A 63,034-nucleotide genomic window follows, 5' to 3' on the forward strand; every position below is an offset into this window, starting at 1 on the left:
GTGTTGTGGTAACATTTCCTGGTGTAGTTATAGGTGGTGTGGTAGCATTTCCTGGTGTAGTTGTATGTGGTGTAGTAGTGTTTACTGGTGTAATAAGAGGTGGTGTGGTCGCATTTCCTGTTGTAGTTATAAGTGGTGTGGAAGCATTTGGTGTAGTGAGGGGTTGTGTAATATTGTTTCCTTTAGTAGTTATGGGTAGTGTGCTGGCATTTCCTAGTGTAGTGAGGTGCTGTGCAGTGATGTTTACTGGTGTATTTTGGGGTGGTGTGGTAGTGTTTACTGGTGTTGTAAAGAGTAGAGCTGTAGTGTTTCCTGGTGTACCGGTGGGTAGTGTTGTAGCATTCCCTGCTGTATTTATGGGTGGTGTTGTGACATTGCCTGGTGTTGTCATAGGTGATGTTGTAGCATTTCCTAGTGTTGTAACAGAAGGAGTAGTTACATTGCCTGGGTTAGTAAGTGATGTGGGAGTTGTGGTATTGCCTGGTGCTACAGTGGGTGGAACTATGGAATTGCTTGTTGTACTCAGTGATGGAGATGTGGCATTGCCTTGTGTAGTTTGAGGGGCAGCTGTAGCAGGTGTGGTACCACTGCCAAAAGAAGTCGTAGGTAAGACAGTGGCATTACCTAGTGTGGTTAGTGGAGGAAATGTTAGCGGTGGATCAGTGACACTTCCTGATGTTGGTATGAGTAAATTTGTGGCATTGCTTGGTGTTGTTATGGGTGCACTTGTAATATTACCTTGTGTAGGCTGAGGTGGGGTTGTGGCATTAACTGGAATAGGCAGGGCTGACGTTGTGTTGCCTGGTGTGGTTACCGGTGGAACTGTGGCATTTCCAGGTGTAGTTACGTGTGAAACATGTGTGGTAAAGGGGGGAGATGTCGCATTGCTTAGGGTAGTTATGGGTGGAGTTGCAGGGTTTCCTGATGTAGATGTGACATTGACTGGAGTGATCAGAGTAGCAGTGGTGACAACAACTGTTGTGTTGCCAGAAGTGCTAAAAGGTGGAGTAGTGACATCGTCTCCTGCAGTTGAGGGTGGAATTGAAGCAGTTCCTGATGTGGTAACAGGGGGATTGGTGACTGGTGTAGGATGGTTTGTAGCATTTCCAGGTGTAGATACAGGTGGACTTGTGGTGTTGGCTGCAGTAGTTACAAATGCAGGTGGAGTTGTGGCATGACCTGATGTGATAACAGAAGAATTAGTGGTGGTTCCTGGTGGAGTTGCAGTATGGTTTGTTGTGTTCCCTGGTGTAGATACAGGTGGACTTATGGTGTTGGCTGCAGTAGTTACAAATGCAGGTGGAGTTGTGGCATGACCTGATGTGATAACAGAAGAATTAGTGGTGGTTCCTGATGGAGTTGCAGTATGGTTTGTTGTGTTCCCTGGTGTAGATACAGGTGTACTTATGGTGTTGGATGTGGCAGTCACAGATGCAGGTGGAGTTGTGGCAGTCACTGTACTCATTGATGAACTTTTAGCATTTCCTGGGGTAGCTGTGGATGAGCCTGCCACGTTGATTTGAGTAGATGAAGGGGGAGATGTGACACTAGCATGTGTTGCAGGCAGTGGAGTGGTGGCATTGCTGTGTAGTGTAGTTGCACTCCCAGATGAAATGCTTGTTGGTGCTATATTAAGTGTTGTTAGCAACAATAAAACATAATCAGAAAAAGAAAACATTAGGGATTTTCACGTGCCCAGCCTCACCTCATTAAACAAATGGCACCAATATAAACACAGACATATGATTTGGTTATTGAATAAGCAAAAGCTGAGCAATGTAGATGTTTTTGGTTACATTGTTTTCAGAAGCACATGCAAAGTTTCAATGATTGTTTGAACACAGACTAAAATGCTTCTATATACTTGCAGACTACCATTTAATGTCTAAATGTCTTTATATTATGTAGGATGAGTTTATGTTAAAAACAGTAAATCACAAATAAAAATGACTTCAGCTAGGTTTTTATAGACTGGCCCACATTTGTATGGAGCAGGTATGGTGATGCTGAAGCTATTTTTGAACAAAGTGAAGTCTGAGGTTCCTCTTGATGTTATTTATTATAAAAATCCTTGACTTAGGAGAATGAAGAGTTATGATTGAACCAGCTGAAGTTTTACTAGAAGAAGTCAAATAGACATTCTCTTACCGCCAGTAGAGCTAATAGTGGTTGTGCTTGTTGTAGAATTGTTAGTGTTTGCTGAGTTTGTATTAATAGTTGGGCTTGCATTGATTCCCACTGTTGATGTATAAGGATGCGTGGTAGATGAACCAGCAGTCATGCCTATGGATATGAAACTTGTTGTCATATATTTGGCAAATAGTGATATAGAAATATCACATGCAGTGGTCTGATAGCGTTATTGCTTAGCAACCAAAGCACAGACAAACGAAAAATTAACTTCAAAGCACACATACAACAGCTGTTAGGCAAAGTTACTGCTGTTGTTTGCTTTCGATATTACTCAGAGAATCAAATACAGGCACACACAAAGAAAAAAACAGCAGAAATTAAGCACTGCCTGGTTATTTGCATAACTGCCCAGTAAATAATTTGTTACCTTTATCCACACCCTCACAAAAACACTCTGAATTTTTTATCCAGTTAGTGTGCAGTCTTTCAAGTATCGTGGAAAATGTGAAGTAATCTATTTAAACATCACTATTTAAAAGAAAAAATATGTCAACATTAAAGGGCTCATCAGATGAAAATCAGACTTTTTCCACGTTTAAGTGCTATAATCGGGTCCCCGGTGCATCTACCAATTCAGAAAACGTGAAAAACAAGAACTGAGTAAGTTTGTTTTGGTGTGCATTTCCCTGCAAGAATGTGAGAAATCGAGCCGTTCAGATTTCACTCCTGTTGTGACGTAGAGGGAGGCTCTTATTATAATGTTACCGCCCCTTAATCTACACAGTTCCATCCACGGTGCTGCCGCCATTGTTGTTTTCACAAGCGACAGAGGTGTAACGTAATGTGACGCCATGGCTAAAGTTCGTGGACAACATGCAAAATGTAATGTAGTTGGCTGCACAGATGAACACAAGTCTTTGTTTAGAGTCCCAACCTCAGAAGAGACGAGACAGGAGTGGATTTGTTTTATTTTTAGGGGAAATCCCTCAGAAACCATAAGTAAAAACCTGCTTGTTTGCGCGAATCACTTATCAACCTGGGACAGTACAAGCAGGATTAGCTTCAAAGTTGTTCCTCAAGAGGGAACGAGACCAACTGAAAGAGACAAAGCTGCCGATGTAAGTAATATTTATCAACAGTCTGAACTGATGTACATGTACCGTATATATAGGAGGATAACGTTAGCATATGTTAGCGAAGGGAGCTAAGTCAGTCACGGGCTAAATAGAACATTCAAAGCCAGTGTTAAACTTACTCTATATTTATATGTTATTAGGCAAATGGGCACTTGGAGTTTAAATGTATGTATGTTAATACATTATGTGCGTTAATATGTTTAGCTGCGGCAAGTTGTCACTATTGTTTTGCTAATGAACAGGGGCGAACACTGTGGTTAGTTTCGTTTTAAACGTCTCAAATCATTCGTCCTTAGGCTAAAAAAAATTGTCACAGCTAACAGAGCATACTAGTTATGCTCTCACATTGAGTGTGTATAACTTGTCAATGACAATTGATCTGCAGGTGCACAATCCGTGGGTTTTAGGCAAGCATACACGCACAACGTGAGCGCATAACTAGGATGCGCTGTTTCCTGTGACAGATTTTTTAGTCTCAGGACGAATGATTTGAGACGTTTAAAACGAAACCAACCGCGGAGGAGTTCAGGAAATATCATTTAGCTAAACGATTGCCATGGCAGTACTACACGTGTGTTGTGTTGACACACTGGACGTAAGGGGTTGGGGTGCGCTGTAACTCATTATCATTTAAAGAGACATACACCGAAACAGGTTGCTGTGAGCATAGATGTTTTTGACGAGCCAAAAAGGGTTTTGTTTACACAGCCATTGAGTGTTTTTAAGCAAAATATGTTACAGACATTTCATGAAGACTCATGAAGAATAAATCATACCAACTTGTTGAAAGTGCTCATCCGATGAGTCCTTTAATAATCAAACACTGTGTTACTGGAATTGAAATGAATGCAGGTTTTTGATAAATCTGCAATTTGTAACTTTTTGCTCTCTATTGCCATCTCTATTTTAAACATAAAATTGCAGGTTATTTTAGACAAATTTACGTGAAATCTGTCGTGACAGCTCAAATAATAAATCAAATTTATAAAATTACCATTGTTAATCTGGGTAACGTTGACTTTTATGTAACTGATCAACAAGTGATTTTTGTTAATAAAAAATGTATATCTTTAATAAAATGTTTTAGTAAATATAGTACATTTTACTATTTAGTAAAATTTACATTTAGTGTTTTTTGGGTTCTAGATTTTAATATGAAATAAATTCTAATTTATGAGCAGTATAATTCCTTACAATGCGAAAACGCATCCTGCATGCACTGCTGATATCTATGTTCGTTTTGTTTACCCATAAACACTTCTTTATAAGATCCACTAGAGGCACTGTGGGCAAATCAGAAGAGGAAATATGAAAACAAAAAGGAGTAAAACTTATTTGAATAATTACTAGCTCTGTACAATATGTCAGTTTGGGCATTTTATGTGAAGACATTATACAGTACACCATTATAAAACACACTAAAAATAAAATGTCTGACTAATTCAAACGTCCTAAATATTTGTCACACCCCCAATAAAAACAAATGTAATTTGTGCACAAACATCATTGGTTTTAGTGAATGCAGCATGTGCGATTGAGAACAAACAAGGCTGTGGGGATACTCGGGGTGATTAGCCTACTACTTGCTAATCCTTTCCAGACGCAGAGTATATCCAGACGGAGAGGGTTACATCAGGTCCAGTTCCAGCTCACAGCACACACAGGAAACTGTGTTAGACTGAGGTTGTTTGGGTCAAAGTGCACATAACACTTCACTACTGACCACAGCATAGGTCAAGCCACGGTCCATCATTTCTATAACCGATAATGTTCACACCTAATGTTGTTTTGGATGATTTTGCATTTATATTTTAATTAAGCATCAATATAAACACTCCCTCATAGCTATGCAGTATATGTGTAATGTGAATATGTCTAAAGTGATTGTTCACCCAAAATAAAAATTCTGTCATTATTTACTGATTTCAAACCTGTATGACTTTTTTCTTTCACAGAACACAAAAGTAGATATTTTGAAGAAAGTTGGTAACCGAACAGCCCAGGCACCCATTCACTTCTATTGTATAGACACAAAACCAATGCAAGTGTATGGGTGCCAGTTAACAACATTCTTCAAAATATCTTCTTTTATGTTCTGCGGAAGAACGAAAGTCAAACAGGTTTGAAATGACAAGATGGTGAGCATAAGATTTTTGGGTGACCTATCACTTTTAGATAAGATACATTACAAACAAAATTGAACAATGACCATTTCTCAATTCAAAGAACGCAAAGAACGAACTTGTGCTCTTGTGGAGTCAGGTCTTGCAAGGCAGCCTCGGAAGAACGAACTTTGATGGATGCGCCGCAGTGACCTATGGGACTTCAATACGCGCGCAAGGCTCCATTCGATGAATCCTTGATATCGAGAACACATAATTTCTATCATTTTACACGGGCTCGGGCCGGGCTTGCGCGGTAAATGAGCGGTCATGTGATGCGTTCCGATTAGCGCGAGAAAGATGCGAAAATGGATGCTGAGGAGGTGAAACGGAGGCTTGCCTCTGGCGATTACATTTTGGTTGCACCAGCAACTAAAGCAAAGTCTGAGGTGAGGAAAAGTTTTGACCATGTGCATAATGAGAATAATGAGCCAGTGGGATATGTGAGATGTTACGATGTTACAGAGGACTTATTTTATTTCTTTGTTCCAACTTCCAAGTGGCCTATAGCCTACGTCAGTCATTAATAAATTATGTTAAAACATGTATAAATGACGCATTCTTGACAAAACCTGTGTGCGTGCGCACATTAGAATAGCCTAATGTCGGGCTGTAAACGGGTTCGGGCTTTTAAAAAGTGGTCAATCAAAATGTACTTGTCGGGCTCGGGCACTGTCGGGCCTAACTTTTAAGGCCCGATTACAGCTCTAGTACCAGGCTTCAGAGAGAGCTCATTGTTGGGGTTGCCCTAAAATTTCAACATGTTGACAGTAATCATTCATTTGGGGCAAAGGGAGACTAAATGCTTCTGTTCTGTTACCAGAGCAGCCAATGTCTCAACACCATCTCCTCTAACCAAATTCCACCATTGCTTCATACAGTAGAGCCTCTATTTCTAAACTGTGTGTGAAAGGTATAAAATGACCTTGAAGCTTGTCTTACTCCCTGCCACACAAAAAATACATACAGTGGCAGATTTACTGAAAGTTTGGCAATAAAAAAAACATTTAAATATTATTTATACTTTTTTTATTAGAATATTTGTTGCCGTTTTTATATTAAAGCCAAGAATACTTCTTTAGACACAGCACATACATACACAGGCAGACAGAGTGTGTGAAACGTGGGAGTTGACAGGGAGATCTATATAGCCCTGAGGCTAAAGCCTTCTGCAGTTATGGCTCACTACTTCAAAGGAGCAAACTTGACGCCAGGCAGCAGGAAAACCTTACAACTGTGAGCCGATTTTACTTCCACCTCCCACAGACATGCCATCCCACAGATAAACACACACTCCCACACCCACACAATCATCTATCATGCTGGCCCTCTATATGAAACACAAGCAAGCACACACACACACACACACATTTTTTCCCCTCATTTTCTCTCTTGTAAACAAAGAGCATGCGTCACCTTCTCTGACGTTCTGATTGCTCTTTCTCTCTGTTTAATTAACTTCTCCGTTTACATCAATGGCTAAATTAAATTCTTTGTTTATAAAGCCTTTTAATTCCATTGGTCATAATAGTGAGTGTAAAGAAGGTTTTCTATGTATAAAGTTCTAATTATTAATTCCTTTAAGGGGCTACGAATGACACAGCACATCTTAGATATTGTCATGTCTGGGAAGAATTTTGGATTAAAGGAACAGTAAGAGCTTTTTGAGAAACGCTGTTGAAAATTTAAATAGACACATATACAAACAATTTTGTTATTATTTGCTGAACGTCTGTTCTGTGTGTGTGTTGCACATTCTTTATTTTGAGGGCAGAGCAATGCAGGACGGGGCGTGTTTGTTTGGTCGTCGATTTCAAATATCAATGGCAGTTTTTAGAAATCGCTTGATGGCTGGAATACACTACAAGACTTTTAAAATCAGAACAGATTTTTAAAAACTAGGCATCATTGCCGACTTTGTAAACGGTTAAGGTAACGGTAAGATTACTTGTAATTTTAATGTCATTTATTTTATTCAAACATTAATATAGTAAATAAAATAAATAAAGTGTAACAGGCAATTCGTGTAAACAGCAATCGGTGATTCTCTGACTGTGACAATCTGCAAAAGCATCTTACAGTTATGCCCATAAATGTCATACCCCTTGCCGAATATGCAAAATTTCAATAATTTTAACAAAATACATTTACGCATTTGGCAGACGCTTTTATCCAAAGCGACTTACAGTGCATTCAAGATATACATCTACGTGTGTTCCCAAGGATTTGAACCTACAACCTTTTGCGCTGTTAACGCAATGCTCTACCACGGAGCCACAGGTACTCAGAGGGATCTGGTTTCATAGAAAATGCATGGTAATTTTATTTAGTACTATCCGGAACAAACTATTTCACATAATAGAAGTTTGCATATACTCCACAAGACAAACTGACTGATTTATACAAATTCTCACATTAAAAAAAATTACATAACCTTGAATCTTTATTGTCTGTTTCCTGAATGATCAACGACTGTTTTCATGTTTTGTTATAGTTGTTTGTGTGTTACTTGTTTAAGTAATTTTTAGGTAATTGCGACATTTGTCTCAGTTTTGACTTTTTCCTCACAACTGGTCTTCAAGATTAATTTGAGATTGGCAGAAACTGTGTGTGTAACGTCCGCTTTAAGGAACGAGGCTTTTTATGATAATGTTGTATATCGGACAGACTATGTGATTGTAACATTATATTTAACATTAACTTTAAATGCAACATTTGTAATGTTTATTTAAGGTTTTATTATGTGTAACACGAATGCAATTATATTACCTTTATCATTTGAGGCTTTTCTTAGGAATTGTTAATATTTTGATTGTTGTGCTCAAGTTGTTTAACTAATTAGTTTATCATGTGATTGTTTCAAGATAAATGTTTTATTAATTGACAGCTCTAACTATGCACCTATAGCAGGTGCAGTTACAGTGTCAACAGTGCTAATAAATTATTGAGACTGTTTTCAAGCTAAAGCAGAACTGTAGATAATGATTGTAATTACACATGTGTGGTTTTCGATTCAGATCATTATCAGAGGAATGTTTACCAACGATTGTTAAAGAAATGACATTTGCAACTTCCCGGTTATTACAGCAGGAGCGTGGAACACTTCATCAGTCTGTACACAATGATATCAATCGCTTTTACAGGGTACTTTGTATAAACAACGCTAACCGACACAAATATTCTAAAAGTCAAAACTGTGTTCCACTTATTGTTGGAATTTAGCCACCGTCCCTGACTTCTTGCCAATGACATTGTTGTTCCTCTGTCTTATCTTTCATTGTTCTCTTGCATGGCAGTAACATATTTTCCCACTCATTATGTTCCTCCTTCAGCATGCCCTTATCAGTATTTATAAAATCGGTATAATAGAGTTTGACTTACGTGACTACTATTTGGAGATCCTGAGTTAAGAATCTAAAACTAAATCTACATACGCTGTGTTTTGCCCTCAGCATGGCAACTGATCAGTTTTATTCAGTTAGTCAGAACAAAACAATCAGGCCAATGCATTCAGTGCCGAGTAAACCGGCTGTAGGTTTGGGATAAAGGCCCACACAGTGAAAGCACCGCTATGCCTTTTTAAAAAGGGAAATCTTGAATTGTTAAATAAAGTAATAGTAAACTGCTCAAAATGACAATATGGAGCCATGGGAGGCATTAAGATTTTTGTGAAACAAGGGATACTTGAAACATCATGTTTCTGTTCATACGTCAAGAACAGAATATCATTTGGGGCTGGACTCAAAACTGCAACCACATTGCAACTTTCTAACAACCTCTTAAAAGATGTTAGTGACCACAAATGTGAAAAACAGAATGTTAGGATGTTAGGATGTTACATCCTAACATTCTGTTTTTCACACAAGCATTTCACAATTACGCATAACTCATCTGCCTATATATTCTAGTTGTTCAGCCTCCTCATTAAAGTATTCGACCCATTACCTTTGTTTTTTTCCCTTCACTTAACTCCCTCTTTGTCTCTTAAATTGGTTAATATTGCCATGGAGAGACAACGTAAGAGCCCATTATGATGTCATATACTCTCTCCTACTCTATCTTGTTTATAAGGGCTTACAAAGCTCTAAATGGCTCTTAGGTAACAGATGGTTCCCATGAGCAGCACTCCTGCGCTAGGACCCACAAGACCAACTCGCACTCTATCATATCCAATTAAAGCAGAGCCAGCGTATGCTGTCCAATTAAAGACGAGATTTACACGTCTAATCCAAGAGAAGAGAAGAGAAGAGAAGAGAAGAGAAGAGAAGAGAAGAGAAGAGAAGAGAAGAGAAGAGAAGAGAAGAGAAGAGAAGAGAAGAGAAGAGAAAAACTATCTATTTAAACGAATCTATTTTTAGGTTCAGAACCAATTGATTTGAAAACCAGACTTTATTAACTATACTGACTGCTTTAAAGACATCCTTTTCCATCAAATACACAGATTAGCATTACAGCACTTGTCTGGATTACAGCACCCTTCAAAACAAAGGATAACAAAGGGTTATTTTACAATCCTCAAAGCTCCAGCCCACATATCTGTACCTCCATGGCTTCTGTCTAACTCTAGTTAGCTGCGGTCTATATAGGTATTTTAGAGTTTTAAATCCTACTCTATATATTTCTATATTATTGTATATTATTATTATTATTATTTTTCATCTGTGTTCTGTCCTGTTGCTGTCTTTCTGTTGCACTGTGGAGCTTCTGTCACTATAACAAATTCCTCGTATGTGGAAACATACTTGGCCAATAAAGCTCATTCTATTCTATTCTATTCTATTCTATTCTATCACATTCATAAACACATGCATACATCTCAGGCCAATAAACACCATACACTGTTTACTAAACCTATTAGAACGTTATTGAGGAAAGAATCTCTCATGCATGCACGCACGCACACACACTTTTTCACTGACACACTTCCACATATGTATGTCGTTTCCTCTCTCTTTCATCTCATCTGACTTGCCGTTCTATCATTCGCTCCCTTCTTTTACAAAACCCGTTATCTAAAGCCTACGGTCATTCCGTATGTCATTTTATTTCTATGTTTAGGGGGTTGAGCGATCTGCCCACATCTAGACCTGATGTTAGACCACGCAACAGAATATTTCTCAAGCTATTCTTCTATCCTAGTCCTGGAACTTTAAACACACAGAGTACGATTTACTTTACTTTATTAGAAACACAAACAGCCCTGAGGTGCATGAAGGCCATGTGACGTGTGTCCTTTCAAGTACGTTCAGTGACATTCATACTGGTATTTACAGAACTGCTTCCTGATTTCAGGTGACTCGGTATCATTAATGCGTTAAATTAGGTCTGAGGGCTATGTGAGATGTGTCCTTTTTAGCACGTTCAGTGACATTCATACTGGTAATAACAGAACTGGTTCCTGATTTCAGGTGACTCGGTATATATAATTAATGCGTTAAATTAGGTCTACCATAATGCTGTTTTGATAAATTGGAGTTTGAGTTGAATGTTTGATTTATCAGGGAGTCAGATCAGGGAGTTGCCTATCAAATGACTGCTCTACTTAGATATAGCCAACACGTTCAATGCTGCAACACAAATGCACTTTCCCTGAAAGACAAAATATGACATTTGATACTGTTGAGGTACTCAAAAGAATGTGACGTTCACAATTCCCAAATGCTGACTCACGAGCATGTGTGTGCGTGAATGAACATTTGAGAGTCTCAAAGTCATGCGTGAATGTGTGTGTGATACAGCGAGTCACTCAAACCCTCACCAAAATGCCAAAATAACAAGCGTGACAAAAGAAACCCCTCCTTGTCAATTGTAAAACACTTATAAAAAACTGAAAGAAAGGTAGCCTGTCACTTTTTGGTGTATCAAGGTTTTTAACAACATAATACAGTGAGACTTTGTAATGTATGACGGAGCGTGACGTTAAATAAGAACAAAATGATGCTCACCAATGGTGCCGTAAACTCGCAAGATTTTGGGACACTCCCAACTTCGAAAGTTACAAACTTCGACTACAATAGCTTACAGTAGTATAAGAGACGTTAATAATACATTTCATCTGTTATTCCGCCTAATCTCTGCGCTCAAAGTCTTCCAAAGCATTACTCAAATGTGCCTCGCGTTTGTTTGATGTTGCCAGGCAAAAGTTTTGACTCTTACAAACAACACCCGGCAGGGATCGAGCTAAAAGCATTATGTTATAAAAAGGGGGAAATATAATGAATTTGTCCAAAGCATGAGACTGTCCATGGTCCTTAAACAACGTGGCGCATCATCTTAAGTCAAATCAAATCAATGGGTTTGTCTATAAAATAGAAACGCCTTATTAAATATGGTTATTTTAGATCTAAAAGCAGCACACACGCGGATGTTAAATAGTAATTATGGCTTACCTGCTGTCAAGATGAATATTGATATCAACAATCGATGCATCAATAACATTATTTTTCATAGGAGTGACGTTCAAACAAATAAATAGAAAAAAAAGATTCTGGATCAGAAGATGTCTCAGTGTCCCTCAACACGGTGGCTTTCAGAAGTTTATTACACAGTGTGCATTTGTGCTGAGAGTACAGATCCGCTACAGGTGGTTTCAAAGAGTCCTTGACAGTGATCCAGTTAAATACGCCTCCAAGAAGGAGGATACATGCAATAAAACGGTTGTGAAATAGCACAGGTGATGGCAATGCTTCACTCATGGCTACTTTCTTGTGTTTTATTATTATTATTAATAATAATAGTAGTAGTAGGCTAATATTAATATTATCATTATGTTAATTTTATATTAAATTACAACGTTGCTCCCGATGGGCTATTGAATTTTATTTCCAGATGTTTAGTCTAGTGGTAGGCAAAACGAATAGTAGTATAGACCAGTGGTTCTCAAACTGGGGGCCCCAAGATAGATCCGGGGGACACATATTTTGTGGCATTTTATTAAATATTGAAATGCATCATAAATTATTTGCAATCAAACATCAGAAAAATAAGCCCACCAACCAAAAGATTTGACGTTCCAGCATTGTAACTGAATATGTTTTTGGTTTAATCAAAATTCTAAGTTTAAGATTAAGATATGGTCTTTATTTGGGGGGGGGGGCGGAAAGCGACGCACCCTACACAAAGGGGACCCTACAACCACAATAACAAAAGTTACAACAACAAAAGTTTGAGAACCATAGACATTTTAATAGGTATTACCTATTAAAGCAGTACTATAAAGCTGTCATTGGCTAATATTTAAAAATAAAATTTGAATTCCCTTGCTTCCTAAATTGCTGAATGAAAAGTTATAATTCCATGTTAAAACTCACAGAACCTAATTTTATACAAAGTAAATAAAAAAAATACTACAAATATGACAAAGCTGCTAATAGATGTTAATTAAATCTATTGTCGGCTTGGAGAACAATACAAGAGCAATCATGCTAAAATTGGAGTGAAACTGAATTTACAGAATTACAGCAGAACACATAGTTTGACGTCATAGATCTGTTGATTGTGGTGACATTTATATGTCCATTATGGAAAATCTAGGCAATGGTTAACTTCCTATTTTTATTCCTTCTGATTTAGATTTCGCTTTGGGTTTTTATAAGTTAAAAATAAACAAGATATTTCAATTCTATCAAGAATAAAAAATGAAATTAATCCTTAAGTCAGTCATTAATACAATGTATTGCCTTTATTTATAGATATTTATAGATACCGTGGTAAAGCATGCCTAAGCTCTGGGTAAGTTGTGTAAATTGCTAGTTTAAACCCTGCAATGAGTCATGAGCTAAATATCACACCAAAATATAACAAACATAATATTGTAAACAAGAGCGTTTGAATAAACAGATCTAGATAATGGCTTAAGAACTTAAAATGGTTAACAATTAAAACTGTCTGCTTCACATATGCTCAACCAATGCTACACGGGTAAAGGGTCTTAGTGAGTGTAGGTCAGTTAGAACATCGTAAAACCTTCTAAATTTGTAAGCTTGAAAAATAGATTTACTTCGTATGGTTCTAAAAAGATTCCTGCTTTGAACTAGCGTATCAGGAGATGGTAGCTTCATGGGGATAATGTTTGCAGACCCCAGTAGCAGACTTCATCAATTAAAATCTTGGAAAGAAATATAGCTTTAAAAATGTAACATTTATTGCCCATAAATCACTCATAAAGCACTTCACAACGAGGGTGGGAATCCTCTCATATCAGCACTGAGTACTGGCTGTTTGATACAGTTTCAAAGAAGAATGTCTTGACACTTTAGTGTTCAAACCCCTTCAGTCTGTATCAAGCACATTTACTGACACTCCCTTCCTTCTTATCACTCTGGAAAATGTGTGGATGGCCAAGGACAGTATGGCAACACAAAGCTTTTGTTCAACTTGCTGTGATAGAAATGTAGACAGAGAACACTCCAAGCTCATATTCTCCAGAATTATCCAAGCAGATAAAATTAGGCCATGCCAAGCCTTGGTGTCGGCTAGCAAGCACAATTGCCAAAGCAGGCTCAGCTAAATGTCAGAAAACTAACAACTTACATGCTTGTTGACTTCTGCTGGCACCTATGATAAGTACATTTTTATGGGTTTTTTTCTCACAATACCAATGAATGAAAACACAGACTGATTTAAACATATACACAGTGATTTTCTACATAAATTACATAAAATCTGTCATCTAAACTCATCAGAACATCATAGTTTGGGGTTCCAGGTGTAATCTATTTACTTTAGAATGTTCTACACACTCCACGTGTTATATTTATCAAATGCTTCCACTTGGCACATCATGAACAGTGTGATAAGTGAACAGTGTTGGCATTCAGACAAACATTGCAAATGGAAAAAAGTAACGAAGTTCTGAAGTCTGACGCAGCTGTCATAAAGACAATATGGGTCTGTTAAATGACAAGGGCCTCATTACCCATTGATTCTTATGTAATGCAAAAGACATTCATTACTGGGAAACTATTTAAATCAGTATACAGAGTCTAGCAGCATCATTAACAAATACATCAGAGTACATCCTAATGGAGAAAGACCATTTGAAACCCAGTCTATACCAACTTATGCTATACAGTATAAATACCTACGAATACATCTACTCAAAGAGCACCTAAATTGCCTTTGTAAATTACATATATAACTCTTAAATTTAATCTAAACTGGTTAATATATTTACACTCTCTGAAAGTGGTTTCGATTCTTGCTCATTAAGAAGAAATATAAGGGATCATTTGAAAAAGCTTTGAAAAGATATTTATCCTCACTGTAACCAAGCAACCGTGTTTGCATGTTTGTAGGCGAATTTTCTCGTTGCTTATACACATGATATTGACATAGTAAAATGATTAGTAGGAATATGACACCTACTTCCCTTCTCTAGAATGCATATACTATAACATCTTGAGTCAAAGAAATGGGCATGTACTTACGTATGTGCCGTGTGGGAGCAGACATGGTTTGGCAAATGACTGATACTAATTGTTAGTCACACAAACAGAAATAGGAAGTATAATGAGGAAACAGGTGAATAAAGCTTATTCTAAAACATACTACATTTAGTGGAAGTTCCCTGGATTATCCTTTGTGTGGACCCAACCTAGTTGTTCACATTACACGTATACAATTAAAGGATCGGTAAGTGATTTTTGGGAAACGCCTTAATTAAAACCAAACCAAACAAACAAACACAACATGTATTGCTTCTCCCTCAAAGTTACGTTTGCTCACCCTCTGTCCTTCCCATCATGAGGACATCCTGTTTCAGTTTATTTTTTATATTATACATTTTTAACTCTTAAAGATGTTCATTTAACATTTCAGATCAGTTCCAAATGTATACTGTTGTTTAAATTTTGTTCTAACATTTATGCAGTGTTAAAGCACTGAAATAGGAAGTGCTTTTAGACCATTCTTGTTTACGTTCTGCACCACTTATATGTCACATACAGAACAGGCAAGAATAGCAAATACTCACAAAAGGGTTTGTATTGGGTGTTGATTTTTAACAGCGTTTCTCAGAAATCGCTTCACATTTAAAAGAAATGATTCTTTCCTATTGTGAAATTTTGAGGGTGTTATAATATACATTTACATTTTATGTATCCATGTGTCATCACTGTCCCACATGAACACCACGTGAACATGCCGGAACGTGCCCGCTTGAGTGGTAAAACAATCGGCAAAATTAATGGTTACAATATCAGTAAACACAATTCCACGCAACATTTGAGCGCCTGTCCAGGGGCGTGTCTCAGCATGAACACGTGGGAAAGTCATGTCAATGCATACCCTCTAGGGAGCTGTAGAGATGAGTGTTTTTTTTACAAAGTAATGAACAATTCATTATACAGTTATTTATTATAGGTAAATCTTATATACATAAAACGAAGTGGGCCTTATGTAAACCAAACATTTCACATTTTATCAATGATTTTAAAATAAATATCATGACATTGGAACAAATGGATGACAAAAAAGCTCTGAAAACATGTAATAGTTTAAAAGCACTTAACTTTATTTAGTGACGTTTTTCTTTTTGCTGTATTGTTTCTCTTTCTTTTCTTTCTTTCTTTCTGGCAATGTGATGTAGGACTGTTGTATTGTATCTATGGCATTTAAAAAAAAAGAGAGAGATGACGTGTTTTTGTACCCGGAAGTTAGCGCTGCAGTGGTTATCTCGACCGAAAGCCTTAACGTTATACATTTTTCCCATAGACTTTTGGAAGATCATAAAAATAACAGGTTTATGATGTTTACACGTTTTGTCTACCAAGATAATCTTTAAATTAACACAACATTTGTTATTTTTGAAGCCAAAATACAATCGCCAGAAGTAAAAAGCTAACATGATGCTATAAACAGACTATACAAATGGTCGCGCGATATCAACGTCACCACCACTAAGCTTCCGACAACTCCTTCAAACTTAAAAATGTGTTCCCTGGTAAGTTATTACTCCGCGAATGAATCCGCAACTACGTTTTTAGACATTCGTGTCCATGTTGCATTATTTGTGAGCTTTATATGCGTGATGACGTCTAACGTCCCCGCCAAAGGAATTAGTTGCTTTTAGAACGTGAAAATATTTAGAGGTTTGTTAACCACAGACCTTATTTCAGGTGATTTACCAAAAATCCATTAAAAAAAACCATAGACTTTGGAGCGATGGAAGCGGAAGTCCTAAAATGCTAACTCTCGCTACCGGGGTTTGCATACAAAAATACGTCATCTCTGCGGCTCCTTACTGAGAAAAGCAGGAATCTGTAGTGTGTCTTGCTGGTGAGACCAGAAGTAGTAAATAAGTGATTTGTTCGGCATGATTAATTTAATCACTTAATGTGTAAACAAGTTGCCCATTTTTAAGCTGCACAGGATATAATGTTTTATGTGTGACCAGTAATTCATTAAAAGAACAGGACACATGGAGATCTGCAGCACATTCTTCTTACTTTTGTTAAAACAAAACAAAAAGTATGGTTAACCACTGTATTGATTACATATTCGGACACCCCATTTTGCCCTGCATGTACAAGTATACTGTACACTCTAAGAAGAAAAGGTTCAAAAATGAACCCTTTGAGGTTCCTGGAGATTGCAACTGTGGGGAAACCTTAAAGGTTCATTTTTGAACCTTTTTAAAAAGGTTCCAAGATGCATTAAAGAACCAGCAGAGTTCTTTTTGGAACCCTTTTCTATCACCATTTCAGTAATATTATTAATACTATTGTTATTAGTATATTACAGATTATACTATAACATTTCATAACACGGACACAACACCATGATTCTCCATTAAATATTTATTGCGTGCATGCAAAAATTTCAGACAAAACACAAAATAACAATACATTTCATTTAACATCTGATTGTGATTTGTATGACATTAACAAAGTAAAATAATTATGAAATAAAGCAACACCACCTCACTGCATACATTTATTTAAACAAACAAAAATGCCAATTTTATTCAGTAATATGTGATCATTTACTCACCATCATATTCCAAACCCTCCTGACTCTCTTTCCTTGGCAGAGCACAAGAGAAATTGTTTGCTTTTTGACTAGCGTTTTTGTATGCAAGTTAATGGTAACATTCTTCCTAACATCAGCCATAAACAGAGAGAAAGTCCATAAAGTAATGTATGCAGTGAAGAGCTGTGTAACATCTTCAACTCTGTCATTTTAGATTTAGATTTAATGACATCTCACACAATGGATCACAGTAGAGGGATATGTATCATCAGTAAACATCAAGATGCCACAGCCTGAGGTAATGATAAGGATCATTCATTCATGTTCATATTGCTGTTATTGTGTATTGTCCAAAGATTTAAACAAATTTTATTTTGATGTTTTAGCATCATTGTTTCAAGAAACTATAATAAATAAATCCCCTTAAAACTGAACAGAAATACTGAATGGAGAGAGAGGCAAGAAACCTGAATATAAATAATATGTTATTTACCTGCGATGGTAATCATTGAGGAAAACTTGCTCAGAGTCTTGCACGGACAAATTCTGCAGCACAGCCAAACCATAGTGTATGATGGCCTATAAAAATGTTAATTTAAATATACCTTTATACTAATAAAGAATAGCAAACCACTTTACTCAAATATCTACATAAGTTCACCATCGTAGACTTGATGTTTACATACCGTACAGTGGGCTTTAAAAGTGCAGAGCAGGAAAAGGCACAAATGCATAACATGGGTGGACACAGCTGTGGAAACAGAACACCACAGATCAGTGAAACTCATTTGTGTTATGTTGTGTCCTCTGCAGTACTCCTTCAGGCCACAAGCCTGTCTCAATAAAATGTATTTTTCACAGATTATGCATTTATCAATTTAGATCAAACATTACCTGTAGCATGTTCCTTGTGGTTAGGCATAAATGGAGATCAAGGATTATCCGTTCATTAAAATGATGTAGGCTTTTGACTCTTTGTACAGGTTGTGGGTTCCACATTAATGGCAACATGACAGCAGAGAGAGAGACACATCTGGAAAACCACAAATTTGTTGTGCCAGACGACAGTTACCATGGCTGTTCAATAAGAAAGCACAATGTTTTTAACGTTAAACACATAAATATTAATTTACATTCATCACTTACTCTCTGATTGTTGTCCATACTGTGTTAATGTGTAATTTTGCAGGTGCGTTGTCACCTGCGTCTTTTAGCATCTTTCCCTTTTCAGTGATATATGTTTATCGTTTTCTCTAAAGTGAGGGGTGAAATAACACAAATGTTGCCTTTGTAGCCCCATCTCTTAATAACTTTTTCACTATCCTAAATAAGGTCACTTATTTAGGAACATCGGTGAACTAACAGAGCTTCAGTCTGTATTTTAATGTACAGTACATAACCACGTCTAAACTTTAATCTTGCATTTCATTTGTTTTATTTTAATGTTTTCATAAAGGTCATAGTAATTTTGTTAAGTCTTACCTCAGATATTCGTGCATTTCCTCAGTATCTGCGCTCGCGCAGCAAAGTTTGTAACGGTTTTGAGTTGCGCAACGGCCGCGAGAGACATTTGAACGCAAGACTTCGTTCGAGACGAAGTCGAGTGGAAATATCCCATTTCCGACCTCACAGCGTTCCAGTCAAATACTTTACAGTTTCTTAACGTTTCGCATAAATGAGCTCCGCGCTACTCTCACTGCATGACTGCAAGCATTTTGGATGTGACGTCACATCTTATCACATATTCTTATAAGAATAATTATAATAACAGCAACAACAACAAAACAGCAGAAAATAGTAACAGGCCAGTAACCTTGGTAACACGCCAGGTTCTAATTCGAACCCTCCTCACGGTTGTAAAAAGAACTTCTACCAAATAACAAAGGGTTATAGAACTTATAAGTTCAACTTTGAACTTTTTTTATTATTAGAAGTTCATATTTTAACTTTAAAGTTCTTTTTGTAACTCTAACGGTTCAATCTCTTCTAAGAGTGAGTGATGTTCATTAGACAAATAATGAATAAATACAAAATAAAATAAAATAAATGACATGGGGCAAGATTGACAAAACGTATTTATGCTTCATTCCTTTAAAAAAGTTAGATATTTTGGTTGTCTTGTTCATTTGATACAAATGAGTGAGTTTAATTCACTAATATGTGATGGATGATAACAAAATAAATTTAAAACTACAAATGATTACTGCCCTTGTCCGGAAAACATAAGCCTTCTCAGTTCTCCTCTAGGTTTACCTGGAAAGAGAAAGCTGAAAGTGGCATTATTTTTCTACTTAAAACTATTTTCTTATTACTTTGTTTTACATGTGAAGGTGTGAACTCCATTAACCTTGTGATGTGATAGTGAATAAAACTGATGGCTTGCAACACCAGGTCACTGGTTTGATGTCCTCAAGGAAGTGTGAATTGTGAATTGAGCAAAATGCATTTTATAGGCTGCTTCTGGGAAATATCCATACACCAAACTTTATTAAACTGATTTTAAGCTTCTAATAAAAAATATATTATTCATCTGTGAGGTTTAATGGCATAAAACTTAATTATGAAATATTGTATTTTGTGTGAATTTTAACTTCAGCTAAATGTGTCAGGTTCAGTTTACTTATTTATAACAAAAAAAAAGAAAATAGTGAATTATGCCACCACTTCAAGTTTCCAAGCCACACTTAAGTTTCAAACAAGATAAAAGACCTGCCCTTCATGTGATACAAACCTGTACTGTAAAAATAAATACAACTTACTGTGTTAACTGTGTTCCTCATCTTTACGGCAAGGGTTAGTGTGTTAAAATATAAAATTTATAATCTATATGAAAGCAAGGCATCAGCAGCGTACGAGCATTTTTAATTTAAATGAAATGGAAAAGAAGATGGAGGATAAATATAGTTATGAGCAATAACTGAGCAACATACAAAACGGTCAAAATAGACCCTTCATTTCCTATGATTACACCAAAACTACTTTAAATCAAATCAACTAAAAATCATGAGCATTCAACTGCTGGCCCAAACTAAGAAAGACTTGCATAGGTACCTGACTATTTGTATCAAATACGCAATAAACAAACGCATATTATAATCACGCTCGGCATAAATTCAGGATGGTTCTCTCTAACACCTTGTTTGATCAGGTGTGCACATGACATGATACGGCTCTCACTAAATCCTTGGTGTTTCGAGTCAGATACGTGGACGTGGCTTGTTGGTTTTGACTAAATCCTTGGTGTTTCAAGTCTCACGAAACCTTACCCTAACCCTAACCTTACTCTAACCATCTAAACTACTTATGATTGTTAAACTTGCCAATAAACACGATTGCGTGATGACATCAGACTCGAAATACCAAGGATTTAGTGAGAGCCGACATGATGCACCTTTATGGCTTTTGGACTTGTTGCCATGTTGCCATGGTGACAAAGACCAGCACTCTTCCACCATAAATCTTCCAATACAAAACCGCTCCGCTTGCTTACTGAGACTTGAGGCAAATTTATAGGATACAAAATGCTTGATAAGAGAAGCACTAAAAAGTAATTCCTCAATTCATTTCCATATCAGAGCTACTGTAGCATATCTAATGTGTGACGTGAATGACTGTAAACAAGCAGCCACCTATGATTACTTAGTACAGTATGTGGACTTTAGACTTTGAATAGCCCATGTTGTCATATTGGGTTTGAAATCTTAATAAGGGACTATTAAAAAGGTTGCAATATTTTTACAGCATGTATTGTTCTTTTTAATGTTGGTTAATACGAATACAGCTGTTCCTTGCTTATTCATGTTAGCTGCATTAACAAATGTTAACAGATGAGTTCGTTTTAAAAAAATAATTAGTAAATGTTGATATTATTATACACTTAAGATCAATAAATGCTGTAGAAGTATTGCTCATTGTAAGTTCATGCTAGCAAATGCAACATTATTAAAGTGTAACCAAAAATGTATTCTCTCAAAGCTTGCTGATACGAGCCACTTCCTCGTTTGCCACCACGGCCACAAATAAGAAAAAAATTGATCATATATCTTTGTAAAGGAATGATAACATCTGACACGAATGTTATTTTACATAAATTTAAAAATGGTAATAGTGGCATATTATCATAAATTCAAATGACTTACAAAGAAATGAACAACGCATATGTTGACTGGCAAGCTGAAGTTATTGCTCTTAGTCATGACAGGTTTGTTGACTGTCTATGTATTAAAACTTCCTTGATTTTGCAAGACATCATTAGTACATTCTAAAATAAATTAACTTTGAAATGTTTAACTTTCCAATAAAAAGGCTCTGTTGTATATTAACAGGCAAACTGAAGGAGATTTGAATGTTTGATTATCTGATATTTTTATTTGATCGTACCACATGGCCCACATTGATTTAACATCAACATTTTATTTAACCTTGTCATAGTTCATGAGCTATAAAGCTAAAACATGATTGTGTATTCATATACAGATGGTAGTTATATGTGCGTTATCAGATGCATATTACAAACTTTATTTTAGCAAAAACAGACAAGGATGTTTATAAGGACTAAATGAGCATTTGATTAAATGTTTTGTTTGTTAGAGTCAGTTAGCCTTGAACAAGTCACTCTTTTATCAGAATCTTGATAGAGTTAAAGAGATAGGTCACCCCCCAAAAATATTCTGTCATTATTCATTTACCCTCATGTCATTCATAAACCTGCACTGTAAAAAATGAAAAGTTGACTTAACTTAAAATTTCAAGGCAACTCGCTGCACAGCTTTTTTGAGTTTACTCAACTTTTGGCCAAGTATTGCACCTAACTCAATTAACTGAGTAATGTCACATGACTGTCAATTGAAATAAATAGTTGAACCAACTTAAAATAAAAACGCAACAATCAAGTTTCTGAGTTCACTCAACTATGGACTTAGTTGACCCAACTCAAAAGATTATCTTTTATATAAAATTAATATGTAATTGTTTTATTATTATTTACACACTCTTATTTACTCAATTCTACTTAATAGATATGTTATATACACACTCTACTTATGTAACTGCTTAAGGTTTTTGTGATTTAAACATTTTAGTGGACTCCCTGCGTCATTTACTTCAGAGCTCAACACTGAGCACATGAGCCTCAATTATGGTAACGATCATCAAACATTATTAAACATCATAGTTAAAAAGGAACTCTAAATACCAAAGGTAACTTACAATGACAACAAAAACAAAAAATATAGCCAGCAAACACTAAAATAGCAATCATTTTAACCAGCGAATTGAAAATTCTGCAATGCATGCTGGGAACTTTCAAACACTAGAATTGTTTTTTGAGATTACACAGTTTGGCAAGTTGGTCAAACTTCTTGACGCGCTTTAGACAATCACTTAGATATCTAAGTACAGTCAACAAAAGAATCTTTGTTGGTATCACATTTAGACTAATTGTGTTCAGCATACTCCAATACATTCTTCCTCTCCTACTAAAACACTTTGTTCAAATTACTTTGTTACCCTTGTTGGGTGAACAATTTGAAGTTGTTTTTTTACAGTGTGTATGGTTTTCTTACAGAACACAAAAGAAGATAGTTTAAAGAATGTTTGGCAACTTTAGATTTTGTTCTGCAGAAGAAAGAAAATCATACACTTGTGGAATGACATGGAGATAAATGAATAATGAGGAATCTTCATTTAATGGACATGGGCATTTTATAAGAGCTCTGTTTACATGTAAAGCCTACATTATACCAAAAAGAAAAACATAACGGGCTGGAAAATATATGTGAGGAACATTTTGGGTGCACAGTAACTGTATCGTACATACAGGCCAGGCAAAGAGAGACATGACCTCACATAGAAACTCTGCTCCACCCTGATACAGAACTTGTGTTGTAAGCCATGAGATTCTAAGAACAAAATTGATAACCTTTATTGCTCCATCACTTTCTTTAAACGTTACTCTAATGCTCATGGTTGATAAGAATTTGTTGAATGCTGAACGTGCTAATTGCTGGGATGGTCCCTCTTTTCAGTGCCCTTATTTATGGTCACAATGGTGAAACGGACATTAACGCACAATGGTAAAAACGACCTGATTTTGCAGCAGTTTTGCATTAAGAATATGTAATATTACCACACCAGTCCCATACACTATCTGCCGAGTAATAACAGGTGTGTTTGTCAAACAAGGTAAGGCATATAAAAATATCTCCACGTGTGACATCACCAAAGCAAAACCCACAGATCAAAGCATACTGATATCAGCATTTTTATTGTTTTTCCTAATCAATAATAAAGTCGAAATGGACAAGTATAGCCCTGTGAATCAGATCACAAGAATCTGCAATAAAATAAGACAGAGAGAACAAAAAGACCATTCGCTACAAATTTGGCATGGTGACAAAAAATGGGGCAAAGTATAACAGTATAAAAATGTACATGCAAAAAACCAAGGGGAAACTTTTAGTGTTATTAACTGTATGTAAACAAAATAAATACTTTCAGGAATATACAGCAAAACGCAAAAAGTAGTATAGAGAGGGAGAGGACCTTATTGTGGCAATCACTGTCAAATTGATGGCTAGGGTTATTCAAGCCAAACAGGATATCATTCAAACAGTGCATCAGAGATCTGCACTTCATTAAACCTTCACCAGTAATCATTTTCCAGTAGATCACGTCCTAAAACAAAAATGACAAAATCTCATGTATTGAACATTACAATTGAACATCCTGTGGATGGGCGTTATTTTAGGACAAAAGTGAATTCACAGCCAGCGCACATGTACATGACAAATAAACTTTGAGCGTATGGAGACTGAACAACTCTAATCACAACAGATCTGGGGGCACATCAGTCAATCTACATAAAGTTCACACATTGATATCCCTGCTTCCCTTTCGTCATTGATATGAGGTATAAAGACGTCAGTTGTAATGATTTCATATCACCAAGTCATCAGACTAACCAAAGATTGTTATACCTCCACCATTATTGTGAATGTGTACCCCAACCTTCTTAATGTTATGCTCAGTCCTAGTGGTCAGTTTTTGTTCCCTACTAGATGCAATGTGGTCGAAAAATCTTGCATGTTGTTCTGTCCTTCAAAGAATCATGTTCTTAAGGAGGGGTGCAGAGGACTACAAATGCAACAGAACATGACAGTAATTCAACAATCGGTGTGACAGCGGCCAACAGCGCTGATGGAAGACAATGCGGTTGTTGATCATTATTGAAAAAGATATTACAATAATACTTGTACAGTACAAAATAAAATGTCTTATAAAAATGTAGTTTAGGTAACACTTTGCCCTGCATGCACACTGCAATAAATTGGCTGAATTTCTTGTGTACAGGCATTAAATTTAGGACCTGTACTATATAAATTAAGAGCGGGACAAGTCATCTCTGGTAAAGGGTATAAAAAACATTTTAACACATCACATTTTTCCCAATCCAATACTCACAAAATGAAAAAAAAAAAACAGATAAAAGAAAGCACTCCGGTCCATCCCAGTCCCATCCCCTTCTACAACCTGCCTAACACACATCGGTGAAAAAATGGGAATTAAAATATAAAAAGATACCACACACTCCCACCCGCACCGAAATCCCACCCACAATTCCAGCACATTCCATAGTAAAGACATTATCAATGCCTTTTTTAACAATCTACAATTACTAAAATGAACGCCGCCCCTTTTCTGCCCACTCCCAATTGACCAAATGTTGCCCCTTTTAAAACAGCATATCAGTAACACAGTTTACATTCTGTGCAATCAGCCGGGTAGTATTTTAAAAATAAACAGTTCCAAAAAAGTGCTAGATGGGATTCATTTTGAAGGGAGAGAAGAAGTGGATGGAGGGAGAGAGGGATGAGAAATCTAGACAGTCACATAATAATCCCATAATCTGATTTAATCACACTTGCATGCAGCGCCCTCTAGTGTGTAGCTTTTGGCCTTACAACCCAAAGAATAAATCGGACATCTCGATCCCTCATCTCCTCCAAGTCACCTGCCAGTCTTAAGAAAGATTACATGTAATTGTACATACAGATATTCTTATAAATATATATTTATATATATGGCCCTTACGGAAATAGAATGTGAGCAATTCACATTGACATAAAAGTACCATAATCTCTATATAGCCAAGTGAAAAGTGGTGTCAGTGTAATTTAGCAGGCAGCAGTTTTTCTTCTATTTGTTGCACTTGTTCAGAAGAATTTAAAAAAATCTCCCGAAAAACAAAAGTTTTTTTTGTTTTAGCAAATGTCTGCCTCTTCAATGAATGCTTGCTACCCTTCCGATAGATTTGCTGTTTACACATTTTCCTGAGTAATACTTTAATCATTGTAACAGACAATTTCAGTTCTGGGATACTCCCTGCCATTGCTATTTTAAAGTCATCCTTACATGTTTGTGAAGTCAGTGTCTAAAACGTGAATGTCTATCAGAAAAAGTAAACAGAACGAGACCTTTGATACTGTACTTAAGCTTTAAAAGCGTTTCCTCCCTACTGATTACCAAAACAGACCTAAACGTCTACTTACAAAAAAATAAAACTGATGCATTGGAAAACATTGGAAAATGGATTGCAGGCCAAAGGAGTGGGGATTTTATGAACATAACGGCAGTGAGAAAACATAACTCAAAAACATTTCAATTTCATTAAAATAGCAGAACTTAATAACAATAATAATAACAATAATACAAAATAAAGACCGCATGATGAGAAAATAAAATAGGGAACCTCCATCTGAGCATCTAGGCACGTGAGCCCATTCACCTGTAGCTTTGGCTTGTTGGGGTTTTGGAGCCGGTGCTGACGGCATCGCTGGCATCAGCCAAGAGACTGCTATACCCTGAGAATTCAGAAACCTGTGTCTGTATGCTGTGATTCACCTCGCCCCTCGAGTCATTGCTGAAGGCAAGGGGCACGCGCCCCCCTTTAAACTGCGCTCCAAAAGCCTGAGCAAAGTTTTCGATCTGAAAATGGGCCTTGGCTGGGTCCAGGGTTGTCAGATCCTGAGATGTGCCCAGGGAGAATCCTCCAGTGGTGGCCGTCGCTCCATTTTTCGGCCCTTGAGTTTCCTTCTGACTGCCCAGGTCTGGAGGCTGAGGCGTGATTTGGTAAGTATTGGCATTGGGGGTGTGCGGAGGTGGCGGAGGGGACGTGTGCTGTTTGTCCAACTGTTCAGTAAGCTCCTGGGAAGGTGTGAGTTGCTGTTGTGCGTGCGCAGACTGCTCCAGGCTGCTCATGTGGAAGCCCTGCGGAGGTGACGAGCCCTCTAGTAGACCAAAGTGGGACTTCGGCACAGAGGAGAGGGAAGGTGAGGAAGAAACAGGATGTGAGAATGAGTACTCTAAAGGTGAGGATGTATACACATGCTTGTCTGAGAGAAGTGGGCTTGGCCCTGAAAACGGTCCTGTGGTAGTAGCGGCAGAACCAGGACTTGGGCCCAACGGGAAGCCTGAACTGTGACTGGTCCGCTCTAGTGCCTGTAAGAGAAAACGTGAGTACTCGTGCATGATCACAGCTTTGTCTCCACTGTTGGGACTTGAGGGGGAGTCATCATGTCCCAGTGGGTCCGTGGCAGCTGTCTGGAGCTCCACGTGATGGGGATCCGTGATGTCGAAGGTCACATCAGGCTTGTGAGCGTAGTGGTCCAACAAGCTCTGCAGAACCTCATCTGGGATTACAGACTTATCCTGCTTGATATCTCCTAGAGGGGAGGAGTCCAACAGGCCAAGTGAGGCATCTGTATCAAGAACCCCAGAAACAACACCCTGAATAACCGTCGGTTGCGACTGCAGATGACTGACGCCTACGTCGTAGTCTGAAGCACCTACAGCCCCATTATTTGTTACATGGAGGTATCGTCGCTTCTTCAGAAACTGCATGGCATCATCGTAATTGCTGCTGTTGGGACCAACTTTGGCCCCAGGACCTGGTAGGAGCCCAAGGGTATTCAAGCCTCCCCCAGGCAACTCCATGCCTCCTGGCTTGGATTGATCTATGGAGTGAGCAGTCTTCTCCATGGACTTCCTGTTAACCTTTTTAAAGGCCATCTTGGGAGCCCGTCCAGGTTCCCCATCCATGCTGGGGTCCGACTGGGCAGAAGACGTTGTTGAAACCCCATTGTTCGCGACCGAGTTGAAGTCATGAAGGCCATAAGCCTCTGCCCCCTGAATATGTGTCGCCCCCATAGCCCCAGTGGGTTTCTTGCGCTTGCGTTCACCCCCCTCGCCAGCATTTTTTGACTTGCCTCGTTTGCGTCCAGGCGTGGCCACATTTCCCTGAGTGATTCCATAGCTGCCATGTTCCCCATCACCTGCGACACCCAACTCGTGCTCTGACCCATCCGCACCCTTTTTTGTGCCATCTCCACACGTCCGTTTGTGCTTCAGCAACCGGTCCGTCCTAGAAAAATACTGTTGGAAGAAAAATGAGAAAATGCACAGCTTTTTGAAAGGTTAAAAATATTCCAGGTGTGCATGAAACTCACCTGTTGGCAGGTATCACACTTGTATGGCTTTTCTCCACTATGAGTTCTCTTGTGTCTTTCCATGTGATACTTCTGAATGAAACGCATGTTGCACTGATCACAGCTGAATGGCTTCTCTCCTGCAAAATGGACACCCAGGAAAAGAAAGAAAATCAAAAAATGACCTTGCAAACAAATTAGCCAGAAATGAGGAAATTAGTAACTTGGTAACTTGCCACTGTGGATCTTTTCGTGTCTTTGTAGGAGGTATTTCTGAATGAAGCTCATGTTACATTGATTGCAGCGGAAAGGCCTCTCACCTGTAAGAGACAATGACCATCATGTTTCGACTGCCCTTGTGGTTAGGTCAAAATGTTGTAATTAAGGTGTAATTAAATGTAACAAATCATACTTAAATAAGAAAATAAAACTGTTGTTCCAGTACTATCCCTTAGAAGATTTTGACTCCGTTACTACAGAGACAGCAACACACAACCCAATGATAATGGATTAAAGCACCCCTAAGTATTACACTTTGTTTAGGCATACATTTCAAGTGCCAATACAACTGTTAGTACAAATTATATTGATGTGCCAAAACAAACAAACTCTGTGTTTTGTTGTGCATTGCAAGTAATATCAATCAAACTGCAGTTGGGTTGTTTTAAGTAATAATAAAAAGAAAAGAAAAACAGTTAGCTAATGCAATAAAACAATAAATAAAAACATAACATACATTTTGAAAAAAAAACTGTAAACTCTTAAAAAAGAGCCCTCTTGTAATTTCAAACTTGTATGACTTTCTTTCTTCTGCAGAACACAAAAGAAGATATTTTGAGAAATGTGGGTAACAGAACAGCACAGCACAGCCCCATACCAACACCATGCCCCCCCCCGCTCACTTCTATTGTATGGTAACAAAACCAATGCAGGTGAATGGGGGCTGTTAATAAACATTCTTCTCAATACATCTTCTTTTGTTTTGTGCGGAAGAGAAGTCATACAGGTTTGATATGACAAAAGGATGAGTAAATGATGACAGAATTTTCATTTTGAAGGTGAACTACTCCTTTAACTATGCAGCAAATACAATCATTATTAAATCTGCATCAATAATTGACTTAAGTATAAAAATTCTATTCAAAATGTGCATATAATTATATATATTAAAATAAATAAATATATATATATAAAATATAAATACATTAAAATAATGTTGCAGTATGTATATACTTGATTTGTGTTACATAAGCCAATGTCTACCATGCAGTTCACATACTAAACTATATTAGGGTCTCTGGTGCGTGTGCGAGTGCATGCTAACCTGTGTGTATAAGCACATGTCTGCGTAAATGATAGGAACTGCGGAACGCTGCGCTGCAGTGCTCACAGATGTGTGGTTTGGAGTTTGGAGACAAGCTGCCTCCATCTGGATCCAGCATCAGAGACTATAAACAAGACAAAAGCATCGGCATTAGATACTGTTTTCTATATAGAGTTGTTTGAGAAAAAGGTCTTAACAAGCTCCATTTTTCCCTTTTAGATTCAACAATACACCCAGCAACAAACAACACACATCTGTATGTAAATTATGTGTGCGTGTTCGCACCTTCGACTCTCCTCGTTTCCTCCGCGTCTTGCCCTCCTGTCCCTCACAATTTGACCTTCGACCTTTCCTCCCTGAGGGTTCTTTTACCAACCGCCCTGACAGCTGGACGGACAACAAAGACGGGATTGAGAGCGGTCAAAATCCCCCTCAAAAAACCACATTCAGTCACACAAAAATATAAAATGTAAATGTAAAATAAGCACTGCATTGAAACTAAAAGTGTCTTATTTAGTAAACTGTGACAGGTCTAGATAGATTTAAAAAATGTAAACAAATGCACATACAGAAATCAGGCAGCACTCCATAATACAGAGTAGATGAGAGGCTGTTTGAATATTAAAGTATTCCCTAATGTGTATGTGGCAGCAGGCAGGGTGGTAAATCTTTTATTTACGAGCCTCTATATCTATCCCCTGAGAGTAAATGCCACTTTCCTCATTTTGCTGAGCATCTACAGAAAAATACCATTCAGATTATTGAACAGCTGCAAATTAAAATATTCCAAAATAAACACACTAAAATTTATCCTGAACAAAAATGTAAATATCAACTTTCATATTTTTGTTAAAGCGCTATTGTGTATCTGTGGCAGAAAAATTAAGACATGGAGCGAGAGAGATTTTGCTGTTTTAAATGCGAGCTAGCCAAAACAAACCATTTCCCTTCTCTTGTTTGGCTTATTTTTAATGACCTCCTTTATTTGTATGACAGAAGGAGCATGAGAAAGAGTGTTACTAGAAAAAGGCCAACCATCCATTAAACAAAAGACAGAACGGAAATATTGCATGTTATTTCTCTGTTAGCAATAACCGTGAATTAGTATGAATCGTAATTTTGTTTAATCAAATTGTAAAACATTACACCGTTGCCTTTGGCTACCGCAGGGAGAAAGAGGCAGATGCAATATTTTAATTTTTCAGCGATGATCATGAGATGATCAATCCTTATAATGATAAATAGATCATCGTTTACTTAATGCTCTTATAACCTTGAAAGAGGCTGCTGTTGTGCACGTATGAGCACGTATTTCTTCACTCATGTTGTATTTGACCTTGTCAAATCCCACCCGATCTTCCTTACAGAAACTAGATGACATCACTGACAGGAAGGGTGGTTTATTACTATAGATTTAGCAGTTGGCTTGGGATAGGGCTCTCCGTTTTTTATGGAATGGAAATCTGCCTTTATGTACGAGTACAGGTAATTTTGATTACTTGAAAATGCAACAAGGCACATATGCAAATCTGTTAAATATAATAACTCCAGTTAGATCATTTGATGCAAGACATCCATGGAAAAATTACTAGCCATGTAAACATCAAAAAACCCAAATCCCAGAAGAAAACACAAAATCTGGCAATATAAATAAAAAAATAAAATAAAAAAGTTTATTCCAGTTCTTAAATATTATTCTTAATAACTTTTAGTTTAATAACTTTTTATCTTTAATGAGCTTCATTCATTTTTAAAATTCATAACTTTGTTTTATTTAATACATGACTCAATGGACTTTTTTCATACGGTAGGATTGACATTTACTTAAAATCATGTTTAAATATACAAAGAGTTGATGATATTTATACAGAAAGGCACACTTACGTTTCCCAGACTGAGGTCATGCACCACCAGGTTCTGATGGTCGCCCAGCGACACCTCCAGCAATTCTCCTCCACTCCGTAGTCCAGTCCCGACTCCGCCCTCCGAATAGAGGGGCAGTCTATAATCGTGTTCAGAAACCTTTTCTTGTTTAATGCCCATGGCATGAACATAATCTCCCACACCTCCTAGCATGCCTGCTATGCCACCTCCGCCACACATGCCTCCACTGAGCCCTCCTCCACAATCCGGCGAGTCCCTCTCCTTCTTGAGGATCATCTCGTGGGGCTGCAGGTCAGCCATAACCGTTTGACTGGCCAGACGGGTGAAGCTAGTGACAGGGGGCAGGTGGCTGAACATGAGCATGCTCGGACCAAAGCCTGGCTCCATGCCACCGTTGGAGCGCAGGAACTCATTGCCAAGTTTATCCTGGATCAGGCTCATGGTGAAGGGCAATGCTTAGAGATTTATCACACCGATGCTAATGCTGGATCGGGGGCGATGGGGACCACTTAAATGTGAAGGCACCTCGCTCATCCTGGAAAAAAGGCCAACTTTGATTTATTCAGAGAGTAATGGAATCAACTTCTGACCAGTTGGGTGATTATTATTAATAGTAGTCATTGCACCTGTTGTCATTCTAATTATCGATCTAATGTCAATAAATAGCACACACACATTAAAAAAAAATAACCAACAGGGTCTGTGTGCTTTTTTGATCCTGTGTTTAATGGGAGGTTTGTAGGTCAGAAAAAAGAGAGCTTAATACACTCAAGCAAACTGAAAGCTTCCAGTACATTACAGACACTACAAAGACTGTCATTTTTTTAAAAACAAACAGAGGCATATAGAAAACAATTTAGTGTTATTACTTTCGATAAGAAATGTTTAAATAAATATAAGATCAAAAGGATTTGCGCACAGACCTTTTTCATACTGTCCCTGTAAACAAATGAGCCTGGTGTTATAATGGAGTTTTGATTTTCATAAAATAAAATAGCTAAGGTAACGCAATAGTAGGGCTGTGTATTAGCAAGTGCCTCCCGATACGATACATATCACGATAGATGGGTCACGTTACAATATATTGCTATGTATTTCGATACACCTGGGGTTTTCTGTAAGGATAAGTATAAAAACATCCCTTACCTCTGCAGAGTGGCCATGATGTGCGATGCATGGACCTTTAGATCAGAGGTTTGGCTTCTAAAACTGTGGATTGCGCCCCTCAAGTGGGTAGCACAGGGGAATAAGGTGGCTCACGCAAGTCACTTGGCTGTTGTGGTGCATTACAGTTAAAACACTGAACATGGGCAGTTTAAACCGCTGGTTTATCCGTGCTGTAAATGCGCTGGTGTCACATCCGTGAAAGCACAATAAATGTCATTGTTACTTTTCTTAATAAACTTTTTGTCTAATGCACGGCAGTAGCCAAGTGACTTGTGTCACGACTTGCGAAGCCTACAAACAGCATTATTTTATAACTCATTACTCCATTACTTATTTTTAAAACCAAAGCACTCCCACACATCAGCTCTGAGAGCTCCAAGCGTTCTTATATTTTTCGCCATGCTCGCTTCCACTTACTTTTGGCCGTATGTATATGACATAATTAAAAAAAATATATCGATAGTAGAGGTATCACTATCGATACACTATTGAAAAAATATACATTGTGATAGTTACACGTATCGACATTTTTGCACAGCCCTACGCAATAGCGGATTGAAACCACACCATTTCATTCGAACCAGAATAACATGATTAGTATCGACCATCAGTTCAAACATTTAATTGTGCTCGCATCCTATTCATTAGATCTTAATGATCGCATAAGATCATGATAATGACATCACTGCATTAGTTTTCAAGAACAATTTGGTAGTTGCATATTTTGCTTTAATAGGAGTGTTATTCTACTAAAGACATGAATAAGCAAAACAAGAGCAAATTTTCTAATCTACAAAAATTGGTATTGTTTGCCATGTTAAAATACAAACAATCCTAAATCAGGAGGCAGGCCCAGATACAATAAGAATATAATATTAATACATGTCTATTTAAAGGCTGAAGAAACAAGACATTCACACACGTCACTTCAGGTCAGGATATCATGTATGCAAAACAAACGGTCTGTGTTTGGTCACACGCTCTATTTTGAACATTAAGGATTAAGTACATGTTATAAATACAAACACAGATGCTGAGCCTCGTGAACTACACTAGTATTAGGAATGCTAGAGTACTTGGTGACATTCCTCTTATGCCCTGTGCAGTTTAAATTCTAACGTGTGTGTATGTGAAACATTAAACATGAGGCCTAGCTCAGTCTGTGGTGTCGGTTATTTAATGTCAAAGCATTATTGTTATGAGTTGAATGCTAGGCGTCTGGCTTTGCTTCACTGCCGACGTCACCGAGAACATCGCTGCGCTTTGTTTGTTTACTACAGCTGGTGAACATAATCGCCAATGCCCTATTGTACACCACAATGTTTTTTTTGTACACAACCAGATTTTAAGACAAAACATGGTACTTTTATATGGTACAAGGAACTGTGAAAATGACTATAGATGTCATTAAAAAGAACAATGAAAGATAAATCAAATACATTCCACAATAGCATGGTTATGTATTAACTACCATATCTGAAACTATGGCCACAATCTTTTTAATGGGACAGTTAAGATTTACTGTTAAAATGACGCAAACGACCACTGCATACGAGCCTCAGTCTACGGTGTGCGCGTGTATAGCGAGTACATAATGTTTCCTGGAAGCCAATTTCTCTTCTTTGGGTTCATGCGCCATACGATGATTCATACCTTTCATTTCCCTTAAAAGGCCGGTTGACTGGATCTGAACCAGATGTGGTGCGTTAGTCAGAACCCCTCCATCCATGTCACGTCTGAAGAAGCGCTTCGGATTCGAGGCAAAACAACCAGCATCAATATGATCCACGAGCACGAACATGCATGTGGTATAAACCATATCCAAATTTAATAGAAGAGGTTTAAACCATGTCTAACTCCCAAATAGTCTAACTTTCTCGTAAGTAAAAGAAACACATTTGATGCAAAGCTCAGAAACGTGAATGATGGGGAACACGGTGTCCCAGCGTCAAGTCTTTTATCTCGTGTAACAGCTCTCGGTTCTTTGTGTTCTGAGTGCGCGCAGACTGCACGCGACGCAGATGGTATGTAAATAGCTCGCGTGCGTACGTTAGCCAACTGAGCTAGCACATCAATCAGCTAGCGTTAGACACAAATCATTCATTTTATACACTCAAATCAACACTAGTCTCAACCAAGAGGCACAGTTACCATATCGGCAAACACGCGGCTCCGCTGTACGTGCCCCGGGGATCTATACTGTGGAAATGATTGGCAGAGTTTTAAGTTTTTGTGTGTATCGCAGGACCGTTATGGTGGGATCCATATTAATAACTTCATGCCGACTCACAAAGGCCCTCATCGCTAACGCGCTAGCTAGCAGGCTAAGCGACGCATAATAAATAAATTACGTTGGCGAGGCATAGGGCACACGTTATGCACTCATTTAATCATATTCACAAGAAAATAGTCCAAGTTTTAAGAAAAAGCAACATTATGCAAAGGTAGAGCTGCGATTATTTCCCCCCTGTGAGCTCGAAACAATGAAATATAGAGAGATAGAATAGGTACAATGGTGTGGCTGTGCAAGACACAACGCTTACCCATAATAAACAGCCATGCAACTCAAGCGAACAATTGATGCTTCGCGTCAAGCTAAGCGGCTACATGCTACATTACGTCGCTGCGCTTTGTTGTCTGCTCCGCTCGCACGCGCCTCTCCGGCGCTTCAAACTTCACGCAAAGCCCATTTCCGCATTTCGCTTACCAGTGCATGTCCACCGTTGGCGCTTTCTCTGTGTATTTTGCCCCCTCCGACGTTTGTTTTAATCTTCAGAGTCCAAACATTGTTCTCCCGCAGCTGCTGCGTTCCTCCATCTTGCCTGAGCGCGGGGAACTGTGGGTAGAGTGGACGGGTCCTGCGAGGAGACAGACGCTCTGATCCAGGGCATTGGAGCAGCGTCCGATAGTAAACTATCGCACCGAGGAATCACGCTGCAGACTGGACGTAGTGGGTGCTGTTGGGACGATTTTCACCAGTAGCCAATATGCACAAAATTCATGTGTTATTTATTAAATAAAAGCACACAGCATCCATTGTTGAAAAGCCTCAAATTAATACATTTGTTTTCCGTTCCTCTTGACGTGGGTTTGTGATTAACCAAAGTCAAACGGTTAACGTTACTCTAACTCAGAAAGCCCTTGCATGAACGTCTGCTCCCATATATGTCTCTTTGAAGTAGATGATAAAATAACAATTGTACATTATAATTTGAAGTTATAACTCTCTGTGTTGTGCTCTTGGAAATGGAATGGAATCCCTCTGGGATCCCCAAAATGAGGACACAGTACATCATGCCATTCTAATGCAGCTCTCAAATTAATAGCAAAGCTGTGACACAATTCAGTGGAAAAAAACAATTCCTCAAATAGTTCTTAATTAATTAGACTTTACCCTATGTATGAACACAGTGATCCTTAAAATGAGAGATATACGGAGAGACTTGGAAAAAGAAGAGTTTTAGAGAACGAAAGGAGTTGGTGAAAAACAAACAAATTGTCCCTGCCAGTGGAACAGGCCGTAAAATGCTGCTGGCTGCCTCTCTAAATTATCTTGACCCCATTAGTCTCGATAATAGTAATGACAAGTGAAAGGACTGCAGGCTCAGTTTTTCTTCGTTTTTTTAAGGCTATCCCTTAATTGACTGCCCATATTAATGATTGAAGTCATCAGTGGCATCTTTAGGATCTCTTCCATCTTTGTTTAAAAATGCATAAGGACCATCAAACATTTTAGTCTGACAATCATTACCATGTTCTGTCATAGAAGGATCTGTGTCAAATGATGTGTCTACTATGTAATTCATTTATGAATAGGATCAGACAATACTACACACAAAATGGCTTACAACAACCAAAAAATATTTAATTATATTTAAATTATTCAAAGCCCAAAAGTCAATGTATACACACTTCACAAAGAAAAGTGATCAGTGATTGATGATTAGGGAAAAATGCACATTCATCAGCTGCAAGAGGAATACAAAATGCAAAAACAAAATTGGCTTTACAAAAGAAAATACAATATAATGGCCAATGGTGAAAATTTTGATAAGGATTTGGGAAATTGTTTTTTCTATTGCTGAAGTGGTTAATCCAGACTCAGTTTATGACTAGTATTTAAGGAAACTTGACAGGTCATGTGATATCATGTAGATGTCATCAGTTCTTAGACCTTATTTATTATTTAAGAACTCATGTGTATTAATACACTCACTATCCTCATCGATTTGTCTTATTTCCTTCCCATCATTATTTTTCATACCCAGCAATATCTGAATAGCTGCGTGACATCATCTAGTGTACTAAATTTCCCATTTTACTGAGGCTGCCATGGCGAAGATTGAATTTATTTGAGTCAAAACTTTCTATTCCTTAACCAATGATTCTTTGTGGACAACCTTATCAAAGAGCAAATATAAACATAAATCCATATATGTGCATTAATTCTATTTTAACACTGTTGGCATTTAAAATAAAACTACTTATAATCTTTTAATAACTTTCATGGACACACACAGATCAAAAGCGCTGCAGGCACTGCTTAGTATTTCATAATTGCTGTAGGCCTATATTCATTTCGCTGATAAATGCATTTAATACCATTTTCAATCGAAGACAGAGACAAATAAAGAGAAGATCCGAATCCGATTACAACAGAGATAGTATTTCATCTTTGCTTTATTATTGTTCACTGCTGGGCCAGTTGTTATTACTAGTAAATATAGTAACTTTTAATATAATGCACAAATATCTAGAATATACCGTGGTGCAGTCTTTCACATTAAGTCTGGAATGATAGAAGCCCATATATTTGAGATGTCCCAAAGGAGCAAACAGAGGAGACTACAGTTTCAAATTTCTGCACTCAACAAATAATTGCAAAGCCAACAATAAACCATTAGACAGCTGGGAATATTATGTTCATGTTTCTCTACAGTTAAGAGTTATAATGAAAAAAACAATAAGCTTCAGCTTGCGGTTCACATTAACATCAAACTAACTAAGATATATAGGCCTTGCTGCTTTAAGGAATTAGAACGATGACATGAGGGTTAGTAAATGATATCATTTTCATGAGTGAACTATCCCTTAATAACAATTTATCAATCCTTAATTTTACAGTCAGGTCAGTTACGTTGGATAAAGTGTGCTCACGGATTATAGTCAACAGATGGCGCTGTTCATTTGATTAAGTCAATGCACAGACGCATTAAGTTTTTAAGGGAAATTAAAACCGTAATTTTTGTGTTCTTTGTTTTCTTTTGTAAGCGCGTGGTTAACTCACATACTATACTGACGAAAAAAAGTTTTAATGGTATGTAGTCGAGTGAGCAATATTTCAGCATTTGACTGGAAATGTCTTACACAATAAATGTTTATTCATATACAGTATAGTACCTATTCGGTCTTTCTATTTATGGTTGACCTACTCATAATTTAGACCAGTTAAACCGAACCATATTTTGCATTTTAACATTTTCATTATGACTATTATTCAGTAGGATATTTAATTTAAACACGCGCGCGCGCACTCCACCTCTCCACTCGTCTCTAGAAAATAGTATTTCTCTCACAAACCCCCTCCTCCCACCGTCTTTCACACCCACCCTCTCTCTCTTTTTCTCCTGTTCATGCATTATTATGTGAAGGGGAGCAGTGAGTGCACAGAGAACAACCCGCGAGCTCCACGTGGACGTCCAGCGGACCTGGCGCGGAGAACATCAGCCGACCAGGAGAATGGTATAGTAAGAAATAGATGCGTATTGACAGGTACTGTAAAGCAATATAATAGAAGGCGTGCACTGTCAGGTCATACCTGAGTACATTTTACAATTTAGCTTCACTCTGTATTTGAGGAAAAAGTTGAGAGAAAGACGAGAGAGCTATAGTACACAGTGCCTTGCGTAGTTTACTTCTGAAAAAAAAGCTATGCTACAGAGAAAGTGAGTTGCATTTTTACATTAAAAAGTACTTGTTTGATCAAACAAATGTGCTAAAGTGATGGCTGCGCTTAGGCGTAAATTTGGAGAAGATTATCAAGTGGTGAACACGAACAGAGGCGCAACTTTCCCCAGCGCGCCGGTGAAGAAGAAGCGCCAACGCTTTGTGGAGAAGAACGGCCGCTGTAACGTGCAGCACGGGAACCTCATCGGAGAGACCAGTCGTTATTTATCGGACCTGTTCACTACGCTGGTGGACTTGAAGTGGCGCTGGAACCTTCTAATTTTCATTCTCACATACACCATCGCCTGGCTGGTCATGGCCTCAATGTGGTGGATCATTGCATATATAAGAGGGGACCTAAATCATGGCCACGACGCTTCCTACACTCCGTGCGTCGCCAATGTTTACAACTTCCCGTCAGCGTTCCTCTTTTTTATTGAAACCGAGGCGACCATTGGGTACGGTTACCGCTATATAACCGAGAAGTGCCCTGAGGGCATCATTCTGTTTCTATTCCAATCTTTGCTGGGTTCAATAGTGGACGCGTTCCTCATCGGCTGTATGTTCATTAAGATGTCTCAGCCCAAGAAACGCGCAGAGACGCTTATGTTCAGTCAGGACGCGGTGATCTCACAGCGAGACGGAAAACTCTGCTTAATGTTCCGCGTGGGCAATCTGAGGAACAGCCATATGGTGTCCGCGCAAATCAGGTGTAAACTCATAAAGGTGAAAACACACACATACACGTGCGCACCCACTCGGGCATGTACTGACCTTTAGTTAACTCACAATTATCACAACACTACAACCATGTAAACAAAGTTGGAAACAATTTTATGCAAATTTTATACGACTTTGCATGAATAAGAGATTTTGGCATCTTTTAAAATCATCCAATTGCATTAAAAGCATTCATTTAAAGTTACATTTTAGTGACCCATAGCCAGGAAAAGCTTCAATATAGTGAAAAAGCATTAAAAGCTAATTTAAATTTTATTTATTGCTACTAGGTATGCCACTGTATAGCAGAAATATCAAACACTTAAGGTTTTTAAAAAAAACTTTACAAATGAATAAACTTTTCACCATACTTTTCAACAAGTCTTTCATATCTTCATTCTGTTATAATGTTGTTGTGTACGTCAGTGTAAAGATAATTATACTTTTGGTTTATGTTAAAAAAAACTAGATGCCTTCAGTTCTTGGAAGTATTGTTCACCGAGTGTGTACTGGTAGTTAGGATGAAATGGCTGCTCTTTTCCTTGAGAAATATTCTGTTCTCTTGATTTTCTGAGCATTAGTGACAATCAGGGGAGCTGTGAAATATTATTTAGCAGGACCGATATGCTACTCTGAATTTGGGTACCTCTTTCACAACTCATTATTCATTACATGCAACGGGATAAAGTGTTATTTTGTAATCCTGACATGGACAGCCATCATCACAACAGAAAAACAATCCGATGACAATGCATTTGTTTAAAAGACCAACAGATCGGTAACTGTCTAACATCTGTTTCTTTGTAACCAGTGATTTAAACAGCCCTGCACTGAAGACGGTTTCATGTCAGTGATGTAAAACTGTAAGTGGCTGCTGGTTTTAGCTGGTTTGTGCCAAAATGAGAAGAGAAAAACAATTGCTCTGGGGTTTGAGTTCATAAGCCTCTCTAAGACTCCTGCTGAAGCTAAGGTCAAATACATGGAAATGCCAGAAAATCTGCATTTGCACACTTGTGAAAGGGGATTTTAGTGGGCTACAGCCTCAGACAGCATCTTACACATCCTCATGAAAATGCTCCAGACTTTTTAACAAATGTTTTTATGGTAAAGGGGGGAGAGCAGTACTTCTTTTCAAAGGTTTTTCTAGAAGAATATGATTACATAACAAGACTGTTAATCCATATCTGCACTCTGTACACTTCAAGCTTCATAATTCTACTGTGTGTACGCGTGCGTGTGTGTTTGTCTATCTGTTGTTCCATAGCATCACAGTCATCCGTTTAAAAATGTGAGTACTCTTCAACAATGTTGGTTAATTACTTTGCAAACCCACTCAAAAATCTTTCACAGGATTTATTTATCCAGTGCCAAGTGAATGCAGTGATTGATTAAAAGCTTTTGGTCAATGGTGTCAGACTTAATAAGCCAGACTGTCAGGTTAAGCTCACGTTTTCTCTCTGTGAGAGAATATGAAGAGGATAAAGCATGAGAAAGGGTAAACAAAGAAGGCTGGGTAAGTTAGTGAGAGGTTTACAAGATATTAGCGTGATAATAAGCGTGAGCGAACTCAAACAAAACAGAATTGGATTTTTAGAAAAATCAAAAAAGCCGGAAAATTGGGGAATGGCTGTGATGAAGAGTGTAAAGATAAATTGGAAAGAAGCATTCTCTCACTCTTGCTCTATCTCTATTTCTTTTTCTGTCATAACCCCTACCTTGGTTCTAATCAGTATTTCTCATTGCGCTCCAGGGCTACTTATGCAGACAGTGGTTTTTTCTGTAAAGAACCCTCAGCCAGAACACCAAAGATGTACCTAATGTATATAATATCATATATTAAAAAATCTATAATAATAATATAATTATATAAAACCATTTTAAATTATGTAATAATATAAAAATAAATGAATTAGTTACATACTTAATCATTATTGTTTAAATACTCAATATAATAATATTAATTATGTAAAAATAAAGTATTGTTATTGTAGTTATAGCTAGTGGTGTTCTAGTGCCAATATTATTTTAAAATCAGAGGATGTCAGGCAGTTATCTCCCACTGTGTCTACACAATAACTGTTGGAGGCTACTATACACTTGGGGATATCTTGTGTATGAGTGTGGTTGTGTGACTGGAACAGATGTACTCTCCTACTGTGAGTGACAGTCTCAGTTACTGGTTGCATTGCTCTGTATGTGTTTTAATGATATATGAACTTTATCTGTCCTCCCCTTTGCTTGCCCCCCATGCTGCCAATTTTTGGTTTAAGCTGCCTTAACCTGTAAATCAAGTCATTTAGATTCAGTCACCCCCACACACACACACACACACACTAACATACTGGGAATGTGTCAGACCTGTCACCTTTTTCAGATGACGTCATGGCCGATACACAAAACTGAAAACAAAATTGTTGCTACAATGTTGATTGTGTATTTAGAATTACAGTAAACATTAAAATTAATGGGTTAAGGTGTTCGCTATAAAAACCACACAACAAAAATTAATAGCAGTAATTATAATCTTTTGACACTAATTGTATTATTTTGACAATCCTATTATTTTTATTTTAAGTCTTTTTATTTTAAGTTTGTATAAATCAGAATCTCCCAAAGTACCCTGGAATCTGCTTCAGTATCCGACTGGATATGATAAGATTCACAGCATCTCCTGAAGGTGCAATTGCATAGATTCGCACCAGACTGACCCTATCATCGTTCATCATATATTTCCTTACAAAATGCAAACAGGGATATTTCACTTGGCCCCACACTATCTCTTACTTTATTTTCCATTGCTTGTTACAGTTTCTGTCTACCATATCAACTAATTTGAACAAAATGTCACTATGATTTTTTTTCAGCATTATATTCATCAAATATTTCAGTTATTTTTCCTTCAGTTCCGAACAAATGAAATAGTAACATAGTAACGATCACCTTTCTCTTACATAATCCAGGGAGTCAGTGTCTCTACTTCTGTACAGAGATTGCAGGGAGAGTGTTGAGAGAATCGAAAAAGAACATGAAAAGAGCAGAGAGATGAAAGGAAGCTGAAATCATTATCATAAGGGATAAAACAAAGAGAAAATACAATAAAAGAGTGATCGACAGAGACATTGGGAATCTGGCTGACACAGGAATACATTTCCATTTGGGAGCAATGGAGAGGGGTGACTGTGTTTACATGACACAAGAATATTATGATTTAATCAAGACCTGGTCATATTCAGATTTTCTAATAAGGTTGCTGTAAATACAAATGAAGTAAATGTATTGAGTGATGTAATTGCCCTTTGGAATGGAAACCCCACATACAATATCCAGCTCAACCTTCCTGTCTGCACGCACAGACAGACACTCACACACACACACACACACACACACACACACACACACGCACGCATGCACACACACACATACACGTTCACATACACACACACACATAATTGATATCAAACCGGCAACTGTCAAACAACCTCATGCATAGGAGAATGTGTTTCCATGTTGCAGTTTAGCTGTATTAGTTTGATCTTATTTTACAGGGTGAACATCTTGGTTACGTATGTAACCTCAGTTCCCTGATGGAGGGAACGAGACGTTGTGTCGAACCGACAGATTGGGGTTTGTCTTGAGAACCTATCATCTTCTGAGTATTTTGAAAAGGCCAATGAAAATTGGAGAATGAAATTTGTATGCCGGACTCCTCCCCGGATGTCCGGGTATAAAGGGAAGCCGGCATGCTCATTCGTTCACCGTTTGGTCTGAGGAGCCTGAGAGCATCAGTGGTCGGCCAGCGTTGTGGCATAAAGGACACAACGTCTCGTTCCCTCCATCAGGGAACTGAGGTTACATAAGTAACCAAGACGTTCCCTTTCTGTCGGTCTCTCGACGTTGTGTCGAACCGACAGATTGGGGTTCCTATAGAAAACGCCACAGCGCTGAGCCGCGTCACAATCTCTAGCGGAGCGATGCTGACTGGCCTGGGCGAGTCAGACGTGAGCGCTAGCGTGAAATTGTAACCGTCCAGTGGAGAGGTAGGGGGTCCCAGAGCTTTTTCGAAAAGGTGGGAAGCCCCTGCCACCGGCCGTCACGGGCGGAGGCCTTAATTCTCTAACAGCGAGAAGCCGCCCGGCACCGTAAGGGCCACTGGATAAGCATTATTCCCCCCTGGGGGAAAAACGCTACAGAGACCACTACCTACCATAGGGAGGAATTAGTGGAGACACCGCATGGTCTCACCATCAGGGGAGAACTCATGGGAAAATGTGCGGACTGAAGGAGTTAACCGCAAGGTGGAAGTCCACCTAGGGAGGTCATGGGTTGCCGAGGTGGGAACCATTCATGAGGATACATCAGACGGAACCGCCCACGGAGGGGGGGTTACCACGTCTGGAGCACTAGATCCGGTTAGAGATATGTAGATGGCTCAACTGTTCCCCGGCCTAAGGGGGCAGGGCTGCTCTGCCCAGCCTGCCCCCAGGAAGGTGCTTAGTTGTGGATGGAATGCCTGTTCTTTACCCAGTGGGGAAAGAAGGGAGGCGGAATTAGCCGCTGACCCACCTAAGGAAGGGGGAAGGGCTTTCGCAGGCGTACGCCCTACCGGCTGCCGGTCCTACATGTTGCCCTGCAGGACGCGGGCTGACACCGGTTCCACACGTAGGTTGTAGAACCTCACGAAGGTGTTGGGCGTAGCCCAAACGCCAGCTCTGCAGATGTCTGCCAGAGAGGCGCCCTGAGCCAGTGCCCATAAGGAGGCTACACCCCGAGTGGAGTGTGCCCTCCCTCCTAACGGGCAGGGGTGATCTTGAGATCGGTATGCCGTAGCGATGGCATCCACGATCCAGTGCGCCAGCCTCTGTTTGGAGACAGTCCTCCCCTTCTACTGACCCCCAAAACAGACAAAGAGCTGCTCAGAGCTTCTGAAGCTCTGCGTGCGGTCCAAGTAGAGGCGCAGTGCGCGTACTGGACACAACACGGAAGGGGTTGGGTCTTCCTCCCCAGTGGGGAGCGCCTGCAGGTTCACCACCTGGTCTCTAGGGTAGTGGTGGGAACTTTGGGCACGTATCCGGGCCGGGGTCTCAGGATAACGTGAGAATCACCGGGCTGAGTTCTTGGCAATCTGTGGACACGGAGGGTGCTTGTAGGTCCCCTACCCTCTTGGAGGTGAGCGCCATCAGGAGAGCCGTCTTTATCGTGAGGTGAGAAAGAGCGGCAGCTCCGAGGGGCTCGAAGGGGGGGCCTCTTGAGGCCTGCCGCCTAGGTCGTAAGAGGGTACGGAGCACGGACAAGGCGGTAGCCTTCTCGTGCCCATTAGGAACCTAATGACCAGGTCGTGCTGTCCCAGAGGCTTCCCAGCAACTTGGTCGTGATGAGCGGCCGTAGCGGCTACATACACTCCCAGTGTGGAGGGGGGAGAGGTTACTCTCCAGTCTCTCCTGAGGAAGGGACAACCTGTTCCCGATCGAGCAACTCCATGGGTCTTCTCACCGAGAAGAGCACCAGGAAGAGAAGAGGCACCACTTATGGGCGTATAGCTGCCTAGTGGCCGAGGCCCTAGCCTGAGTGATGTCCCAACCACCGGGGGTGGGCCACTCAGGATCTCCTCATCCCGTCCAGACATGGAGGTTCCAGGGGTCTGCCTGGGATGCCGTAACATGCCCCTTCCCCTGGGAAAGCAGGTCCTTCGCCAGGGGGAGCGGCCAGGGGGGAGTTGTTGTCAAGAGCCTTAGCTCCGAGAACCAAGTCCGGTTAGGTCAATAGGGACTAACTAGTACCACTTGATGCTCCTCTTCCCTGGCCTTGCACAAGACCTGTGCAATGAGGCTACTGGGGGGAAGGTGTACTTCCGCTTACCCTGCGGCCAGCTGTGCGCTAGGGTATCCGTGCCGAGGGGTCCCTCGGTCAGGGAGTACCAAAGCGGAAATGGGAGGAGTCCAGGGAGGCAACAGGTCCACCTGCGCCTGGCCGAACTGCTCCCATATGAGCTGGACTGAGCGGGGATGGAGTCGCCACTTTCCGCGAGGCGTCGACTGACGAGAGAGTGTGTCGGCTGTCTGGTTCAGGTCGCCTGGGATGTGTGTGGCTTGCAGGGAGCTGATCACCTGCTGACTCCAGATGAGGAGGCGTCGGGCGAGTCGTGTTAGCTGCCGTCAGCGAATGCCACCCTGACCATTAATAACGCCACGGCAGCTGTGCTGTCCTGCCGTAACAGCACGTGCATGCCCTGCACGAGAGGTTGCCACCTCTTTAGTTGAAATGCCAACGCAGGCGGGGGCCCGTCCACCGCCCTGACACTGCGTGCCCGTTGCACACGGCACCACAACCCTGCAGGGAGGCAACCGTCATCACCACGAAACGCATTGCCCCTGCCCTAGGGGGACCCTGTCCGCAAGAAGGTCATTGAAGACCAGGGGTCAGGGTGCGTCGGCAGAAAGGCGTGATGACCATACGCCTGCTGCCGGTGTGCCACGCTCTCCAGGGAACCCGTCTCTGTAGCCAGTGTTGGAGCGGTCGCATGTGCATCGACCCGAGGGGGACCACCCCCACCGAGGATGCCATGTACCCAGGAGCCTCTGAAAGTTTCAGGGGGACCGCTGACTGCCTGAAGTGTTTAAGGCAGTTCAACACTGACTGAGCGTGCTCTATCAGTCACGCTGTCATGGAGACAGAGTCGAGTTCCCTACAGAGAAAGAGGATGCTCTGCACAGGGGAGAGCTTGCTCTTTTCTCGGTTGACCTGAGGTCCCAACCGATCTAGGTGCCTGAGCACCAGGTCCATGTGTGTACACAACAGATCTCATGAGTGTGCCCAGATGAGCCAGTCGTCGAGATAGTTAGTACCCACACACCTCTCTCCCCGAGGGGAGTGAGGGCAGCTTCCACGGTCTTCGTGAAGACTCGTGGGGACAGGGACAGACCGAAACGGAGGACTCTGTACTGATACGCCCGCCCGAAAGCGAGACATGACAGTAAGCGTCCTTCAGGTCGATTGCCATGAACCAATCTTGACGTCTGGTAGACGCCAAAATGCGCTTCTGCGTGAGCATCCTGAACGGCAGGTTGAGTAGGTGCCTGTTCAGGGTACGCAGATCTAGCAACCCCCTTCTTTGGGGACGATGAAGTACGGGCTGCAGAACCCGTTGAACATCTCGGCCAGAGGGACGAGCACGATCGCTTGCCAGAGGGGTGGTGACCCTGGCCCGAAGCACGGGAACATCCTTGCCTCTGACTGAGGTAAGAGGATGTCCCGAACTCGAGCGGGCGTCTGGTAAGTTGTATCGCGTAGCCGAGACGGATCGTATCCCGTAGCCACCGTGACGGTTTGGGGTGAGAGCGGCTGTGATACGCACCCAGAGAGAGAGAACTCTTAAGCGAGTGTGGCCGTTGGGGACGGGGCAGGCGTCCCGGACCGACCACCCAGCGTGGAATGGCCGGGGTCGGGCCCGATGGTATTCTCGATCTCCCCGGTGTCTTCCCACGAGGGCCGCTGCTTTTGCCGCAGCTGCTGACGGGGTGATGGTCTCCTCCTCGATGTCTCTTCCGGGGGCCGCCTGAGTGGGGCCGCCAGAACCGGAGGGCATCGAAGAGGACCAGGGCTTCTGGGAAGTAGACGGTGCACGGGACTCGACGGCTGAGGCGGCTGAGTCGTGGCGCGGGAGGATATACTTGATATCCTCTGTCTGCTTCTTTACTGTCGAGGACTGCGGGTCGACAGAATCACCAACCAGCCCCCCCCTTGCGAGACGGGTGCGTCGAGAAAGCGGACCTTCTCGGCGTTACTCATCTGCGCAAGGTTTGGCCAGAGGAGTTTCTCATGGACCACAAGTGTGGATATCGTCCGACCCAGGGCCCGCGCGGTCACCTTGGTCACCCATAGAGTGAGGTCGGTGGCAGCGCGGACTTCCTGCATAAGCACTAGGTCGGTCTTACCCTCGTGGAGCTCTCTCAACGCCTTGGCCTGGCAGGAGCCATAGCGTGGAGAGAGGAGGCAGCTTGGCCCGCAGCAATGTAAGTTCTCGACACTGGAGATGCCGAGACCCTCCATGCTTTGGACGGGAGTCTAGGTCGAGCCCCCCTGCCACCTGAAGGCACGAGTGCACCGCGCATACTCCACCTGGGGGACATCGACGTATCCTCTAGCTGCCTCACCCTCGAGGGGAGAGAGGGTGACAGAACTTGTTTGATGTGAACGTGCCGGAAAGGGGGTGTACCAGGTCTTACTAAGTTCCTCATGCACTTCCAGTAAACACGGCACTGGGGGCGGGCGCGGCTTGGAGCCATGAACACAGCCACCCGTGACGCAACGTCTGAATCGTCAACCGCCCGCAGTGCGGGCAGGACGTATCCACAACGTCTGCCCCAGCGTACTGGAACAGACACTGTGTCCGTCCCCCTCCTCGATGAGTGTGTTGCACCCATGAGAACAGCGGGACAAGCCACGCTGGAGAAATTTGCTCTTTTAGAAAAGGAATTTTGCTCGACCACCTCCGGAACTGCCGAGACGCCCAGGGGAAAGTCACTGCAGGAAGGGACCATCCGCTGCACCACGTCATAGATTCCAGCAGAATATTGATCACGGAAGATCGCTGTGTCGCTCATCAGATGCACAGGCTCTGAAGAACAAACGTGAATGAATGAGCATGCCGGCTTCCCTTTAGAAGGTCCTTTATACCCGGACATCCGAGGAGGAGTCCGGCATGCAAATTTCATTCGCCAATTTTCATTGGCCTTTTCAAAATATTTAGAAGATGATAGGTTCTCAAGACGAACCCCAATCTGTCGGTTCGACACAACGTCGAGAGACCGACAGAAAGGGAACATATGTTTGCCGTACGGGACAGTCATGTGTGCAGTGATGAATGAGTCAATTGCTGATAATTACATTACAGGAGACAGTCAGGAGTCAGCTTGTACTGAAGGTTGAGTGGGTGACAGATTATATTAACGCTTAAAGTCCCTGTGATATCAAAATCAAAGTTTTGTGGCTTTTTAGTATGAATATGTAAGCCTTAAACGTACAGTGTGTAATTTTCTGGGAGGATCTATTGACAGAAAAACAATATAATACACATAACTATGTCTTCATTAAAAGACCTCACATAATGAAGTGTTATGTTTTTAATACTGTACATTAGAATGAGCTATTTCTATCCACATACACCTCGGGTCCCCTTACATGGAATTCACCATGCACTTTTACTGTAAATTCAACGCAGAATGTTGTATTTTAAAGCACTGAGTAAGATCAAACATTGCAAGCAGTTAGACAGCCTCAACATTTTACAACAGCACAGACGAGTAGAAGAGGTGACAAACACCGGTGCCATGAATCAACATAAATTACAAGATTTTCAAATTACACATCATTGTCATCTCTGTTTTTTGTAGTAACAAAAAGATTATCTGTCATAATTTGAAGTAGTGTTCTGCTCGTGTAGTGTGTCTGAGACAAAGACAGCTCTCGCCAAGTGACGATAACTATCACACTCTTTTCCAAACAAAATAACGATGTACTGATATAATAATCAGGAAAAAACAAACATGACATCATGACACAAATGGTAAGATTCAGACAGAGGGACGAATAATGATTATTTGTAACTCAGCGTCTTGTGTGGGTGTGTAGTGTGTAAAGGTCTTCATGCTGTAATGTTTCTTTTGACTGTGTTTGTCTTTGTAAAGTTTTTTTGTATATAATTCACACATGACATATATGTTTTGAATACAAACGCTTTGAATTACTTACAATGTTCATGCACAGCTAACTTCAGACCCCACACAAGAATGCTCTGATACCTTTGTATAAATATGTGTGTATTGCGTGTGTGTGTGTGTGTGTGTGTGTGTGTGTGTGTGTGTGTGTGTGCGTGCGTGCGTGCGTGTGTGTATGTGTTCTTGTTTTTGGTTTTATACATTGTGGGTTTCAGATGTCCCCACAATGATAGTAAAAGTCTCAATTCAAATGGATTATTAAACATACTAAATGAGGTTTATTTGAAAATCTAAAAATTCAGAATGTTTTCTGTGATGGTAAGGTTTTGGTAAAAATATGTAGTTTGTACAGTATAAAAATCATTACATCTGTGGAAAGTCCCCACAATGTATAGAAACCTAACATGTGTGTGTGTGTGTGTAGGGCTGGCAGTGTGTGAAATGTGAAGTGGACAGCATGTTAATATATATAATAATCATGTATTCTATTCTATTCTGATTAATCATTCTGATTCCACTGGTCCTCCTTCTTAAAGTTAAATTATAGTTGTAGTGGCACCTTATTAACAGCGTAAAATATGTGTAAAAAATGAGTCACATGTATTGCCTGTAACTCCATCCCTCCCCTCAGCTGTACTGTCAGAGCCACTGTTAAAAGGAAAGCTGTGAAATCCCAGCTTTTATTCAGCCATGCATATGAGTGAGTCAAATGATGGCTGCTGGTATACCTGCTGCAGTTTCGATCCACCTCCTACTGTTTCTCTTCTCTTCTGTCCATCGCTCATCCTCTTCCTCCTTGTTGAAAGATAAGGGAAAGAATGACAGGTTTGATCGGGTGTCTCTTTAGTGTACAAAGCACATACAGTATGCTTGCATGTTTAGGAAAATTGTTGATTTAAACTATACAGACAAAACAAAAGATTGCATTTGCTTTAATGGGACACCCGTGTAGTCGACTGAGAAGCGTATTGATTTGCTTGAAATCCTATTTGACTGGAAATCTAATCTTCCATTCAACTCCATAATGGCTACTGAACACACACACATATTTTTTTATCATGCTGGGCAACTTTTCTTCAAAATTGATTGTACGCCTAAAAGGAACCTCTTGCATTTTTTTATTTTTTTTCATTATTTAATATGTTCGACTAGCAGAACCTGAGACACGACAATGGCTTTTTGAATAAAAGCTTTAATACTGCATTTACTTATAGTACTCTTTTTAAAAATGCTTTTCATTTACTGCCTTACATGTGCTTTAAAAGTGGACAGACACTGAATTCTTAAGACGTTCTTGCCTTTTGCTTAACATAAATCAATCAGCATTAATATTACTATTTGAAAGTGATCATTATGCTAGCATTTCATCACTTAGCATCTTACTCAAATGAACTAAATAGTTGTTTATTTCATGTGCTTCTGAACTGTGGGTTATGGAACGTGTGTGCCCATGCATGCGGCAACCAAACATCAGAGCAACAGTCAACGGTATGTTGAGAGCTTTGAAAAGGAGGTGACTGCTTCTATGATGGCCAGCTTTTTCCAATGTGATGACAGTTCACATACGCTTGAATGACTGAATATCACTCTCAGTGTCTCGCCATTGCAAAAAATGACATTCTTACTAAGTGTTTTTGTCTTGTTTTGCACTACAAATATCTAAACATTCTTAAATCAAGATGCACTTTCTTGACAAGAAACGTGACCTAAGATATTTAGTCTCTTTTTAAGGAGAAAAATATAAAAAAACAAGCCAAAAAAATCTGCCAATGGGCTGAGAAAAATCAACTTGAATTAGGTACTTGAGAAAAAGGTCAAACTAAATTCAAGTTTATTTTTCTCACCCCATTGGCAGATTTTTTTGGCTTGTTTTTTTATATTTTTCTCCTTAAAAAGAGACTTGGCTTGTTTTTACCATAAACTTACTTAATTATTACATTATTTTTCATATAACAAGACTAAATATCTTAGGTCACTTTTCTTGTCAAGTAATTGTATATTGATTTAAGAAGTTTTTGATATTTTGACTAAAAACAAGACAAAACGCTTAGTAACAATGTCATTTTTTGAATACATTTTAATGTGAATAGCTTCAGCTCAGTGTCCAGCAAGTATAAAATAATAGAGATGGCAAAGTTATCCAGCATATTCAGGCAAGACTACTGTAGATGGAAGTACAGTGAGAGATGGAGCACCGAAGTGCTGCTAAATTTGAAGCAGTAGGCATGAAGAGTTTTTGGCCAGGATGTGTGTGTGTGAGGGTGTCAGGGTCCTGTCCTTCCTATTCGGAGTTTTCGTGTCTTGTGGACAGGGTCGTGACAGTACCATGTCTTGTGTGTATGTTTTGTCTTGTGTGGAGACACGTGGCGGTTTGTTGTGACATTTCGCCGCGTGTCCTCCTGTCTTTCGTTTAGCTCCGCCCCCTTGTTTCTCCGTTAGTCTCCCATCAGTGTTTGATCTCCCTCACCTGTTCCAATCATCTTCCCGCCAGTTTCCATTATGTTAAGTCTTGTCACCTGTCCTTCACCATCCCTGTCCTATTATCCTTCATTAGTTTTCCCATTTATAAGTCCTGTCTTTATTCCCAGTCCTTGTCGGGTCATTGTTGTATCTAGTCTCGCCCTGCGTTACCCTCCCTGGTGTTTTGGATTACCCTGTTCCTGTTTCCCGTGCCCTGTCATTGTGGACTTATTATTTGGTTTGTTCTCTTGTTTCGATTTATATCGTGTTTTCCCATCGTGGGTTTTTGTTTCCCTTTTATATTTACTATAAATCTTTGTTTAACCCTTTCACTGCCTGCACTTGGGTTCTGTCTCCACCAAATCGTGACAGAATGAACCGACCCAAAATGAACCCAGCAGGCAGCAACTCGTCCCGGACTCGGTGGCAGTCAACCACCACCGATGTCCAGAAGGGCAACGGCCCTTTTCCTCCTCAGGGCGATCGGACCCTGGATGATTATGCCCGAGCATCGGTGGCTAGGCGGGGCTTTCTCCCAGAGGTCATGTTGAACGCTTATTTCCTTAAGCTGGAGGAACGGGAGAGGATGATCCGGGGGTCTTTCCAGGATCTGCTAAAGGATCTCTCTTGCAGCGGCCCCCAGGACTCCTCCCGTTCCCACCTGGATTCCATCCCGGAGGACCGGGTTCTGACCACTGGGATGGTGAGGTTCGCAAAGCCATCCTCCTCACCCTCTACAGCCACCTCTCCACCCCCAGCCAGCCTCGGTGGCAAGAGGGGGAGGCAAGAGTCTTGGGGGTCCTCATCAGAGGCCTCCAACCCTGAGCCAGTCGTGCCCTTCACCTCCTTCCTCTAGCCGACCACCAGACGGGTGGTTCGGCTGAAAAAGAAGAGGAAACGGAGGGAGGCACGGAAACCAGCACTGCCGGTTATCCAGCCGGTTATCCAGCCGGCGATGCAGCCGGCGTCCAGTCCGGTGTCCAGGCCGGCGTCCCAGCCAGTCTTCCAGCCGGCGTCCAGTCCGGCATCCAGTCCGGTGTTTCCGGCGTCCAGTCCGGTGCTTCAGCCGGCAGTCCAGCCGGTGTCCAGTCCCGTCCAGCCGGCCTCCAGTCCCGTCCAGCCGGCCTTCCAGCCGGCGTCCCGTCAGGTGCAGCCGGTGTCCCAGCCGGTGGTGCAGCCGGCATCCAGTCCGGTGTCCAGTCCGGCGTCCCAGCCGGCATCCCAGCCAGTCTTCCAGCCGGCGTCCAGTCCGGTGTTTCCGGCGTCCAGTCCGGTGCTTCAGCCGGCAGTCCAGCCGGCATCCTGTCCCTTCCAGCCGGCCTCCAGCCGTTATTGTCCCAGTCTTCCCCAGCCATGTCTGTCCCTTCCCGTCCTGCCCCTCCCAAGCCCCCGCCCTAAGAAACATCCCCCTGTCCCACCCCAGTTTAGTGTTCCCCGTTTCTTCCAGCCCGTTTCCCCCCTCCCTCCCCGTTAATATTTTTCTTATTGTCTAACCCCAACCACTTCGTAGTTCTGTCAGCCCTGCCCCTAGTATGTTCTGTTCTGTCTGTATGGTGTCTGTCTTCGTTTTTGTCTATCTTGTCCCGCTGAATTTTTTCCCCTTGGGCCGTTCGGCCCTTGAAGTGGGGGTACTGTCAGGGTCCTGTCCTTCCTATTCGGAGTTTTCGTGTCTTGTGGACAGGGTTGTGACAGTACCATGTCTTGTGTGTGTGTGTGTTTTGTCTTGTGTGGAGACACGTGGCGGTTTTGACATTTCGCCGCGTGTCCTCCTGTCTTTCGTTTAGCTCTGCCCCCTTGTTTCTCCGTTAGTCTCCCATCAGTGTTTGATCTCCCTCACCTGTTCCAATCATCTTCCCGCCAGTTTCCATTATGTTAAGTCTTGTCACCTGTCCTTCACCATCCCTGTCCTATTATCCTTCGTTAGTTTTCCCCTTTATAAATCCTGTCTTTATTCCCAGTCCTTGTCGGTTCATTGTTGTATATAGTCTCGCCCTGCGTTACCCTCCCTGGTGATTTGGATTACCCTGTTCCTGTTTCCCGTGCCCTGTCATTGTGGAATTATTATTTGGTTTGTTCTCTTGTTTTGATTTATATAGTGTTTTCCCATCGTGGGTTTTTGTTTCCCTTTTATATTTACTATAAATCTTTGTTTAACCCTTTCACTGCCTGCACTTGGGTTCTGTCTCCACCAAATCGTGACAGAGGGGAATTCTGTAGTGTATATAGGTGTGTATGCCTGGTGTGATGAGACTTCGCCGTGGAAGTGTTTCTTGTGGGTTGAAAGAGAGTTTGTGGAGATGCTCCAGAACCTATGTGTGGGTGAAGGTTGTGTATCTGTGTGTGTTTGGGGGGGTGGGATAGTGTGATCTCAAAAGTATGTTTATACTCCATCTCTTGAGTCGGAAATGCTTGCAGAAGCGAACGTATGTGTAAAGTGTTTGTTTGTTTATGAGTAAAAAGAGGTTTAATACGTTTTTTTACATTCACCCTAGAATCTAATTTTACTTTTAGGACAAAATCAGCGTTAGACAATTCAATTTCTTTTTGTAAGAGATGGTCAAAGACAAGGAATGAAAATATGAAAGAATAATGGTGTGACAGAGAGAAATGAAATGTCATACTGTGTCTGTGTGAGGACTATTAAATTTTTCTGCTTGGTTGCACCACATGTACGAGTGATACAGAGCTCCCTGCAACTTCAAACTCACCTAGGAACGTCAGCATACACATTACATGAATATTCATATACATTGTTTTAGGTAATGGACCTATTTACAAACGGTTGTTGGTTTACATCACATGAGGCTGGTCTGCAGCTGTAGGGCCCCTTAGGGATGCTTTTACAGACACTAAAAAGAGAAAGGATATCCAAGAACTAGCTAAATATCTGAGAAATTCTTTCACATTGTCTTCAGAATAACACTGTGAAGGAGATCATTTGTGCGTGTTGCCCCATAACCTTCCTTTCCACACACATGCACATGCAGAAACTCTTCACTAGGTGGCGCACTGTAGAACAGCATTAATCTTAGATTAGAGTGCTATTCTCTTCTTTGGTTTGACATCTCGCTGTAAATCACCAGATCTTACATTTTACCCGCTCTCTGAAAAGACTGAAATCAAGGCTTGAATGACATGATGATGCTTTGTAGGCATTTTCTTATCTCACGCCATCCTCTTCTCTGTTCTTTCTGTCTGTTTCATTTCACTGTTTCGAGCATTCACGCTTGTCAGAATTTCACATTCACTCTTTGCCTGCTGCAGAAACTCTCTCTGCACTTTCTTGCTGAGTGATATTCCCCTAGCACACTAAAAAAATTGCTCGATTTGCATGACAAAAATCGCTCAGCAACCCCATCCCTAATACAACTCAAAAAATGTCAGTACACTGTAATTGTTTTTGCTGTAGTAGTTGCCAGTAACTTACTGTAAATTTATATTTATCTACTGGCAACAGTTTGTTCAAAGATAAATGAACATTAAACATATCTTTGAACAAACTGTTGCCAGTAAATTACATTAATGTAAATCTACAGTAAGTTACTGGCAAACTGCTGCCAGCAATACTGTAATTTATACAGAATGTTTTTACAGTGTAGGTAAAAGACCCTGTTATGCATTACACACAACTTTGTAGCCCAATTCAGTGGGAAAACTATGGACTTGGCAACCCTAATTTAATGTATGATAACATGTTCAATTTGTCATGATGTTCAATTTATAACAGACAAAAATGTAAATATAGATGCATTCATTTTTCTTTTCAGTTCCACCAACACTTTGTTGTACCTCGATGGTCTATTTTTCAGATTCTTGAATATCAGACACATTGTCTAAAATTTGTGATTTTCCATGTAAAATTGATGATGATAATTAACCGAGTGATGATAATGGTGCTGATGATTTCAATGTTTCTCTGCAGTCTCGTCAGACCCCAGAGGGCGAGTTCCTGCCACTGGATCAGTGTGAACTGGACGTGGGGTTTGGGACAGGTGCTGACCAGCTCTTCCTGGTCTCTCCCCTCACCATCTGCCATGAGATCAATCCCAAGAGCCCTTTCTTCGACCTGTCCCAGCACTCACTCATGAATGAGCAGTTTGAGATCGTCGTCATCTTGGAGGGCATCGTGGAGACAACGGGTAGGTTGGATCTTCCATTTTTGCTTATAGACCCATGAAATCAGAATTATGTTTTTTAGTCTCTGTATTTTAGATTGTTAAAGGGATAGTTTAGCATAAAATGAAAATGCTGTAATCACATACTCACCTTCTTGTCATTTCAAACCTGATGATGACAAAAGTTTTAGGGTAAACTACCCCTATAAGTTAATGGACTTCTACAAGTTCATATGATTCATTTTTACCTGGTATGGGTTTAAAAAGTCCTGAAAACAAAGATTGTCATATTCACAGTTTTGTCCAGTCAAATATTGTTTAAAATGGGAAAGTTACATGCCCTACCGGCCGCCACCAACTAATTTGTGACATCAGACTCACATGCCCATTTAGACAGGAAGCAGCTGTCTGACACATAAATGAACATATACGTTTTTGCTTTCATATGCCATTTACGGGTGAGTTCATCTGAAAAAGATTAAATCATGAATAGACAGAAAACAAATAACAAGTATAATAACTGTACTCCTCAGGCAAGTCTTTAAACTTGATTTGAGACCGTATTGTCACAAATGTTAATTTGTATGTACTACTGGTTTAATATTGGTCTTTCACTACAACATCGATCTCATCCCTCCAGTCAATGTGTTCATTGTGTTCCTCCATTAATCTGACCAGACTGAACATTTCAACTTTCTCTCCATTCATTTTTATCTCGTAAACTGTAATTACTGTCCTCAAAGCCGAATGGATGTATAGTCAGGGCAGCAGAGGTAACTAGTACATTGTAAAAGAGTGGAATTCTGATTTAATGATCAGACCATGCTTTTAAAAGTGCCCAGTATATAATATGTGTCTTGTCAGCTTGGTACTTGAACTTCAAATCTCTATGAGTTTGATCTGTTCCTGGTATTCTTAATGGAGGCAAGTATTGTGAGGAAGTATCTGAGTGAAAAGCAGGGTGGAATTTTCTTTTGAGGACAGGAGAAGAAAGGAAATTTCTTTTTCATGTATGCTAAAATGAGATTCGGTCTCCATACACACAGACAGTAATATAATTTGATTTATTCTCTTGCCTAATTTTTGCTTGTGTATGACCTGTGATATTCTCTCTTGATTTGGGCCAGTAAACAACCAGATAGAAACCACACAGCATTGCAATTAAATCCATCTGAAAACCTTAGAAACCCTGGCCTGTAGCATCACTCAGGCAACCACCCACAAAACCTTTCGAGAGAAACAACATTCAAATTTGATTCAAAATTAGTTAGTTATTTTTATCACCTTTCTTCCAGTATCTATCCTTTCCTGGGGGAAAACAGGTTATTTAATGTTATGCTGTATGGGTTGGTTGTTTCCTTTAATAAAATGGTAATATTCATAAAACACCAGGGAGCCTTGCAATTTGTTTTCTGTTTCTTGCTCTAAGAAAGAGGATGGAGACCAGAAGAGATGGAGCATCGCAAAGTGTCTTTGTGCCAGCAAAGCTCATCATTCAGGTGTTAAACCAGTGATGGCCAAAACACACAGTTATAGAACATATCAGAGCATTTTTAATCTTACATACGTAGTAAATCTTAAAGATATCTTTTAACATTTTGATTTTGTCACGGTCCTGCATTCTTGGTTCTGTATTTCTAGTCATGTGGCAGGATCGGGACGGAGCCCTTAGGTTTTATGGGAGAAAGCCATGAGTTGTTTATGTTTTGACATCTCATGTGCTTTCTCGTGTCTTGTCATTGGCCCCGCCCCTCTCGTTTCATGTATTGCTTCCCTGCCGTGTCTAATGTTTCCCACCTGCCCTGTGTAATTATACTTTGTTTGTTTCTCCTATAAATGTCCTCATGTTTCTTTGTCCTGTGCTCGTGTATTGTATATGGTTCTTCTCTGTGTATGTACCTGTACCTTGTGCTTATGTGCCTGTGTTTTGTATAGCCTCGTGTTCGCGTCCTCGTCTTGATGTCTGTTCCCCTAAAGTGAGTTTAGTTTTGCCTTAGTTCTGTTTTGCCCCATTGCGGGAAGTTTTTCTTTTGTCTTTTGTAAAGTCTTTGGTTATTGTGTTTGTCCCCCCTTGTGGGTTTTTTCTTTGTATCGCCCTTTATATTAAAGTCTGATGTGTTAACCCCTTCACGCCTGCCTGCATTTGGGTTCTTCCCACGTATTCCATGACAGATTTAGTTATAATTGTTGTGTTGGTTGTATTTTGTTAAAACGTTTGTGCAGTGTGAGAAAACAAAACAAAACAAAGTTCTTCTCCACCAGAGTTGTTTACGTCTTCGGATGTGGTCTATATTCATTTATTCATTCTATCATTCATTCATGTGCATTTCTTATCAGGTCAATAACAAGGCAAACACGCACACAGAGGTTTAAAACAGTCAGCCTCCCTGCAGGCTGGGACCTATTCTGTCATGTACTCATAAGTGCTTATTGATCCACTGAAACCCTGGACAAAGAAATGTCAAGTTAATCATTGTAAAAAGACATGGCTCCATATTCTTTTAAGGATATGTTACACAGGGTTTGGATGATTAGCTACATCTTGCACGACTGCAGAGCCCTATAGGGGCACAGCAGCAGTGAGCAGGTACTTACTGAATTATAGCTTTAATTATAGTCATATCATTAAACTTATAGAGCTCACAGGATCGAAATGCATGTAATGAAGTAAATCCATGTAGAAGTGGAGAAGTATGCGGCTCGGTTTAATCAGAATCGATACAATAGCTGATCTATTGATTTTGATTAAACAGAGCAATAAGGAGAATCACAGACGGACCTTAATTATGTATGCCGACAGCACGTCGTACCATTAAGGCTGTGAAATCATCCAGCACAACCTTATAGGGAGTGTTTTTTTTGTGTGTGTTGTTTCTGTTTTATACAAATTTTTCACAATTTTTCATTTTTTTACAAATCTCAATATACACAACAACTCAACAATGCTTATAACAATGTAAAATAAATAATGATTAAATAAAAATTAAATTATAAAAGTTCTTTCATTTTAATAGAAGAAATCCAAGATCTTGCCAGGAGAAGTCCATTAATAAAATTTCTGAATAAAATCGCTCACATAAAACTCATACTGGTGGTTCTTCACCTTTTAATAAGTATCCATGTGTAAGCAATAGCCTATTTTATCATGAATAAGTGTACAACATACATTTAAATATATTTTCACTTCTCTGATTTTATTATTAGGTTTTTCATCATAACTATGACAAAATCCTCCTTGTAAAACAACAACAAAAAATTATTTTCAGAGAACCATACATGTGCTGATTGGTCTATTGATGTTTTTAATTTGTATTGAAGCGCAGATTGTGTTTCATTCTGAATGATGCTTATCAGTCACTGAATGGCGCTCTGGTTAAATTATGGCTGCAGGAGTCTTAAATTCTGCCTCGCATGACCTTCTCACACACATTATATACAGAGTGTCTGTAAATCAGATTCTTGGAGGAATGGCACACTGTAAATCATTTTCATGGTCACATTCAGGCTAACCTGACAATAAAGGCCTTCTTATGTGAATCACATTTCGACCACAAATCTTTCTTCTCTATTGTAATGCTTGTTTAATATATGCCGTCTCTCCACAGGCATGACATGTCAGGCTCGTACCTCATATACAGAAGATGAGGTGTTGTGGGGTCACCGTTTCCTGCCTGTCATGTCTCTGGAGGAGGGCTTCTTCAGGGTGGACTACTCCCAGTTCCACAGCACCTTCGAGGTGCCTACGCCACCCTACAGCGTCAAAGAATACGAAGAAAAATCTTCACTACCCTCTCCAATGATGACTCCGAACCGCGAGCATGTGTTCTCCATGGACTGCCTGGAAGCAGGTGAGGAAGGGGCGGGTCCAGGAAGCGGTAGCGCTTCTTGCAAACTACCCAGTAAACTCCAGAAAATGAGTTCATCCGGCAAAGATCTGCAGAGGAGGGTGTTGCGTCTCAGCTCTCAGCAATCGGAAAAAGCTTCGAGCACAGGAGACCTTCCTCTTAAACTTCAGCGCCTCAGCTCCAGTCCAGGGCAGGGTGACGTAGAGGCACGATTCCACCTCAAAGCCCTCAAGGTGGGGTTTCAGCCTTTGGCCATGTCCACCGGAGACCTTCACCAGAGGAGTCTGCCTCCAACTCCAGCGGTAACGCACTCTTACGCTCTTCCACATACGCCTATGACCTCCATTGGCGGACGACCGGAGGATAACCTGCCTGCCAAATTACGGAGGATGAATGCTGATCGCTAACCTAGAAGTGCATTTGGAACTTTCTGCTAATCTGAGACCAGTTTCAGTGTTTATTGACAATGGCCAAAAGGAGCACGGACGGCTATTCCCAGATTAGGACAGAAAGCTCATATTTTGTTTGAAGTTGAATGAGGACTTTTGTGGGGAAAGGTGGAATGTCAAGAATGAACTTTGCTTACTGCACAATGAATGAAAATTTAGGAGTTAGAAAACTATTAGAAAGGATGAGAGATGGAATTTAGTTAGTTGTTTTGTCATTGTCTCTTTGTTTTTGTCAGAAAGCACAAACTCCAACTGGAAGTACAGTGATTTTAATTCTTTAGCAGTTTACTGGTGACTATATGATCACGCAGTGCAGTGTGTCTCGTGCACACGTACATTTAGAAATGTCAAAAATTCTATAATATCTGCATGCCTACTTCTCATCATTACTTGCGTATCACACAACCCTCTGTTATCACTAGTTACAATAAATAAACTATTTATTAAGCCGTAAAATAGTGTCCGTTTTTTGGACTTGCTTTAGGGAGCTTGTGTATTTGAAATCTTTTATGTCTTAAAGGGATAGTTCACCCAAAAATGACAATTCTATCATTATTTGTTCACACTTATGTTCTTCCAAACATGTATGACTTTCATTCTTATGCAGAACACAAAAGAAGATATTTTGAAGAATGTTGATAACCAAACAACACTGCCCCCCATTTGACTTCCATCGTTTGAACACAAAACGATAAGGTTACTCACGTAACCCCGGTTCCCTGAGATGACGGGAACAAGCATTGCGTTTAGCATAACTCTATGGGAAAACTCCAGTTTTATCCGCTACTGAAGCCTATTGGTTAACGTCTGTGGAAATCACAGACCAATGGCGTTTGGGCCTGCCATTTTAGATGGTACCGCTCACCCTGTATAAGTTTAGGCCGAACGGCAGTTCAGTACCATTTTTCAACTGAAGTGCGATGTAAAGACTCGCTGCGTAACACTGTAGCACGGCCTGCTACGCAATGCTCGTTCCCGTTATCTCAGGGAACTATGGGATCTATGGGGGCATAATTCGCCGCTATTGCCACCGTGTAGACTTTGAGGGCGGAGGGGGCACGGCCGCCATCCAGCAACTCTTGCAGAAAGACAGAATGTGAACCATCTCACAGCTTAATGGATCTATGTTCCTCGTTTCGCATCAGCCGATGAAGATAGCCCATTTTTGTGAGTATAGGCGCCTTGTGGAAGGAGCTCTAGCCTCGGTTATAGTTGTCAAAACTCCTCTCGGGAGGGAGGCGCCCGTCGAGAGGCCATACATGCAGGTCCCACAGCTCGGGCCGGGCATGCCCGTTTGTTCCCCCCACTTGGGAGAGCAGGTCTCTACTCTGCAGAATCAGCCACGTGCAACCGATAATATTTGGGCCAACTCGGGCGATCAATGGTACTGTGCATTTGTCCACCCGAATTCTGCTGATGAACTGTGGCAGCAGGGCTACGGGGTAAGAGCATAAAGGCAGCGGGACGGCCAGCTCTGGGCTAGGAAGTCTTTCTGCCTCAAGAAGTGCAATGGGCAGTGAGCATTCTCTGATGTGAACAGGTCGATGTCTGCCAGATCGAAAATGCTCTAAATACCCTTGACCACCCAGGGATGGAGGCTCCATTCCCCTGGCGGCGGGCCACTGTGAGATAACATATCCGCCCCTGGTTCTCTGTGCCCGGGATTGGTGTAAATCTGACCGAGCAGACAGTCCACTGAGCCCAAAAACGGAAGCGACTCGCCAATTTGTTCCACGAGTGAGATCGCAATCCTCCTTGGTGATTTATAAGTGAAACCACCGTCATGTTGTCCGATCATACCAGAACGTGATGGTGTTAGAGTTCCGATCGGACGTGTTGGAATGCTAATATCACCGCCAGCATTTCGAGATGATGTAGCTGTGACAGGAGGAGAGTCCATGTGCCTGACGCAGGTTCGATACTTATTCCGTGATTATTTCACGTGCAAACAGCTCTCCAAATAAGTTAAAAACTCATCTTAACAACAATTGAGTCTTTCTTTTCTTTAAAATATTTATTGATGTTACTCTTCCTTTTACCCTGGATGCCAAAGAGAAAGAGGGGACGTAACAGTTCCACACAAGAATGTCTTGGGTTTTGAACGACACGAGAGTGAATAAATGATGACAACATTTTATTTTTGGGTGAACATGTATTTTAGTCTAGACTAATTCATCTTCATAGGTTAGCCTATGAGCTGATGGATTCATAATATTAAATGAATTATTTCAAAACCCGAACAGCTCGTCCATTAATTAAATCTGTCAAATTAAAAATGAATGCATTTATAGAAAAAAATCATGATCATAAATTTTTTTCTACTGGCAAGAGCTACTGACAAAAAGCTTGACTTTAATCATCAAATGACACAATGTACTACATGAGGAGCTAAACATGATATGAAAAGTATAACAATATTTTACATCATTTAGTGGAATACAAAATACATTAAACGGTGATAGTTCAGCTCACTGTCAGGATGCAATCATTCACGTTCAAACAATCAATCTGTCACCACTCTCACTGCGTGGGGGTGAACCTTTGATGCCCTAATAATTACCCATGGCAAGAGAGAACACATTAAATGCCCATTTAGCCTCAAAATGATCCATTAAAACCTTTTACTGTGATTGGTTAAAAAGAGAATCATTGCGGGGTTTCCTGGGGATTGAAAGTGTGGTGATTGATTGACAGAAGTAAGAACATTTAGATTTACAGAGGATTCATCAGGTCAGACAGGTCAAAGAATGACTCAAGAATTAAGACCACATACAGACTCTTAACACAACGAAAGAAAGAAAGAAAGAAAGAAAGAAAGAAAGAAAGAAAGAAAGAAAGAAAGAAAGAAAGAAAGAAAGAAAGAAAGAAATGTTTTCAGCACCATGGACAGGGCTCTATGACCACAGAAAGGAGTTTGGAGGTCTCCATAGACACAGCTTTTTAAGCTTTACTGACATATCGGTGGGACACAGAGATCTAAAAGTTGGAAAAGAAAGATAGAAAACAGGGACAAAGAACTGCATTTTGAAAGGGCAGAAATTTGGAAAAAGAGGAGGGAGTGGAACATATTGGTGTCAAAATGTATGTGGACATTCAAACCCACACACCCATATGTTCTTGTTGAGCATTTAAAAAACAAGACATTAACATTAAGAGGGAGTTGACCCTTTATTTACTGATAAAACAGCTACCACTATTCTGGGAATGTGGAACGGATTAGCTTCCATTTAGACACAAGACTATCCGTGAGGTCAGGCACTGATTACAACATGTTAAAGGGGTCATATGGCACGAATACTTGTTTTTCTGTGTCTTTGGTGTGTTATAAGTTGCCCATGCATGTATTAGACACATAAAATTGCAAAAATTTAAAGTATTGGAACAAAAGATGCATTCTATCTAAAAGCGAATGCTCACCCAGACCTGCCTGAAACGCCTCGTGTAACTACACCCCCACGAATGTACGTCATTTCGTGGTATAATTTGACTAAGACCGCCCAAATGTATACGCAAGTAAGGTGGGTAC

The 63,034-nt window shown here is 40.3% G+C and overlaps 3 protein-coding genes across 5 annotated transcripts in view; 1 reads left to right on the forward strand and 2 right to left on the reverse strand.

Moving 5' to 3' along the window:
- Positions 1 to 12,021, reverse strand: part of si:ch211-198m17.1 (mucin-2) — a 21,930-nt gene extending 9,909 nt beyond the window's left edge. Inside the window, exons 1-3 of the mRNA XM_057345503.1 lie at positions 11,821 to 12,021; positions 2,149 to 2,283; positions 1 to 1,626 (exon numbers count right to left, since the gene is read on the reverse strand). The exon at positions 1 to 1,626 is cut by the window's left edge and continues 342 nt beyond it. Coding sequence (XP_057201486.1) covers positions 1 to 1,626; positions 2,149 to 2,283; positions 11,821 to 11,869 — 1,810 coding nt within the window. The 5' untranslated portion in view covers positions 11,870 to 12,021. The remainder of the gene's footprint in view (positions 1,627 to 2,148; positions 2,284 to 11,820) is intronic.
- Positions 12,022 to 23,629: 11,608 nt separating this feature from the next.
- znf281a (zinc finger protein 281a) lies at positions 23,630 to 35,087 on the reverse strand. 3 transcript variants are annotated; one of them, XM_057347098.1, is made up of 7 exons: positions 33,914 to 35,087; positions 31,094 to 31,628; positions 29,495 to 29,596; positions 29,210 to 29,333; positions 28,122 to 28,205; positions 27,907 to 28,025; positions 23,630 to 27,832 (listed from the first exon to the last, which is right to left on the reverse strand). In XM_057347098.1, the coding sequence occupies exons 2-7, from the start codon at positions 31,532 to 31,534 to the stop codon at positions 26,183 to 26,185; spliced, it is 2,520 nt and encodes an 839-aa protein (XP_057203081.1). In that variant the 5' UTR covers positions 31,535 to 31,628; positions 33,914 to 35,087; the 3' UTR covers positions 23,630 to 26,182. The 3 variants fall into 3 exon arrangements, with proteins under 3 accessions (XP_057203081.1, XP_057203080.1, XP_057203079.1); XM_057347097.1 differs by having other exon boundaries at positions 32,240 to 35,087; XM_057347096.1 differs by having other exon boundaries at positions 23,631 to 27,832; positions 34,968 to 35,087.
- Positions 35,088 to 37,918: 2,831 nt separating this feature from the next.
- kcnj19a (potassium inwardly rectifying channel subfamily J member 19a) lies at positions 37,919 to 59,954 on the forward strand. The gene is made up of 3 exons (XM_057347102.1): positions 37,919 to 38,932; positions 55,022 to 55,238; positions 58,820 to 59,954. Exons 1-3 carry the CDS (start codon positions 38,264 to 38,266, stop codon positions 59,464 to 59,466), a joined length of 1,533 nt encoding a protein of 510 aa, XP_057203085.1. The 5' UTR covers positions 37,919 to 38,263; the 3' UTR covers positions 59,467 to 59,954.
- The last annotated feature ends 3,080 nt before the right edge of the window (positions 59,955 to 63,034 follow it).

The sequence above is a fragment of the Triplophysa rosa genome, linkage group LG11 (assembly GCF_024868665.1).
Source record: "Triplophysa rosa linkage group LG11, Trosa_1v2, whole genome shotgun sequence".
NCBI classification, from domain to species: domain Eukaryota; kingdom Metazoa; phylum Chordata; class Actinopteri; order Cypriniformes; family Nemacheilidae; genus Triplophysa; species Triplophysa rosa.

Excerpts from the sequence above, each read along its gene's own strand:
- znf281a (XM_057347098.1), bottom strand. The coding sequence starts at position 31,534 with ATGAGCCTGATCCAGGATAAACTTGGCAATGAGTTCCTGCGCTCCAAC. Across the intron at positions 29,334-29,494 it reads GGAAACGAGGAGAGTCGAAG|TCTCTGATGCTGGATCCAGA; the intron begins GTGCGAACACGC and ends TCTTGTTTATAG. Across the intron at positions 27,833-27,906 it reads AGTGTGATACCTGCCAACAG|TATTTTTCTAGGACGGACCG; the intron begins GTGAGTTTCATG and ends TTCTTCCAACAG.
- kcnj19a (XM_057347102.1), top strand. The coding sequence starts at position 38,264 with ATGGCTGCGCTTAGGCGTAAATTTGGAGAAGATTATCAAGTGGTGAAC. Across the intron at positions 38,933-55,021 it reads TCAGGTGTAAACTCATAAAG|TCTCGTCAGACCCCAGAGGG; the intron begins GTGAAAACACAC and ends GTTTCTCTGCAG. Across the intron at positions 55,239-58,819 it reads GGGCATCGTGGAGACAACGG|GCATGACATGTCAGGCTCGT; the intron begins GTAGGTTGGATC and ends GTCTCTCCACAG.